The 62588-nt window shown below is 39.3% G+C and overlaps 1 protein-coding gene across 1 annotated transcript; it reads left to right on the forward strand.

Moving 5' to 3' along the window:
- Nucleotides 1-3808: 3808 nt before the first annotated feature.
- Nucleotides 3809-57370, forward strand: fam20cb (FAM20C golgi associated secretory pathway kinase b). The gene is made up of 11 exons (XM_041973663.1): nt 3809-5083; nt 5277-5452; nt 9112-9190; nt 47367-47459; nt 51247-51362; nt 51946-52126; nt 52227-52336; nt 52491-52572; nt 54314-54373; nt 54497-54647; nt 55687-57370. The coding sequence occupies exons 1-11, from the start codon at nt 4578-4580 to the stop codon at nt 55801-55803; spliced, it is 1671 nt and encodes a 556-aa protein (XP_041829597.1). The 5' UTR covers nt 3809-4577; the 3' UTR covers nt 55804-57370.
- Nucleotides 57371-62588: the final 5218 nt, after the last annotated feature.

The raw sequence follows: 62588 nt of genomic DNA on the forward strand, positions 1-62588 counted from the left end.
TACCTAATGCCTCCCTTCTTCTACAGTCATTTAGCAGACGCTTTTATCCAAAGCGACTTACATTTGAGAGTAAGAACAACACAAGTATGAATTCAAACATGATGGGACATCATAATTAAGTGATAGTCAGACTGCTTTGAGTCCAGTTGGACCCAGGTGCTGTCATGTAGTGCTAGAGGCAGTGCATATAATAGTTTTTTTATTTATTTATTTATTTTTTTTAGTTTTTTGTAAGTCATTTTGTTTAAATACAAACATCATGATTTCATCACACAATATCATCTTGGGCATAAGTGCACACAGCTTCTTTAGTACTTGGTTGAGCCGAGACAAATCTTTCTAACTCATTCTGTAAAAGAGTTAAGCTAAATGTAGAAATGCTCCTTAAACAACTGAGTCTTTAGCTTGCTCTTAAAAGTGGATAAGGACTCTGCGGATCGGACGGAGTTTGGTAGATCGTTCCACCACCGGGGGACAACAGAGGAGAAGCGCATAGCTACTGATTTTGAGCCACGTTGTGGTGGGAGCACTAGTTGTTTTTCGCTGGCAGAGCGTAACTGTCAAGAGGGAGTGTAGCTCTGGATTAAGGAGTGAAGGTAGACAGGAGCCGTTCGGGTTATTGTTTTGTAAGCCAGAAGCAGAGCTTTGAATTTGATGCGAGCTGCAACTGGAAGCCAGTGAAGAGCAATTAGCAGTGGAGTGACATGAGCTCTTTTAGGCTGGTTGAAGACCAGACGTGCTGCTGCATTCTGGATCATCTGCAGAGGTTTAACTGAGCATGCAGGCAGGCCAACCAGTAAGGAGTTGCAGTAGTCAACTCGTAAAATGACCAGAGCCTGGACCAGGAGTTGTGCCGTGTGTTCAGTCAGGTAGGATTTGATACTCCTGATGTTGTAGAGAGCAAATCAGCAAGACCGGGCAACCGAGGCAATATGGTCCTTAAAGGTCAGCTGGTTGTCTACCATGACACCAAGTGTGATAGAGTCAAGCTGCACGCTTATCTGTGGTGGTAAGGAAGGATTGGCTGGAAAGACAATAAGCTCAGTCTTGGACAGATTTAACTGAAGGTGGCGATCCTTCTTCCATGAGGAGATATCAGCAAGGCATGCTGATATTTGCATTGAGACGGTTGCGTCGTCAGGTGGGAAAGAAAGGAAAAGCTGAGTGTCATCTGCATAGCAGTGGTAGGAGAAACCATGAGAGCTAATGACTGCACCGAGTGAGGAGGTGTATAGTGAAAAGAGAAGAGGGCCAAGCACCGAGCCCTGAGGCACCCCTGTTGTCAGCCCATGTGATCTGGACATTCCCCCTTGCCAAGATACTTTGAATGATCTCCCTGTGAGGTAGGACATAAACCACGAGAGGACAGATCCTGAGATGCCAAGCTCCGAGAGTGTGGAGAGGAGTATATGATGGTTGACCGTGTCAAAAGCATCAGACAGGTCTAGCAGTATAAGGACTGAGGATTGACCAGTGGATCTAACAAGCCGTAGGGAATCAGTAACTGACAGGATAGCAGTTTCAGTAGAGTGGCCTTGCCTATAGCCAGATTGATATGGATCCAACAGGTTGTTGTCTTGGAGGAACTGTGAGACTTGACTGAAGACGGCACGCTCTAGTAGTTTAGACATGAATGGAAGCAGTGAGACCGGCTGGTAGTTTTCAACCTGGGCTGGGTAGAGTGTGGGTTTCTTCAGCAGCGGGGTAACCCAAGCTTGCTTGAAGGCAGAGTGAAAGACACTGGATTTAAGAGAGGAGTTGATAATATGGATTACTGCAGTTTTGATTGTAGGTAAAATGCTCTGCAGGATGTCAGAGGGAACAGGATCAAGAGGACAGGTTGTGGGTTTTGAGCTGCCTAGAAGTTTACCTTTACAGTGTACACACACATAATTTAATCCTCAGATTTGCAAAGACCACTATGCTGATGTTTTAATTTAACCTCCATGGGACTTTCGTTAATGCATTTGTAGCTAATGTTTTGTTCCACCAGGCAAATCCCTGCACGGAAGCCATCTGAAATCGGCTTCACTTTTCATTCTTATAAATCTGTGTTAGTACAACTGCAACTGCCCTCTCCCCCCCTCCTTTTTCTCTCTTTAACTACAAACTAATCTGGGGAGGTAATCACAACTTTATCAGTTCCTCATAGACATATAGAGCATGTAGAGCCATGTGAAAAAGAGACTGAAGCTTTGTGTATCAGGGCATAATTTAAAACACACACACACATACACAAAAACAACAACAAAAAACAAAACAAAACAACACAAAAATAAACAAACAAAAAACAAGCTTTGGTAAGTACAACCTTGGGTAAACAACAATACATGACAATTTAGAAAATGTATTTATTTATCCAACAAAATCTATAGCAGAAGCAGCAACTAGCATATTCAATGAGGTTTGTAGAACTATCTTCAGCAGGGATAACGTAAAGTAATTATTTTCTCTTTGCCTAATCAGTCTGACATAGTTGTGGAGGGATGCTGCAGCTGCTGAACAAGCCCAAATCATCAGCCCTCCACCACCATGCTTGACAGTTCGTATTACCAAAGGGGAGATGTTTGGCCATGAGACACATCACCAGGTTTTGTGACGATAAGCAACACACTGTAATAGCACAAATACCTCATTCCAACCATCAAGCATGGTGATGGTAAGCTGATGACTTGGGCTTGTTTGCATCTGTGCCGTTTGTCTGCATTTGAGATGTAGCTTCAGATTGTTTGGAAATACCGTCATCATAACCCATCTCAGGTTGAGCAGAAGCCTTGCTTCCCTAAGATTAATGCTGATGTCTTTCCTCCTTGGCATTGTGTTAACACACATCTGATTGCTCCAGATAAACAAACTGCCAAATGATCAATTGATTAAACAGATTTGATCAGCAGCACATGACTGTAACCCTTGTTCCTATTAATGTAGTAAAGATGTACTTAGTCTCTCACACACTATGCTGTAGCACCTCAGCTTAGTTTGGCTAAATAAGGAATGACACGTTATAATATTTAATGTGCTTTTCATCTGTGGTTGCAGGGCCATTTTTGTCTTTAAATGTAAAAACTTAGGCCTGGCAAGAGAGGTTTACGAAATGCATAGTGTTTTTTATTAGATATTCTTATCTACTTATTTACAGCTTCAAGGAAGCCTGGATGAAGCCATAATGCTTATGCGTGAAAAAAATATATTCGTCCACTAAGTGGATAGTTGAGTTTTATATTTGGCTTTTTCTTTCATTTATGCTGTAAACGAGCTGTACAGAAAATCTGAAGTGAGATTATTTCTCCATGCTGCTGAAGTCACGTCTGCTTTCAGAAAGCAGCGCTGAAAGGTGCTTTGTGGTTTTCATTTCATGCAGCCTTTGAACATTATTGAAGATGCAATTGCTGCTGAGTGGCAGCGGCGCAGGATGGAACTGGATCCTCAGACTGATGAGCGGTCTAATAGGCCTGTCTAATGTATCATCGATGGATTGACTGCCAACTCGGAGAAGACATTTCAGAGGGATTCCTGCAGATGGATTTCAGGGGGGTAGAAAACCCGCTTAGCTGCTGCATGTGAGCCAGACTGGATATTGGCCAGTAGAAAGACGCCCTCTTCTTGCGCCGCCGGGATGTGCAGGAATAATTTATTCCAAGAGGAACACAAACAAGCAGTTATGCGCTTCACATGGTCACAGTGTCTCACTATCCCTCTCTCTCGCTTTCCCCAGCCAATCTGCGCACGGTGACGCTGCGCAAAGGCAGGATCTAGTCTTGACTTCATCGTCATATTTAACACACCCACCCAGATTTCCACATGCTACAAGGGGCTCATTCTCTTCTCCAGCTGTACTCCTAGAGGTTGTCTGGCCCTGATACCTGTGCAAATTCCTCCCGGTGGCCCCGTAGGCACGCCTATGGTGATTTGTCCGGACTCTATGTGACAGAATGACTCAACCTGGATCGCTGTTGTGAACGAGAACAATCACTTCTCGTGGATTTTCCCTTTAAAACACACTGAAATGTAACGCGCTGCACCTCTCGTGTATTTTTCTCGAGCCAACGTCCAGGCTGACTCGGGCTGCTCTTCCCGCACAGGACCGAGGTTGGACGGGGAGACCGATGCGCGCTGTCAGATCTCCTGGGAACGCACGTTCGAAGGGTCGCATTTTACCAAATTTGCCTCTGGATCCAGCTCACTGGTCAGCTTATAGTCTGCGTTCTTTCAGAAATATTTGGCGACCGCCAGGAAGGGTAAAAGAGCCAATGTGAAGAAGATGAAGCTTGCGCAAATCACCCGTTGGTCTGAACCTGCTCGACCCTTCTACCTGGACTCTTGCGGATGATTTTGCGCCTCTGAAATCTCACTTGAAAATACTCGCGAGTCACGCAGGACTCTGATGTTGAAAACACAACGGTTGAACGCTGAATCCTTTACTCAAGACGGCAAGCGAAGATGGGTCCTACTTGTTTAATGTATATTTCATTAGATTGGCGTCCAGTCTAATAAACATCATCAGCGATGTAGTCAGCTTGTTCATCTGCGTGCTGATCATTTGCAGTAAATACTCACATCTGCTCAAAAGGGAGACCATGAAGATGATCCTTCTGCGCAAATTCCGGGTTCTGATCCTCATGGTGTTCCTTATTGCATGCTCCATGCACATAATGATAGACTTGCTGCCCAAGCTGGAGAGGCACGGCAACAGCGGCTGCTCCTGCTCCCACACCCCGAGCGAGCAGCCTCAGAGCTGGGGGAAGCAGGGCTGGCCTAACAAGCACACTCTGCGGATCCTTCAGGACTTCAGTAACGAGCCAAGCTCAAATGTTTCCTCCCACTCTTTGGAAAGGATCCCGGTTCCAGGCGACAAAGCGCAGGCTCTAGGCAGGCTTGAGCATCAACGCGCTGACAAGAAAAAACAGTTCATACAGGATGCTACTGTGACTAAGCACATGCCATTGAGGGGTTCAAGGTTGGCGTCTCTCTTTGACCATCCTCTATATAAAAGATCCCTGCCGCCTCTGACAGATGAAGACACCCTGTTCAACGTCAACACTGATATCAGATTTGACCCCAAAGCAGCAGAGGATCAGGCATGGTAAAGTGTTTTGCAACTTTGAAAGCAAACCTGAGGCAAAAGTCATTGTCAATCTCAAAGCAGCAGAAGACTTGTAGTTTTGACTTTTGCCATCACATTTAATGTCAACCTTCATCTGTTGTCATGTTATGTTCCTGCAAAACCTGAAATCCCCCTCTCTTTTTCTTCTCTCCCTCTTCTTCCTCTCATCCAGGAATGGGGAGGGCACCATGGATGAGTTCAGCCCCACAGGGGAGCTGACGGCTGATTTCTACCCCAACTGGCTCCGCTTTCACATTGGGATTAATCGATATGAGCTGTACGCCAGACACAACCCAGTCATCGATGCTCTCCTGAAGGACCTGCTGACCCAAAGGATCACCAGTGTCGGTGAGTCAGAAGTCAACACGACAGGGGGGCTGGGGGGGTTACTTGATGGCAACTTGATAGGAGGGCTATATTTAAAATTATGCTCATGTATGCATAAGTGTTATCAGAAAAAAAGCAAGTTTGGTTACAGTGATAAATAGTGAATAAAAATTTCCAGGGAGACTTTATAACTAACTACAACTAATGAAAATCCTTTAAAAACAAACAAACAAACAAAAACCCTGAAATGAAATTTGTTTTCAGTAACTGCATGCTGGGTCCATACACTTTAAGGTAAACAGCTGGTTTGGTTCTGTTTAAAAATATTTTAGCAGCTGAAACTACAAATGATGTCATAAAAATACAAATTTTACTCAAAACACTCAGATAAATAGCCCAATCTGGCAACAGTGAGAGCAGTAAGCCAAAGGAGAATGTGTCCCAAACATTCATTTTGTTGGTTAACAGTGAGAGGAGAGAAAGAGCTGTAAAATGTGCAAACAAGTTGATGCTGAAACACCCCCATAAACAAACACACAAGTATGCGTGAGGATGTGAGCAAGCTGCAGGCCATCATACAACCCAATCTGATCAGCCTGCACACTTCTGCCTTTACAAGGCCGGGTGAATAATAAAACATCCCAGCTCTCTGTCATGTATTTTCACAAAAGCGCAGCAGAAGGATACATTAAGGCGGAGAGAACACCTGGTCCTGATGCAAATCACACTGCCACATTGCAGTTTGGATCAAATCAAACGCTGGGGCTCTGTATCTGATAGACAAGCACTGTAAATCTGGCTCTCTACAAAGAATGATAAAAGATACAGACACCAGGCTGAGGTGGAAAGGATTAGATTCCCTGTTGCCTGTGTCCAGCTCACACATTCCAAGAGTGCCTGTCGGCTCAAGGTCGCCCATCTTTGGCTTGCTGTATAAAAGTATTTCAGATTTCAGGTTTATCCTCCTACAAAAAAAAAAACAAAAAAAATGTAGTTGGCCTATAGCAGAGATTAAATGCTTATCAAGGAGTAGCATTAGCAGTTTATAAGCTTGCTGCCTTGCTTGAATAAATGGGAGGGATATGTTGCTTTCTTTTCTGTCTGTTTGGTCAAGAAGTTAGATTTTCTCCCTCTTGCTTTCTCCCTGTCCGCCTGGGTGGATAGGAGTAAGCAGTTCTCAGCATCTCTTGCCAGCTAAATACATGGTGGCTCAGTAATTACAGAGTCTTAACATAGGCCCGGGGCAGAATACCAATAGAGCAGCAGTTGTCTATTATCTAAACTTTAGGAAAGGAATGCTTGGACATATTATAGACTATAACCTCTTCTCAGCAAACTTCATGAATGTGGACATAGCATGCATAAGCAGCTGATTGGAAGAGTTCATCACTTTGATGGTCAGAGAGCATGAGCAGAGTGGAGGTCTGAGGTGAAAACTTCTGCAACAACAGATATTGTAAAATAAAGGTAGTTCACTATATGTGGGTTTAAATGAAACATTGTTTTCATGGCCCCTGCATGCATGACTTCCCAGTGATTTCAGTTAGAGTTGCTTTTATTTGAAATGTGTCTAAGCTCCACATGAACATGCAAAATTTTACCCAGCAGCATGTGAGGCCTGATATTGATTTTTTTTTCACTCATTTTTCTTTCTTTTTTTTTTTCTGTACACGGTTTGCTTGTTTTTGTTATTCCCACATGTAAAAATAAATTAAAACATTGACTAAGAGGTCGTTTCATGTCAAAATGCCACCAAAACACAGCAACCAATCGATCAGTGTAGAAATAACGGGCACAGAGACTGCTTTGCTCTTTCTGTGAAATTCAGCGTTTTATCCCCGCGCCGAGCCCTGTCCCAGGAGTGCCTTTAGACTACATTATCATGTTCAAAAAGGGAGAAAACATGGAGGATAGAAGGATGAATAAAAACACAAAGAGACAGAGAGAGAGAAAGAGAGATAGAACCTCCAGAGAACAGAGGGAGAGAGTAAATAGCAGAGGAACAGAGCGTGTTAGACGAGTGATTGCTGTCCTTCACTGAACCCTTACTATCATTTCTCATCAAACAAACACTGTGACATCAGATCTCAGACTTTTTATGGCTCAGGCAAACACACACACACACACAAACAATGGTGTACAAAGACACAAAGTAAATGTACAAATTGACTTATGCAACAGAGCATACCTCTTCAGAGATGAATGATGCGTAGTTGTGCCATGAAAATTTAGTCACACTAAAATCAAATGAGCAGATATAGACTGACTATACTATTTGTATTTTAGAAAAACATATTTATAGAGAAATACCATGCACAATTCTGTTAGCATGTGTTAATTAATTAACTGAAAAAAACTAAACCTGAAAACAGTTTTTAATTTTAATCCATGTACACAAATTCAATTAAATAAGCTCAATATTTTGGATGATTTGGTCATATTCAGAATGCTATAAAAAACATAGATTAATCGTAGAATAATTGCCCTGCCAGTATGCTGGCTATTACAATTATTTTCCCATAAATCAATAGCAATAAACAATGATGTTGTGATGTTAAAACCCAGTTAAGTTATGGAAATGATAGTGAGAGTTTCCAGCATTTATTTATTTTCTTTCTTCTGCTCATTTGGACAAATTTAATGATGGTAAAAATCCTGCCAGACATTGCAGCCTTGCGTTGTTGTATGATAGTTGGTAGTATAATTATCACAGAAGGCTAGATTTGACCCCTAGAGATAAAATGTGCTAACAGTAGAGGTGCAGGCAAATTTGCTGTTTGTAAACTTAAAAAAAAAACTGTACTGTGCTCTCCATGCTGAATGCCAGTCTTCCTGTCTTTCTCCCATTTTGTGTTAATGTGATCCATATTATTCCCCTTTTCGGATCCAGAAACCTTGATAGATTTTGGAGATTTTTTTATTATTATTATTTTTGTCAGAACGTCTTTCACTGGATTATTTGTGTTGTTTAAATTTATTATTGTTATAATCCATAATCTGCAAGTATTTGTAGAAATTATTGTTTTCAAGTTTACTAAAACTTTTAAAGAATCCCTTGTGAGTTAGTATACATATTGCTATAATGCCTTTGTCTCACCATCCTTTGAATCCTAAAACAGGCCTAAAGCAGGCCAGGTTAAAAATGGGGTGTCTCCCTCCATGTTATATTCTTTTACCATCTTAAAGTGCTGGTGACACACATTTATATAAACTTATCAGGATTATAATCCCTTACACTGCTTAAAAATCTGTGTATACTGTTAAAACCACAAATCAAGACAAATCTGGGTGTCATTATGGACTCAGCCTTGACATTTAACAGCACCTCAGCTGGTCTTTGCATTCGTATTTATGAACTAGATTATAGAGTATTTACTCTTCTGCCTAAAAGATTGATCAGATCGCTACTGGTGAAAATATAAGTTCAGTTGTGAAGCTGCTATACCGGCTTCAAGTGTGTTAAAGAATTGTTTTTACAAGCTGCTACTGGCTTTTGTTGTCGGCCAAAATGCATCACAGATCTTTTGTTATGTTATGAATCTTCCAGATAGCTTGTAGAAACCAGAGCAAGTGTGATTTGAGTTAAAACTAAATCCCCTTTCAGTTTTTGTGCATTGTATACTACATTAATAACCTCTGTCAGCTTATATATTATTGTGGTCTCCGTTTAACCCCAACAGCAATGAAGTCCGGAGGCACTCAGCTGAAGCTCATCATGACTTTCCAGAACTATGGTCAGGCGCTGTTCAAACCCATGAAGTAAGTTGTTCTACTTTTCAACACACTTAATGTTTTGTGTATTGTTTGTGGAAAAATAGTTCTTGCTAATCCTACTTTTCTTGTAATTAAATACAAATTTCAGGAAGTTCAGTGTCAACTATTCTCTTTAAGAAAAAGCCATCGTTGAGTGCCGTCTCAGCATTTAACACCAGCTTTCTATCTTGAACGACTTCCTTTTTTGCATCCCACCACCTACTTATTCTCCTCACAGCATCAATCTCATTTCCTCATTCGCTTCTATGGCTATATCAAATTGCTTTCATTTCAGCACAACCTTGATGTTGGATTGAAGGCCAGCATCATTTTGCTGTGTCAGAGCCAAATGTTGAATAGGCATTTCACCTCATGGGCCTTTCAGGTGACATGTCGCATTCTTTAGTGGCTGCGTTGGAAAACCTCCGCCTTCAGGCATCGCCCATCACCTCTGTCATTTTGTTACTGATTTATCCAGGCAGATTTCTGATGTGAAAATGTCACACTATCTTTTTTTATCTTAGAGATTTTTTCCTGAAGCTCACTTGTGTTGTTGTCGATATTTGTTTATCAAATTGATTTAATGCTTGGCGGTGCTATATTTCTTTTACTTTAAGTTGGGTTTACATATGGCTCTAGGGATAGAAATGTTGGTTTGCAATATTTTTAGTGTATGGTAAGAAAAAGGAGACAAGTAAGAGGATGTTAAGGATACAGATATCTATTGTACCCAGAGATTAAATTCTAATGACGGAAGTGATCTGTGGACTTATCATATACACCCAACTACATGTAAAAATGTTAATTTATTCACTGAAAATTCATATAATAAATGAATTGGAACATTCACAAAGCCCAGAGGAGAAATCCTGATCATTTTGATGATTACACGACTTTCCCTCTGGCAACACATTGAGTGTTAAATATTAGATGAACTGCTATGAATTTGCCACAGATATTTGTGTATTTTAAAGATGAGCTGAAATTACTTTAGACACTTAAATTCTTTAGATAAAACATTTATTTGCCTCTTTTATTATATTTGCCCTTAAATTTATTATTTGTGAAGTTTGTTCACAATCAATATCTACAAAACTGATATCCCTCCAATTTTGCTTCTGCTAATTCTCTGAGTTTTCTCTCTGAGTTCCCGACAGCCTGTTAAAACTAGTCTGATGTTGGCTCTTGTTTCAGCTCTAGCTGTCACTTTCTCTTTCTTTTCTTGCCGAATCCGCCATGGTGGACATCCATCATGACCATTATGTTAATATCCAGTCAATTACAGCTCCATGAATGTCCATAAATAATGTCAATATGACATCAAAATAAGTCAGAAGCACAGAAAACTTAAACATATGTGGCGTAATTTTAAGTTATCTCTGATTTAAGTATGTCTGCCTCCTAGATAAACAGTTCTCAACCTAATCTTACTAATTTACCATTGCTGTTCATTGTTCATGCAAACGATTAATTTGGATCTTCTGAAATAGAGTAATATCTTTTCCACTTCCATAAGATGCATCTTCTGGCTTGTTTGTTCTTAGGAGTGGTTAAATAACCATCTGAAATGTATTAATCACTGCAGTGCTTTTCAGGAAGAGGCTCTTACCCGATTGCATAAATAAAGGTTGCAACTTTTCTTTTGTCCAGGTATTCTACTCTGTCATAATTTTTTCTGAGCAATCATCTACAGTGCTGCAAAAAATGCTTGTTGCAAGCTTCATGATTCAACTGCAAAGCTGCAGAGAATCAATTAACTGTAATGCACATATCATTGATGTCATGCACAGAAAGATAAAGAGTTGCAAAGGTCAACAAGTTTTTGTCCTTTTCAACCAAAAATTGTAATGCAACCTTGGCTTGGCTTGAGTCTGTCCAGCAGTAAACATACTTCACTGCTGGATTCTATGAGGTATTTGATTAGTTCACATTTCCTTTGTCCATGCTGTCATATTTAGACGATAATGCATCCCCAGAGAAGTGCTCTTTGCTCCAAATCCCACCTCGATTGGTGGATTTAAATGTCACCCATCTTTTGTTATGGTGATTGTAATTTAATTGTGGGTTAATGGATCTTTACACAAGCTCTTTTCTATCTTCTGTATGTCAGCATAGAGAGAGGGGTTAAGCCTGTGGATGATAGGTAGGAGGCAGGGCAGAGTAGCTATTCAGAGACTTTGTAATTACTGTTTCAATCGTACCACACTAAGTCAGGCCAGATGCAACAAGCCTGAAATCATCCTGACAGGCCGGGAAGAGCTGAGATGAGAATGAGGTGAGAGGAGGAAAGAAATGGCAGAGAGGAGTCAGGAGAGGTGAGGGGGAAGGTTTGGGAAAGGCATGGAGTAAGGAGAGGCGACGGCTGAGAAGACATTGGCAGAGAATGTTGTAAATGCAGATTCAGTGTCCAAATCCACAGATTATCACAGCCTCAGATGTTGAACCAGGGCAGAGATGAGAAATGACATTTTCCGAGAAAAGCACAGAGCAATAGCACTGGATGTAAAGCTGTTGTTTGACAGTTGTAGTTGTCAGAGCTGCAGTGATGCTTGATAATCCTGAAACAAATGTCAAAAGCTAAAACACACTTGACTTTAACAAAATAGGACAACCATTGCACACGTGTAAATGTGAGCTAATTTTGACTACAGTTTTAGTTGTGACAGATTTGCACAGCCAGTTCCGCTAGATATATCTTTTATCCTTGCATAGCCCACACATGCCAGCATTCACACAAACCCTACATCCACTTAACACCCGACAGCATCTCATTCCCCAAATCTGCTGGTGTGTTTCCACATGGTGCATCAAAGAGACAGAGGCTGGGAGATCAAAGAATTCTCTGCTTGTGCTCCTATGTTCAGCTCCACTCAACTCTAATGCAAATGTGCACTGGGCAATCAGGACATGGTATGCATGCCTGCTCGCCGGGTCTCGGTAACGATCAACCATCCACATGTGTAGAAACCTGCACTTGGTTATCAGCCCATTTGTCTCTTTCTCATTCTAAGTATTCACTATTATTTTAACTGTGCAGGCGTTCAGTATTGATCCTTGGAGTATGCTTTGCTTTCTTTTTTGCTCAAAGAGAAAGAAAGTGATCAGATACCATAGTCAGTTCTTTCTTTTTGCCTAGGAACACTTCTTCTTTATATATTGCACAAACAAACTGCAACTGAGATCCCACAAAATGGCCTATGGTGCCTGCCCACTATGTTGCAACAGAGATGAATCATATTGACTTAGTTCATCCTTCCAGACATGGAGGTTTGTCTTGGAATATCTGTTAAGACGACAAGCTTTGCAGGATTGGAAAGACTTTAAGGGATGGAAGTGAAAATCCCAACTGATGCCCACCCCGGTGTTACTTAAGTTCACAACAGCTGCAAAGCAACCGAAATGATGACTAAGCTCCATTATTCTCTTCGCCCTCTTCTGCACCCGGTTGTGTCATGGTCATGACAGAAAAAAAGCATGAATTACAGCATTATCATACTGTCTGCCTTTGTGCATGCAAACATTTACTTGTCTGGGAGAATAAGTATGTATTATATCTATATATGCATCATCGCAAGCATTATGACTTCTTGTCTATTACATAAAATATGCACACACACTACTATAAATAACTCAAGTGTCTTATATACAAAGAGAACAAGAACAAAATAGTTCCAGATATCCCAATCTTTCATGTTGTTTTTCATTACCTGAAGATTGTAAAGTTGTGCTTTCTGACCAAGTTTTTATCAGTAGTATGTTCACATACTACTGATACTGATGTGTGATGATTGATTTATATAAATGACAATAGATCTCTTTTTGTGCACGAGGCAGTCAGGTTGAATACTGAGGTTAGAGAAGTTGGGGTTCGTCCACTTTCTGAGGGCAGTGTAGAGTGATACTGGACTTCCAGGTCAGAATGTCCCCTGGGTGCATCTCTTCTGAATGGATAATTAGTTTAATGGAGAGGCTGTGATGCTAAATCAGGTGGATAGCAGAAATAAATACTAACAAAAATAGATAAATTTTTTTACCATAAAGTGCAGTCATTTGTCTTTTTACAGTTCTGCATTGACAGCCAAACTTATAGTAACATCCAAGAAAAAGTATGACTGTTGTAAGATATCTGAAAGAGAATTAAAGGTGAAACAAAAATCCTGGGACAGACAAAAGCACTTAAACTGTTGTAATGACTTTAATAAGTTACTATAATAAAACTTTTACTGTATAATAAAGCCTTTTTAAAACTGGCAAATCGGATAAAACAAACAGATGTGGCCCTAATTTCAGTAATAAGAGTTATAATAAAGAGCTACTTATTAAAACTAAATATTTAAGGTGTTGAACTTCTTGCAGCCTCTGTTTGTTTTCTTATTAAACTACAGGAAAGGATAGCACTCTTTTTTTTTTTTTTTTTAAAAAAACAGACTGGCATCTGTATGATCCCCATCAGTTGTAAGTTTCCCTGTAAAGTAGTCCATAAAACACCATAAAAACACAAGGATGCATGAAATTATAAATGACAGAAAGAATACATGAAAGCATTGATGATGCACTAAAACATGCATAAAACATAAAAACCTCAAAGAAACATGGAGAAACACTTGACTGTGAAGGAAATGCTTAAAGAGCATTGCACCTTGCTGTTTATTCACTGATCTTTAGCTCTGAGGTTTAGCAGCTTAATGGAGACTGAAACAAACAATAGCTTCAAGTGGTTTATTTTGCACTTTGGCAGACTCAGTGTTTTTCCTGGTGGAGGTTCATATTCACAGTTAAATGTTTTTTGTTGCTTTTTTCATGGCTTCATAATTGCAACCTCTGTATGGGTTCAGACTGTCATGACTAAGCTATCTAACAATTATGTATTTCCATGTGAAATGGTGCTTTCTTTGAGTGTTTGATAAAACTTCAGGATGAAATGATTACTCACTGCATACAAGCCTCAGTCATCTTTGACAGGGAATCTGACAGTAACTGATATCTGGTTATGAAGGTTGTCTATATCGACAGCTAAGTACATGTACAGGGACATCTGACTCATTATCCAGTTATGGTGACCAAGGTCTCATGGTCAATCACTTTCAAAGGGTCAAAGACTATGGCATTCAGAGTAATGTCACAGCACTTGATGAAGGTATCTGTCACAGACAGCTCCATGTCTGTATGAGAAAGGGCTCCGATTCACAGCAGCAAGAGTCAGAAACTGACAATGGCTACAGTCTGAGGCTGTACTGGTAGTCCACAGCAGCAAAAAGTTAAAAAAGAAGAAAAGAAAAATTACTCAATGAAAAGGTGCACTTTCATTGGGGAGAACATAACAAAACACTCCATTTACCTTGAACCAAACGTATGCAGATAATATAATAAGAACTACAAAAACCTGCACATACAGAAGTAAATGTGTATTTTATGATGTGTTTGTGTCGCAGCTGCAGTTTTGTACCTGAAAATAAGTGCTGAAAACAGTCCTTTTCTCACCATCCTGCTTTTTCCTCTTCCTGTCATCCTGACTTTGTGCTGGTGTAGATATTAGTCTGATAGCTCACAAAACCAATTAGATGATGAGCACAAATGATCAACGAAGGGAGGGGTGCGAAGGACTGGTGATTGATATAATGATGGTCGTCAGTTCCTTCTTGCTTCAGCTTAATTGTATTGCATGTCAATCAGTCGACTGTTGGCTCGATGACAAGCAAATCAATTTGAGCATCCCTAGAAGAGATCTGTGCTCTGTTTTCCTCCTCTCTTTCTCACCGCGTGATCTATATCTACGTGGAGTCGGGTCCGTGAGTAATTTTTGACTGACGTGTCGTGCAGACAATAGACAAGAGCCCCATAATGTCACCTTGTTTATGTCAATAACATATTGACAGCGGCACAAACAACAGCCTGGAGGAAATGTCTGTGTTAAATATGAAATATTAGTGGGAAATTGGCTGCATATGAGAACTGATGTTAGCTCATAAGGCTACAACAGCCATGGGAGGTGAAAGAATAAGATTGAAAGAGCTCCATATCAAGATTGTGAGGGCATGTCTGAAGTAAAAAGACATTATTATCCAACCAAGATTTGAACACTGAGGGAAACAAGACGAGAACAAAGAAAAAAAAATAGGGCCAGTTTAACAATTGTTCTTGCATATCTAAGCTGTCAAACAAAACACCCATAAGCTCATTCTTTGCCACCCTCCTTTTTTCCAATATATTAAGTTAGCTTTTCTTGTTTATTTGTAAATGTGCACATTTGATCTTGTTTACTGTCACACTGTATTCAAAAGGAATACTTGTGCCTATGCTTCGACTCTGAGTCAGGAAATATAGGGATGAACCGCCTCTGGACAAGTCATTCAGAGCACAGATGATGGGCGCAGCTCTGTTTGGAAATAGAGGAAATTCAGAGCAGCAATGATGGAGCTGGGGGTGGGGGGGCAGTTAGAAAGTACCACATTAACCCAAAAACTGCTGGCCTACTTATCTGGAAATGGTGCAAAGGCACTTTGCATGCAGTGAACCAAGACGTAAAGCATTTAGACTCCATTAGGAGAATAATGGGATCTATGCAGTGCATAATTGAACCCAAATTTGTACATGCTTGCATCATACAGTAGGTAGCAAATCAGAAAAAGCTACTAAGTAAGTAACTTTGTGTATATGATCACCTGTAAAGGCTTAAACATACAATAATAATAATAATAATAATAATAATAATAAAGATAATAAAAAATAATTGGCATAGATTGCAGAAATTATCTAGATCATTGTCTCTTAGTGACCAAATCCAAATCAGGACAGAAGCCTTCCTGGTATGTAAAAACAACACAGCATGCACATCATAAACAACAGAGAATCATAATTGCTTGTAAATGCACTGATTGATACTAACAAAATATCTGAATTGTCTTAATTTGAGCTGTACCGCCTGTTATGCTTGGTCACAGAATAATTAATCTAAAATTAAAGCCATTGTGCGATGTGTGATTTAGCAGCACTTAAAGCTTCGCACCGCTCGCCGCCTAATGTTTCCCTCGCGTTATAATTGTTTTGCCAGGGTATTGTTGTTCACTCTGCAATTTTGGCCGTAGCAGAAATGAAAGTGTGGAACAGAAAATGTGTGTACAAGCGCTCCGTTGAGAGAAATACTCACAGCAGCAGATTAAGTACAACACACACAAACCAATCTTCATATGTGCTGTAGGTAGAATTTGCAGTAGCTGAGCACATTTTCTCTGAGTGCAGCGGAGCGGTACATATGATCAAATGGAGCCCTCAGGCTTAGTAATCTGACCCCCTTACTGCCTTCCCTACAGAGACTGTGACACACTGATGGCGGTTGGTGCACCAGGATCATGCAGAGCACAGCTTCACTGCATTTTTCTCTGTATGCGTTAGCTTGTCTGTTGCCACATGTAGAGAGATGACGGTGGGAGCAAGAATGACTGCATCCCCCTGATGATTCCTGACCCTGTATATCTAGACCTAAACACACACATATTCTTTACAGTATTCATCCCTAATGAATGAATGAATGAGACTAGGCATAGAAATCTGTCATTTTTCCAGATTTACATTATTGTAAATGTGCTGTAAAATGTTGAATTACAATACAAAGTCGCACAGTAAAGTAATCAGTTTTAGGCAAGGCAGAGCCACGGGGCAGCATAATTCAAGCTGTTACTGTAAGTCATAAAAAAAAACTAAACAAAACAGTAAAACCACTAAAAAATGGCTTTCAGAGAGTTTTCTTTAATGGTGCTTTATTATAGTGCAAACATAAACTTTAAGCCTTCAAGTGCACAGCAGTGGATGAGCAGCTTTCATAGAAGAACTACAAAAATTAACATGGTGTGTTTATTACCACACTCTGTTGTGTGGTACCTGTTAACCCAGCAGATGCAGCAGTGGAAAACCCTGTAATTAAAACTGAAGGGTAAGCTGACCCAGTCAGATATTTATCTCTTAATATGGGGCAGGCGTTTTCATGGGCAGTAATGTAATGGATTGTAAGCAGTGCAGACTTATGGTCTGCTGCTCTATAGAAAATCATGCCATGAGCATTCAGTGAAAGAAGCTTATGCAACTAATCTATGGTCTGGTAGGGATGGGATGGGGGGGCTGCCCATATCCCACTGTAATAATCTGTTAATGTCCCACTGGCATTGTGCCATCTACAGTTATCAGCCATCGTGATTTATGTAGAATGTGGTTATTAGTAAGCCAGTGATGTTTTCCTCTGTAATATATTCTAGCACGGAGTGTCACTTTTAATTAGTGTGGCCGATTAACATATTCGTTGAGTTTGACATGTCTAGCTGATGGAGGCGTTCATTTTTTTGGCACTTTATTTTAGAATCATCACCATTCATTCATTTTTCTAATGACTTCCTCACCATGTTGCTGCATCTGTGCGTGTGCATGAGTGTCATCAGGTGACCACCACCTCTAATGACTTTGGACAAGCGGTGTCCTAGCTGTCACAGTAGTCACACTATAGTTGCTCAGGAGATGAGGACAGACTGGTCATATTTCTTTGTCTTTTGTTTATTGTATGTATGTGCCAACAACACAAGATTCACTCTGCAATCATACAGTTGCAGCAAATTACACACAGCTCTAGTTGATGCCTTGCAGGAGCAGGGATGTCTTGATGATATGATCAGTCACTTGCCCCCTTCAGGTAAATGTTATCGGCTCTAATGTTGTGCTGAAGGAACGATAACACAGTGTTACAGCCAGCAGAAATGACAAGCCAGCATCCAATCTGCATATCAAAGCCTCGGCCAAATTCCTCCGCCATCTGTGTGCCTGCATGTGTGTCTGTGTGTCTTCATACACTCGACAGAGCAGCCCACGCTCAAACACAGACATACTTGCATGCATTTTAATGCGGCACCGTCTCCCTGCAGTCTCAGAGGCAAACTTCTTTATGGTCTATCACTGTGACAGTTCATCCCTGACAAGCTCGTTGTTTCTTAGAAATTATAAAGAGACTCTTAATTACTTACCCAGAAACATTTCAGAAAACCTGATCCAGGTCTATGTTTCGTTGGGAATGCAGGCTTTGATACCATCTGTCATCTTGTCCCCTGGCTTTGAAGGAGCTGTCAATCAAAGTCAGGCTCTTCTCTGTCTCTCTGTGGTCACAGAACACCGCAAGCAGCTGATGTGACAACAGCAGCCGACATTGATTCATCCGGTCTGAGACCGACCCTCTGCAGAGGAGTTCTCACTGAGGACCAGATGCTGAAATCAGAGTTGCAGGGCATGTTTCATGACTGGAAATGAGCCTTTAATGTCTTCCCAGAGTTGCAGAACAAAAGGAAAGTGTGACAGTGTCATATGTCTGGAGTGTTTTAGACCTCAGTCCTTTTATGTCTTCAGATTGCAAAGAGACTAGAAAGGAACTAAATGAAAAAAAAACAAACAAAACAAAACAAAAAAAAACATGTTTAGTTGTGGGACTCGCCATACTCTCATGATTTCAGATTTTCAGGGTTGTAGATGCTGTAAAGAAACGTCACATTGACTCACAGTCCACTTGTTTCCTGGACAGTTTTGGAAGTTGGAGTTTTTTTTCCTTTGCCTGCAGGGTGAATATAAATAAATCTAATGTCAGTTCCTTTATCTTGAGCCAAGCATCATGTACTTGTCTATTCTTTGTGCTGCATGTAGCAGATTTGGACCATGAGTTTGACCATCAGCCCTGACTGCAGTTTGTTTTTCTGTGGCTGCCAGTGATCACATCCATCTGTATCTGCTGGTCAAAACTTGAAATTTTGGGTTGATTGTTCTTAAAACTTTATCACTTGTTTAGGGAGCAGCTCTGTGTTCCTTTTCTCATGAAGATTTTTCAGCTGTCTTGGCTCAGTTGCATCCAGACTGACCAGTATACCCCACCAGTGTTTGACGTTGCTTCAGAAAGTATTGGTGGTAATAATGAGGTGCAACACTCACTGGGCTGTACCCAGCAGTAAATCCGAAAATACAAGGGCAAAAAAGTAGTTTTATATAACAAAACAAATCTGAAAACAAATCCCCCCCCCCACACACACACATACGCACACACACACAAAACATTGACTTAAATTGTTCTAATTCTGTTTTGTTGTCGTGTTTTCAGGATTTTGTGTGACTGTGAGAGATAATATTTGTCTATTCTGTTCCACTTTATCAAACTCAATGTCTCCTCAGAAAACAACTAATTATATTTATGAGAACACATCTATAAATAAAAGCTCAACTAATAAAAAAGAAACTAAATTTTCTTTCTTTGGTTGTGTGAAGTTGTTGTGTAACTGACTTTGATGTGTCTGTTTGTTCCTGGTCTTGTTGTCATTTTGTTAAATATGTTTTCTGTTTGCATTTTCTAAATGGTTTTAGTAAGATGTGTTTTATGTGTCTTAAACTGAACATTTTATTTTAATGATTGTGTTTTCTAAAAGTAGAGAGTATTTTTCCTTTTTGGGTGGTTTTGTTTTTTGTTGTATTTTGGCCAGTCTTGTTGTGCTTCCTATTTTTTTTTTTTTACTATTTTCTTATCCTTTATTTGCTCTCTTTTCAGTTTTTTTATCTTATGGTTATCTTGTTGCCTTTTGTCAACTTTTTTTTTTACTCTTTTAACCCAGAGGGAAGTTTATGCATCACAATGCTCTTTAAAACATTTAAGGTGAAACACAGTAAGAAATGAATAAAAAATAGGAAAATAAAAGTGAAAGTAACAAGTAAAATAAGGTACTTAATTAAATAAAGATATAAATGATACAATAAATAGTTTGAGGCCTACAGGAAGGATTGATATCCTGTATTACAGCATTGTGGGATCAGCCTGTTGCTGAATGTGCTCCTAAGGGTATGAGGGACTGTCCTTTATAGTCCTTATCTTTGATGGCATCTTCCTCTCTAAGTCCAGCTCCACAAACAGGAGTATCCAACACTTCAGAGTGTGTTTCGAGCCCCAGCCTGCATTGCAGCAGAGCTTGAGGTTTCTCCTCTAATCTTCTTTCCTCTTTGATTTCACCTTCACCGGCCATTAAAATGGCCCATTTCTTCTCACTGTAATGGCGGCAGAAACTGATCTCTTCAATAAGCTGTAGTTGGCGTCAAGGAAAACACCTTAGGGCGATCATTAGACTGTAATGAAGCAGGAGGTAAAATACCATGTTCACACGTCACCCTTCAACATTCCTGATTGTCAGGTTTAATTATAGCACTGCAGGGTTTTTGACATATTTTATTTTTGTTTGTTTTTACTGCTACTACTATTTTAGTTCTTTAACTTACCCTCCACCTCTTTTTTTTTACAAAATGGGCACTTGAGGTAAGGCTTTCTCACCTCTCTTCTGAGAGAGACATGAACATGGTGTTATGAGGACATGCTGTGGTACCTAATTAGGACGTGGCATAGTGGCGACTAAGGTCAAAGAGGGACCAAGGTTGTTTGAACCACATCTGTCAGCACCCTGCCTATGGTATATATGCAGATTAAACATCTGTTTCACTCTGCTGCATTCATGAGCCTGATTAAAGTAGAAAGTTATACTCTTACAGTTCAGCTTCTGCACATCCAGCCCTACCCCACCCCCCAATCAAGTCAAGTCACTGATGTCTTCTTTATGGGAAAAGAAGGAGTCAAAACAAGTGAGCCAACCATTCACTGATGGGAAGATTAAAAACCAAGAAGAAAAAAACCCACACATAACACCCAAGTCTCAACATGAATTGCTCGCACATGAAACAGGACAAAAAAAAAGGTTGGATATATTCTACTGAGCATTTCTGTCTGTTGACTCAAACAGCATCGGTTGCTTAAGAAATGAACACAATTTAAAAGTCATGACAGCGTGTAATTTGTTCCACTCAGGATGTGCAGATGAAGAGGCAGAATAACCCACACAGACTCGTGTGCTTTCACCTTTCAGTCACTGGATGTTTTTTTTTTTTTTTTATTAAGCAAGATGTCTTGTTGACCACGCAGCTATTACACATTCTGTCAGTTGGGAAATTTTAGGCTTTTTAGCAGCTATTTTCTACACCTGGATTGGTGTGCAGCTGGTATAATAGAGCTGAAAACAACTGCCTGTCAACAGTATAGATACTAAACAATGAGCTGAAAAATGCTATTAACTTCTTCAAAATGTTCTGAATTGATATTTGATGCATTGTTTTCATAAAAATCTAAGGATTCAAATGTTGAATCCTACTGCCCAGTATTATCCTTTTTATTAGCAGTTACATCAATCCATCTGTGTTGACTGGGGTGTCTGCTTTAGCCAACAGGAGATAAAAAAAAATGACAGATTATTTGAATGTTAGGAATGCTTCTGGCCATTTCCCATCTCCCCCGTCCTGCAGATTATTAATGTCAGTGGGGTGTGGATAAAGAAAGGATAAAGAAAAGACCATATGGTTGAGCTCACCAAAGGATTATGATTTAATGTTTAGAAAAAAATTTAAAAAAGAAGGGAGGAAAAGTGACTTCAGCATTGTTAGGCCTTGTGAGGAGAAAGCAGCTTGGCAAAATGGCACGGATTAGTGTGTTGTGTGAGAGTGCACTTCCCTCCCAACTGTGATGCTGTGTGCTCAGTCAACTCAGCACAGAACTGGGGAGGATGGGAGGGGGTGGCTAGTGGGTAAAGGTGGAAAGGGAGGGTAGGGCGATCAGGGGGGCATTTATCGTGTTTGCACAGAGCTTACTCAAATATGAGCTTTGGAGTCTCAGTTCCTGACAAAGCACGAGTTGGCTGCAGAGGGGGCGTGGCTGACTCATCATTCAGAGTAATGATCCATTAAAATCTCAGCCTGAAGCGTAACACAAGGCAGAGCTTTCACCTTTAATGCCGCATGTACTCCCCCAAATTCACTGTTCACAAACAGCTCAAACATGCTGCAAACTCTGCACAAAACACTCCTCTGCTAAACAGAAGAGTACAACTCATAATTTATCAATCTTAATAAGAGGCTTTCACATCTGTTGTACCATGTAAGAAATTTTTAAAAGCAGTTTGTTGGAGTCCTCAGCTTAAATCGAATTTAATATGCAGAGGAAAATACTTTATTTTATTTATACTGTATTCATTGATTATTAATAGATTGATTGATTATCAATAGATAATTGATTATCTATTTTTTTCTGTAAATTAAATGTGTATGTTGTGCACATCATTAGTTCCTATCAGCAGTTTAAGCCTTTTTTTTTTCATTTTTTTTAGCTGAGAAATTGGAAGGTTATTTGAAAATTTACTGCTAAATTTTCTTGTTGGAAATAGCATGAGGGAAATAAACTGTAGTTTGTGTTTCTGCATTTCCAGTTGGCCACTGCATTTTTTCCCTCCTGTACTTGCACCGTTTTCATTAATGTTTGCATACAACTGACTGCACGCCACTGCTGACAGAGCTGGTAAACATTTTCATTCTTAAGAATGTCGTTTTTTTTTTTTGTTTGTTTTTTTTTTTACATTTTTTTAACTCTGTCTCCAAACACTATTCAGGTTTTTATGTATAATTTCTAGCTGCTGCGTTCATAACTCCTGTCCATACCACACATGAGGTGATCCTTTACTAATAGGATTCCTGCGTGAGAAATGGTGGATGAAATCCTCAACCCTGCCTCTGTGTAAGATGCCTTCTGAGGTTCAGCCGAAGCTAATATGAGGTTTAAGTTTAAGTCTTTTAAGTTACAGCCTGGTAGCAATGCCAGTGGCTCCTCTCGAGGGATGGCATTTCCAAGAACTGTGGGTAGCCCCTGCTACTACCTGTATTGTCCAGTTATCCTCTGAGGTTTCTCTGTTTGAAATTGATTAGTTTATAGCCATACGTTAGTAGACTTGTTGTACAGGGTTACGGTGCATGTGCACACGTGGTTGAATCTATGATTTAATATCTTTTATGTGGATAATCTGCCTGTATGATATATATCTCCAGCAGGCACTGAAATCTAATCAACACCTTTTAGGCTCTTGTCTTTTGTATCTCATCCTCCTTTTTCTTCCAGCTTTTTACCATTTAATTTCCTCATTCACCTCTCTGCTTCTTTTGTAACTCTCTCTAGGCTATTTCCTGTTTTTCTCAGTCCCTTCTCTCTCCCCGTCACTTCTTTTAACCATCACTCCGTTTTCCTCCAGCCCCACCCATCAATCTCTGGTCTAGGGAGAATTGAAAGTGAGAGGAGAGCCCTGCTCTTCCTCCCTGCAACAAGACCTTCGTCCTCTCATTTTCTCCTGATATAACGCAAGCAATTCAGCAGGAAGAGGGAGGTTCACATGTGCACTTTACTTTTGTATTCCTTTTCTCCTGCAAGATTCTTGCTTTAACAATGCTGGAAAATCTGAATCGGTCGTTTATTGTTCCTCATCTCACAAAACTTTTTTTTCTTTTCTCGTAAAGCCTCCCAGACACTCCTTATAAATGCTTAACAAGGTCGGTTTTGTATTGTTCTTTCTAGCAGCTTCCGTTCGATCACTTTACTCTTTATTTTAGGAGGGTTATATTGGCAGTAAAGTGGTTGGTTTTTCGGAGGCAGAAGGCACAAGATGCACCTTCCCCTTGTTTTTTAGTCTTATGTAAAAGACAATAACTTGTGATGTTACTTAGATCCAAATATAGCTTTTTGGTATATTTATTAAAGTGCCAAGAAAACTTTCTAATTGAGTCTTACTTGTGCTTTTTCTAAACCCTTGGAGGTGCCTGTCTTGATCTATTTCTATATCTCCTTTCCTGTTTTTCACAGAATATTTTTGCACTGCAGTGGCTTTTCTCCTATGTGCACTTAATTTGCATTTATCGGCTCTGAGCACTATTTTCTGTGTGCTTATCAAAAGTTACCACATACCCCACCCACCAATTTACCAAACACACGGTCCTCCGACTTCAGGACACCACAAGGCCCTGTGTGCAGTCATTCAGATCTCTGTCCTTCCTATCTCTCATGCAGTTGTGCCCACATCTATATTTTTTTCCTCACCACATATTTCTTTTAATAATCTGTCCTTTTTTGACCATCCTTTTTTGGTCCCTTGCTATGTTGCCAGATCGCTCCAGTCACGTTATTTTTTTAACCAGTGAAACACACAAGTTGGATCCTGTCAAAAGAGGCACGTAAACCACCAACTCTTAGTCAGGCGGCAGCACATATAATTAGGCTAATTGTCTGAGCAATAAATTTCAATCCAGACATGAAAGAATTTGAATGGGGTTACATTACTAATTACTCACACAGTTTGCAGCCCATGCTCGTGGTGGCAGGACAAAGACACAGGTTTAATGCCAGGGAGGGGCACAGTGGTGGATAGTGGGTAATTTTAAGCTAGAATTGATTAAAGTAACTCACAAGTTGAAGCACAGTTAAATTAAATTGCACACAGCAGACACAAGATAAAAAAAAGCTCCTTGGTTGTTTGTAGTGACTTGAAAGTAGAAAGAGATAGAGGCGAGTGAAAGAACTTGGGGGGTAGACGGGGTGAATAGTTTGTCTTCGCATGTTGAATTCAGCTCCACTCTGTTCTGGCTATCAGTCAATTGGAGAGGGGCCACAGGTTAGTAAGGTGGGGGGTGACTCATCACACCCTGATGACTTTTAAGTTAAATATAGCCACAGGCTAATGGAGGAATTTGCATTAAAGCTTCGTGGCTGTATTTTGGTTAAAGCATTTCTTCACAACACAAAAGTTAAAAATATCAGTCCAGGTTTATGTACATGGTGTTGCTACTGTTATCCTAAAAGTGTTATACAGAAATTTTGAAAACATAATTATTCCATTGCAAGGAGTTACATAAGAATATTCAAGCTTTTCATGTGTGAATGCTAAATATGAGGCGAGATCCAGGTGGTGATTAGTATTGCTCAGAGACTAAAAAGTGGGGAAAAAAAACAATCGGGCTCATTAATTAGTAAATCAAAATGTGACCTCAATAACTGTGGCTTTGCAGCCAGTAGTGTGGTGTAACTTTTACTTCATTTTCTCATAAAAAACTGGTCCCCATTAATTATGGTAACATGATAAATTCTACTATATATAATTCATCATGCCATTATACACTTTTTTTTAGAGTTTAGAGTTTATAGGGTGTAAACTGGCATAATGGTGGTATTTGATTAATTTATTTCAGCATTTCCACCCATATAAGACTTTTATTTTACAGCGTAGCATGAAGCGTTGACTTTGTAGCAAATTTAAGGGCAATCTGGGAAACCATCTGCTATGGTTTAATGACCATGTCTTCAGAAGCAACTTATTTATGAACTTCCTTCTCAGTGCTTCACATCTGATATTATAACTTAATCTCCTTAAATAATCCCTGACTCACGTTCATACCAATTTACTGCCATGAGCATGTGTCCACACTTCTTTACTCTGGAGATCTAAAAAGTTGCACACCCACCAAACTTGTTAAAATTATTTTTTTTAAATTAGTTTTCCAGTTTCAGAACTCGTAAACAAACCGAAGTAATATAAATACTTAGTAAACTATGTCAACACAAAACATATGCCGTACATGTTCTAGCCTGAATAGGATCATGAAAAATGAAAGTGAACAACTCAGCAACCCACCAAGTAATCCTGCAGGACATATCTGTTTGGTAAATACTGTTAACAAGCTATAGTTCGATTATGACGTTATTTGCCGTCCTTCGCTCGCCTTGTACAAGCCCCTGTTACACGTGGGAAATGTACCACAATGCTAACAGTAAGCTGTATTTCTAGCCACTCCATCATATCCATGTACATCTATTGTTTCACGTGGCTAGCCAGCTGGATGTTTTTAGCCTGGTTGTTACGTTTGTAGCATTTCCATTTACAGTGTTGATCACTAACTTTCTGGTCATCATTACATGGTAAATGGTCTTGTGCTTATATAGCACTTTTCCAGTCAGCTTGACTACTCAAAACCCTTTAAACTACCTGTCACATTCACACACACACACACACACACACACACACCAATAGGCACATCAGGAGGCAACCTAGGGTTAAGTGTCATGCCCAAGGACGCTTCGACATGTAGTCAGGGAAAGCCGACTGTTCTGTGAACTTCCTCCTGAACTACAGCCACCCATTACATGTGCGATACCTGCTGGTAGCATCAGGTAAAGTAAGCGTGAGTTAATTCCTTTAGTTTGACAGTTGCTCACACAGTAACTATCAAAACAAAATGAATAACTTATTTGGTTTTAAGTACAACTTGTGGGTCAGGATCAGAAGGAACAGATCCTCCTTTCAGCCAAAACATGGTTGCAAATCCCTCGTTGGAAAGGTCCTTATTCATCCAGTAGTCTTTGGTGAAGTGCCGGTCACTAATACAAATGTTGGTGCAACTCTGTGGCTTTCTCCCAAAAACAAACTCCAGCCTTTGCTGTTTAATCATTGTTTCCTCCGGGAATTTGAACAAATGTAGCTTTCCCTCACGGCCGGAGAAGTATTTCTTGTGTCACATGTTGACATTGAAAATGTTGCAGCACAATCTGGAGAAAATGACCAATACCCAAGTCACAACAGTCACAAGTGGGGCTACATTTAAAAATACTTCAAGTTTTGTATTTTTTGGTATAGTGGATTGAGTTTATGTATAATGAAATGTGCTGTGGTGGTTATCACTATCATCGAACAGCAAGAGGATTACTTTGCATGGCTGTTTGTCTCATTTACGTATGTGCTGCCCATGTGCTGTACTGGCAACCTGTCCAGAATGTACCATATCTCTCACCCACTGGCAGCTGGAATCAGATCTAGCCCTCCTATAACTCTGAATTTGATTAACTGATAGCAGAAAGTGAATTAAATAAAATTCCTTTTTCTAAAATTTTCTCTTTAACTTACATTCTCTGCATCTTTATATGTAGCTTTCTGTTTTTAACAGTGAAAACATGAGTGGAGGCTCTGAATAAAAATATGATTAGTTATGATTGTTAAATTGAGGAAATTAGATGTAAAATCAACAAACCGCCTGTAATCATCATAAGGCTTTGGTTGCTATTAAAGGACATTTTATCTTAGAGTCCTTCATATGTTTGGACAGAGCCAGTCTTTTCAAATTATTCATGCTAAGCTATGCTATGCTAAACTAACTCATGTCAGTGGCATCATATTTCTCATTTAATTACAAGTTTTCAAACATAAAGCATAAAAATACACTGAATCCAGCTGTAATGTCTCATTTTATTCATACTTTTATAAGATAAAATTTTCATGCAAACCAAACATGTTTCAGGATTAAAAAAAGGTCCAGCATGAAAACCAGTCTTCTATCTTTTAATTTGCACTATTAACAAATCGCTTCTCTTACCACCATTACAACATCTGAGATTTCATTTTTTTTTTTTTTTTTGTCTTTCTTTCAAGTCCAAAGCCACAGGAAATGAGGAAAATCCATTAGCTGGGTGGTTTCAGCCATTTTTCCCCCTCCTCTGCAGCCCAGTGGAAGCACAGTCTTGCCCTGTGGGTCTGCATGACAAGGGCAGAGGAAATGGCCAAGCGTTAATGGCAGCTTTGATTACTCTCCTGTCACTAATGTAGCAAACATGAAAGACAAGAAGAGGAGAAGGATGACTTCAGCCCCAATCAGATGCAATATGATGGCATCTACATGTAGCCAGGCTGTACTTAAGGTGCCATTTGGAGCACATGTAAAGACTCTGGGCGGGGGGCATATTAGATCACATACAGTATCCTGTGACACACCCTTCTCTTGAGAATCTAGATAATGACTGAATGGCTTTGTGATTTCAGGAGGTTTCATGACCTTTGCTTTCACCTTTCTCTTCCTTCAGCCCTTTAAGATGGCTGTTGGTGTTTGCTAAAATGTTGTTGCTGTTGGGATTACAGTTGCTGTTTGAACTGCAGAGATACATGGCGCAATGCTGACACAATGGGAGGGCCAGCCAGACATCCAAACTGATCTGAGACATGATGCAATCTTGTGTGCTTTGCATCAATTGTCTGAGTAAATAATGCTTGTTTACGTAACTGTGTGTTCACTCTTGGAAATGTTTCTATGGTCCACGCACATTATGCAAACAAAACAAATATATGTAACTGTAGGAATTAAATATCAGGATATCTTTGGGCTTTAAATTGTGGAATTGTTATTTACTTTTTTTTCCTGATGTCATAAATACATAAAAGTGATTAACATTACAATTTTGTATTTCTTCTGTTTTGACTTCTAGGTACTGATGTCATTTATCAGCTCAAAAAATATGGCTGCTTTGATTATCCTCACTGAGGCCTCAGCCAATGAAATTAGCTTTCACAGAGGCGTGGGTTCCTTGAAATATTCAGATAACTAAATTTTCAATTTGCCATATGCATGTCCTGAAGGTGTGTCATAGAAAACCTGATCACGTGTACAAAGCAGAGAAATTTTGTTATCTTTTCTGTTCACAGTTGCAGTTTTGCTCTTAGAGCTTTGAGTATCAGATTGAGTGATAAAAGAGCAGCATGATTGCTTTTACCTGCACGTAAAGGCACATGAGGCATAATAACTGTTGAAAGTCTGAGCTGTTAATGGATTTAAACATTTTCAATCCATTTGGGAAAAACAAACGTTTTATGTATAAATATGCTCATATCATGCATTTGAAAAACATTGGCTTTCCCCATTTATTGAGATTTAGCAATTTGCCTTGTATGCCTAAATTATTGATGCTCACTGGCAGTCTCAGTGCACATGACTGATGAATGAAAAGTCAAATGCAAATTTCAACACTGACTTTGACAACAGTTTCTAAAGACAGAGAGAGAGAGCGAGAGAGAGAGAGAGAGAGAGAGAGAGAGAGAGAGAGAGAGAGAGAGAGAATACATTGCAAAGATCTCAAAACAAACAGTGGATAGAAAGTTTTTTCCTCCTCAGTCTTTATCTTTTTTTTCTTTCTTTTTTTGGTATGGGAATAACCTGCTGAATAACTTTCTTTAATCTGAAATTTTTATGGTTTGTTAAGCTGGAGTGGCTCAAAACAACTACTTTCTGTTCTGCATTTGTGATTGAAATTACTTTATGCACATTATTACAAAGCTATAACATGAGACAGGACCCAAGTGCCTTATGAGCTATTGAAGCTCATTACGTCACGCTGCTGATCCAATTCTCTTCAGTGTGAGGCTCTCTGCTGTGTTCTGGCATTGATCGGGCACATCCAGCTGTTCCCAGATCGTCACACTGCTCTGGTCTCAGCCTCTCCACTGGGGATGCCATTTGCATGGCCGCACACCTATCAGGATGAAGATGTTTGTGTGTGGAAGACAGTACATACCGTGCAACTATAAATTCTGTTTTTCCACCTGCAGACTTGGCCTCAAACCCTACTGGAAATAGCGCTGCCTGCGGTTCTCCCCCTTCTTTCTCTGTGTTGCTTGCATTCCAGTCAGAGATGTGGATATGAGTCCTATGGGTATCTTTTACTCTGTGCCTGAGAGTTCATTCAGTGTCAGCCACGGCCTTGTCGACTGGACCCTTTACAATAGCTACAACATACAGTATGTCCATAAGAGTCTTGCTGCCTTTGAAAATGAATCCGTTCTCAACAGAAACATCTCTGCCATTCTCTTCTCCTTTCATTCTCTCCTCATAATTCTATTAGTGCATCCTATTCAGGAATGGCCTGATAAGTCTGCAGCACAATAAACGGAGTGATGGAGCGGATCTTCGGGGGTTTGGATGGCACTGGTCTGTGCTATTTGCATAGAGCCGTAGTATTGTTCTGAGTTGTGTAGCCTCTAGCAGCAGATGCTGCTGCCAATGTAAGCTCCAGTCTATCAGCTCCGAGAGGCACTTGATGAGCTTACGAAAGGGCCATGTCTTTGCCGGGGCTTTCATGCTCTATTTCTGAGGCCACAACTGGCACAATTTATGACATCTTTTGTGAGTGTGTGTAAGTGGAATATGACTGCACACATATAATTGAACCAACCCAAAGCCTTACAGTATGCAAATGCAAAATCACAACCCTGCATTTTTGCACCCGCATGCTCTGGGACATTCTTAATCACACTGACTCGTCTCCGCTGCTGCAGGGAACACTGTACGTGATTACACATATGCGTGTTTTTATGTGTATTTGTATGATGGGGCTACTCTCTCAAAGGAAGATTGAAACATGCCGTGCCCATCTGCAGTGTGTGTTTGCTCCATTAAGCTGTGTCAAACGAGGAAGCCATAATCTGGAGCGAGCAATCTCTGGTGTGAAAACATACTGACTTGGTCAACATTAATGTGTCTGGGTTTAGAAAAGTCTGGTCAGCAATCACTGAGGTGTCTGTATGCTATTGTGTGTGCAGTCAGGCACAGTCAACAGGAAGCGACAGAAGCACAGAGGCAGGTGTATTGAGGGTTTGACTGAGGACTTTTACGTCAAATGGAGGCAAAAAATGGAAGAGCCATGAAAATACAAGACATATAACATCATTTCAATGCAACTGTGTCTCTTGCAGGTGTAGATTATTTCAAAGTAGACATTCTGTGACAGACAACAGGCTGTCTGATTTCCTGTCTCCTTTCGTGAGTGTTGCTGCTTGTCTAGTGTCCAAATATTCATCCCTTGGTTTTCCTCTTTTGCCCTCACCTCCCCTCTGTGTTGGGTCAATCAGGATGTAAGCATGACAGCACCAGGTTATCCTGGTAATGCCCTTTAATAAATCCATTGCTCGCTGTGTGAGTGGATGAGAGGACTAAGGAAAGGAAGATGTTAAACTGCAATGAGAAGGAGGGCAAGCATTAAAAAATAAAAAATAAAAGCTGGAGCACACACCATCATGGTAACAACCTGACTTCCTTATGTGGTGTTTTGGTTACTGGCATGCAAAAGGGGAGATAGAAAAGGAGAAGAAAGACCTGAGAATTGAACAAGTGGATCTGTGCTGCGTGCCCTGAGTGCTAAAAGCAAAAGCTTGGGAGAGCACGGAGGCTGATAATTAGCAGTAATTGTTGTTCAGGGAGGAAGAAAGGTGAACGCCTTGGGTTTTACCTTCAGTGTTTCTCTGTTTCTATCAAATATTTTCCCCCATTTTCTGCTGCTTTTGTTATAAACAGCTTCAGGTTATACCTTGTGTGATTTCAGCACCACAAAATGAAGAAAAAATACATTTTAAAGGAGTGAAATTACTTTGAAATGAATAATTTTGTAGAGCCAAAAAAATAAAAAAATGAAGTGATAATAATAATAAGTACAGTTACTAAATCACCTTAAGAATATATCAAGGGTAAAAGATCGGATGTCACAGCAGCACCTGGAAAAACTACTCTGTGCTTTTATCTTTAGTCAGCTTGATAACTTTAACAATGTCTCTGCAGGTCTAACTAAAATCAATTAGACACCTGTAGCTTATTCAGAACTCTGCTGCTTGTGTCCCCACTAACACCAAAGAAGTGGACCACATCAGTGCAGTAGACAGTGATGGTCTGCATGGCCATTAAATGCATCGCAGCTTCTTTTTCTTTGTTCCTTTTGCTGATCACTACATTTGCAAGTTCTCCGATAACAGACTGAAATAGGGACATAATAAATGCAGAAGACAGAAAGAATTTTCTGTTTGTATGTGTACTGGATGAGGATAAATGAGACTTTATAAACAACAAAGCAGCCTCTTAACATGATAAAACCTCTTACCAGTTATCCTCCTCAATAATTCTTCACCCATGAACAAACTCATGCAGCGCATCCCCAAAGAGCTCTGCTTTGGTTTCTTATGTACAAGTGACTTTAAATACAGTTAGCTGTGAAGATTTTTTTAAACAGTGGTCAATCTTGTTTGTGTCCAAAATGGTTTTTTTTCTGTAGATCTACATGGTTCGATGAGCAGCGTATGTTACAGGTTAAGCCTTGTCTCCACGACCTATCTTGCAGTCATAATTCACAATCCACATCAACTCACACAGAGCTCTCTTATCGAATTTTTTGCTTCCACCTTGCTTGTGGAAGTCAAAGATGTAAGAAACTGCCTTGCAGCTTTTGAAATATTTATGTTTTGTGATAGTATTACAATGCTTCCAGATATCCCACTTTATACTGTGAAAAAGAATTTAATAGAAACACCTATGCTCTGTTTTATACAGCAAAACATATATTTATAGGTGGATTCCGGTAATGTGAACATTGAAAATTAAGCATGAGTAAGTCCTTTTTGTCTGATTTTGTTTGAGGAAGTCCTTTAACTCATAAGAGCTCGACGTCACATACATTTTCTGAGACATTTTGCTTCAATTTTTGGTATAAAGTTTGCTCAAAATCATGTTGAACACAATCTGATACTCGTCTTCTGTCCCCTAATAGATACCCAGAAGCAGAAAAACCATTTTATAATATTTTTAATACATCACATGGTACTAAATGGTAGATATCCCCCCCAAAAAATGTTAATTTTTTTGTTACATTTTGTTTAAGGCCCAAATAAAGACTTCATATTTAAAAAATTTGACTTTTCTTACCATTTTTCATGGGTTGGGCCTCAACGGGTTAAATTCATCATAAAGAAACCAGTACTTGTGTGTACATATCTAAATATTTGTCGAACAGCAAGGTGCACTTAGATGATCTGGTTAGAAAGTACAAAGTTGATACACAAATATCACGCAGTCAACTTATATTTTTGTCCGATACAAAGCTCACCTAAATGTGTTATCTACTAAAGATTTGAATTTGCATTTGCATGTCAGGTTAGATGGAAATTACCAAAGCAGCTGTGGAAAATAAACAACCCGCAAGGAAATAATGCAGCCTGAGCAAACAAGTGTACAGTGCACAGAGCTGTAGCTCTGACACATTTGCACAGTAAACACAGCTACAAATGCAGGTTTTACCCAGCACACTTGACCGGCTTGGATGAGGGTGAAATGCAGACATAAAACGATAGAAAAAGTACTCGCAGCAGAGCTGTGAAGTAGCAGCTCTGTGTGTAGTTACACAGAACTGCACAGTGAAGAGGAAAACTCAGCGTAGGTAAGCGAGCTCATAGACGATGGAAAAAATTGCAGTTGAGTGTTGAGCAGAGAAGATCACTTACAAAGAGTCCGAGAGGCTTACAGACACACTTGAAACTTAAGAAAATGATTCCCCTCCTTTTGGGATTATACTCTCTTCAGTCCTTCCTTAGTTATTCATAACAGCTTTTGCCAGATGTAAGCAGCAGCTCTCCTCTTTGTGAATATTATTCTATAACTATCCTTTATCCCCAAGGCATCAAGCTGCATCTCATTACTGCAGACAAGAGCAGTGGTTTTCCTGCCCCTACCTACTGAGCTGCACAGTTACATGGATGAGCTGCTCAATTCCAATTACACTGTGGTGATTGCATCGTTGTCACAAATGCCTACAAATGCTGCTCAATGGCACACTCACACCCACTGGAGAGCAAGACTGGCTGGCTATTGTTGACGCAAGGAGAATTTAGAGAGGTTGCATCAATCTTGTCATCAAGAATCAACATGCTTGTTAGTCTATGTCTGTGTGTTTGTGTGTGCATGCATATGCTTGTGTGTGCCTGTGTGTGCGTGCGTGGCTATTGCTGCGTGTCTTTGTGTGTGTGTGATTCACCTTTTGGTCCAAGCGAGGTTTTACTGGACTGGAGGTCGATAGATCAATGCTGAGTGGAAGGCACACACTCAGCAGAGTCAGAATAGCTCTTGAAAGGCCACGGTAATCAGTCTCAGCCAAGCTTGTCCCCTAATCATCCAGAAGAGATTTTTATTGTGAATAGAGGTGATTTTTTTTTCAAACTGGCACTTCCATGGAAATTAAATATGCAGCCATTACAGATATGGATAATTGGAATTGATTTACAGTTTTAAACTGTTATTGTGTATTGTGTTTTGAAGCCACTTGATATTTACCACTTAAAATATTAAATGTATGAATGTTAGAGCAGCTGGTAACACTTTCAGATGATCTATCAATACTCACTGGTGGAGAGCAGCAAATGTAATTTCACCACTTTAAATGGAACAACTTGTACTTCATCACTACCATTGACGTTTAACTCATTTAATCAAATAGTTTCTGCCTCTGATAAAAGGCTGTTTTTAACTAAAGATTTGCATTACAGAACTGTCTTTATGCAGTTCAATTTCAGCTAGAAAAAAAAAAAACTAATTGTTCTTATTGAAGCTGTAGCTGCTGTATGCTTTCATTTCAAAGTACTTAAGAGACATGGATTGTTGGTTGTACATTAAGTAAACATGATTTTGTTTTATTTCAACTTTTGCCATTTTGCTGGTTTTTAGTGTAGCTTGCTGAAGAACTGTGTGGATATCAATGTCAAACAGTCTGTGGAATGTGTTGATCAGTTAGTCACCACTTTAGCTGAACCAGCTAATGTCTAGCTAATGATAATCTGCTAGCCAGTACCAATTGTGAAAAAAACAAAACAAAAAGCAAATATGTATACATAGCTAATTAGCTTAAGCTTGTTATATTTTACCTACTATACATGTTCTGTTTGCCAAAAGTCATCATTATGATTGCTATGACCATCATGATGGACTGTCAGCCCAACTGTTCCCATGTTTCCATTCTCATATGTCCCAGTTCAATACTTTGTCCACATGTATGAAGTCTTTGTTGTATGTGTTTAGGTGAATTCTAACCTGCCTGCTGTCCTGTCTTTTCAGTGGGGTAGTATTTCAAAAGTGGTTCTTGTTTGGAGTTTAACCAATCAGCAAATAGCCAAACCATTTGTCAAACTGCCACTTACAGGAACCTTTGGTTGGTCTTTTATTATTATGATTAGTATTGTTATTTTAAATTGTTTTCTCCTGGAAATGACCTTGAAAGGAGTCCCAGGAGCGTAGACCCTACAACAGTCACAAAGATGCCAGTTTCAGCATCATAACAGCCTGTTATGTGATCATAATCAAGAACCCTGGGAATGAAATAAAACCGCTCCCTGCAGACTTGTTTGAATCTAGGTGAGATAGATAGAAGGACTCACAACTCTTTTGTTCAATGACTTAGATTTAAATACACGTAAAAATCTCTAAAAGCTATTAAAGTTGCAGCCCTGTTGTATAACAGTATTACCTTTAAAGGGTAAAAAAAAATTAACTGGGGATACATTTATCGTGCTTGTGATTGAGCAGCGTGATGTGCAGCTCTGAGTGAGCCGACTGATGGTGGCAGCGCTTCTATGATGTTGTCTGAAAGCTGAATGAATGGCACAGATTAAGGATCATCTTTTATGCCGTAAAGGGAAATTCATCATCTCTCCTTCCCACTAACAGAGACACGCGTGTAATCCAACACTGCTTCAAAAAGGGAGATTAGAAAACAGTTCAGTTGTCCTCTTTTGCAGCTTCTCTCAGAATTCACTGATGCATGTTCGCATTTCTGTGAAGAGAATCAATTTAAATCTTCTGCACAATGAATTCTTGTTTTTTTGTCTTGCTTTGATGCATGGAAAATTAGGTTACATCTATCTATCTATCTATCTATCTATCTATCTATCTATCTATCTATCTATCTATCTATCTATCTATCTATCTGTCTATCTGTCTGTCTGTCTGTCTATCTATCTATCTATCTATCTATCTATCTATCTATCTATCTATCTATCTATCTATCTATCTATCTATCTATCTATCTATCTATCTATCTGTCTATCTGTCTGTCTTTCTATCTATCTATCTATCTATCTATCTATCTATCTATCTATCTATCTATCTATCTATCTATCTATCTATCTATCTATCTATCTATCTATCTATCTATCTATCTATCTATGCCATTAAGCATTTTGCAATCTGTAATTGCATTTTCAAGCTCCATTTTTTAATCAAAGGGAATTTAATTAAACTTTGAGCACTTCCTGAATTTCTGTCGACTTTGATGCATTTGAAACGAAATATGAAATTACTTTACATTTCCCAGAAATATTCCATTGCCAGAGGGAAAACTCCTGTAGAGTGTCCCTGCTTGTTTTCTCTCAAAAGCTTCAGGACTCTGTGATCAGTTGTACTTTAAACAGTAACTATCTTTTCCAGGAAGTAGGTGACAGGCAGAGGTGTAGCAGTAAGGTTGAGGCTCTTTCCCCCCCTTTTTTTCCCAACAAAGACAGACTTACAGAGACAGAAAGAAAGGAAGATAGAGGTGCCAAGATAAGAGGAAGTTCTGTATGAGGATATGTGCTGCTGGAAGGAGGCATCCTGCACAGATAAGGACATGCAGCGTGCTGTTGGAAGCAGAGGTATATCTGTCTCAGATTATGTCAAGATGATGGCTTAATCTTTATGGTTGGTTTATCTGTCCAGGAAATTTACAGGTTGACATAACAGCAGCTCACGGAGCAGGAGAGGAAGAGGAGGCATGGTAGCTGAGGGGATATCGCTTTGGGCTCTTCCTCTTTGTGTCTACATGCTTGGTGACACGCAAGCCTCTGAGTTAAGGATTGATGCCAAGATAATGAGAATACAAATCTTTAAACTAATGATGCACAAATGTTGTCCCTTGTCTATTACCATCACCTAAAAAGCATCTCAAAGTCAGTCTAGTTGAACATCCTTCCTCCTACATTTCCCTCCTCCTTTTCCACCTCTTACAGCTACCACTCTTCATGGTGTCTTACCACATGCCAGACCTCTAATAGCTTTGTTTTCCTCAGTGATTTTCATTTAGGACTATTTTTTGTGAAAGCAAAAACATAGTGACATCTTTATTCATACACGCTGTGATGTGTGCAAGTCATGGTTACAGTTAAGAATTGGTCTCAAAAGGAAGGCTCATTTACTTGAATACACACTGTAGGTGTTTTTCATGGAGAATAGCTCATTTCTAGACCAGAGTAAATGGCTATTATTGTTTTTGTGTGCGAAGCCATAATTGTCAGTGTGCTATCTTTACATTTTCTCTCACCAGTTTGTGTGTGGGTGTGTGACTCCTCCTTGTCAGTCTGTATAGGCCTTTTTGTATTTCTTGCTTGTTTTGCATGTCTATCTCAATTTGCTTCTGAGAAAATGTATGTACGCCTTTACCTATATTTGTGTGTGTGTGCGAATTTTGCTAGAAGAAAACAGCTGTTTCTGGATGTCAAGCCTAGGGTCTGACAGCATGAGGATGATGAGGAGCACTGCAAAGCACAAAGAGCTTTCACAGCCATCGCATTTAGAAACTGCAATACACATAACCAAAGGCACACACACACCTGGATCACACTGTGAGGGTTATTTAGAGAGCCTTTGGGTGTTTGTGGTGTGCTAGTTAAAATCCTTGGGTGAAATTTTTACTACTTGAGCTTGTTATGCTTGCTGACACTACGCTTTGACTTAATGGGGTTTTGAAGGCAGATGTTGATGTTTTCAATCTGAAATAAGTATGTTTGTTTGTATTTGACTTTCCTCAAGTTTTGTCTTTGTCAGTGTGGTGAAAACAATCTGTATTAACGGCTCTTACTCAGCAAGTACAGAATGGTCAGCTAACGTTGGTGTGTGGATCCCCTGAGGTCATAATGACAAAAACCATAAACTAATGAGAATATATTTGCATAAGGTTATGCAGTAACAGCAGGTCCCTGAAATGCTGCACACACAATGCTAAATGTATATATTTTGTGTCTTTGTTTGTATATGCTCTCATCACATACATAAATTATCACCTGTAGTGACTACACAGTACTCACTCATACAAAATAACCTGTCACTGCCTCCCATTTGGGCTCCAAATCCTCATTGTAGACATGAGATTACAGCACAGGGTTATGGCAGCAGAGACCAGTAAACAGAAACACATATTGCCAAATGCAACATTAAGGTGCGTCTGTCTCATGTGCTGGTGAAAGGCTTTTTTTTTCAATTAATCAAATGTCATGGCTTGAAAGGTCAGTGTTTGCATGCGCTGTGCTTGAGATAAAACACAGCACCACCTCCTCTCATCTCCAGTGTCGCTGATTGTTTTTTTTTTTGTTTTTTTATTGACCCATAAATGGGTTTTGCTGTCATACCCTCAAATGCATTTGAAGCTTACCTGTAACACTGTAGCTCTACACCTCCCTCTTGAGGTTTATAAAACTCTTTTACACCGTTAGCTCTTTTTTGTATGAGCGGGTGCAGGCGTATACAATACAGTATGTCTCTGAGTGTGTAGTGTGTAGGTTTGGCGCATGCACAACCACACACTCACTTTGCCATGCCCGTGGGTTTGATGGATGATGTGTGACAAGTGTGTGGAGTCAGCCCTTTGGTGGGAACCCACTGGGGCTGGAGGATGCCCTTGTCCTTTTAGATTTTACAGCATATCTTTTTCTTCCTCCGCTCTGCGGATCGGCTGTGTTTTGGCCTAGGATCATAGCTAAAGGCTCATGGTGATTGATTGGCCGTTTGACTTTGAAACAACATAAAACATCCCTTATATGCTGTATCCAAATGCACTGTGACACTTGAATGAGATATTCTCTTTTATTGTGAAGCGATATAAAACAATATTTTGATTATGTTTTGTTTCCATAATTCAGTTCAGCTCCAGATGAAACAGAATTACAGAGCGTGAGCAGAGGTTGTTCAAAAGTAAGCAGTTGGACCATGAAAAAAATGAAAAGAGAAAAATAGAGCGTGGATAATGAGATGTGTGGATGGAATTCACTGTGAAAGGCTTCATGCATAATTTTGACTGTCACAACTTTTGAATGCTTCTCCATAATAAAAGATTTTACACCTCTGTGGTGTTATGCTGACACAGTAAATGTGGATTTGAGCTGTGCACCCCCAGCTCATCTGAATAAACAAACATTTTAAGAGAGGACACGTTTTGTCTACAACCCCATTATCAAAAAAACTAGTTATGCTATTTAAAATTTATATGAAAACAGAATGTAATGATTAGCAAATCTCATAAAGCCCAGTTTTATTCACACCGTCAGGTGTTGAAAATTTAATTTTATTTGGAATATGATGGCAGCAACACATCTTTAAAAAGTGGGAACAAGATGATGCTAATCAATCTGTAGCATCCCCTCTTCTTGTAACAACTCTCTCTACATGTCTGGGAAGTGAGGAAACCAGTTGCTGTCATTCTGGTTTTGTGTTTTTTTCTTTTTCTTTTTTTTTTCATGCTGCTCCAAAGCTATGTGGTTGTGATTAATGCAGTATGTGATTTAGCATTGTCTTGGGAGCAGATGTTGCTCTAACATATCTATGTGCTTTTTAACACTGATGGGGCTTTCACAGACGTGGAAGCTGTCCATGCTATAGGCCAGGGATCATCAGCTCCAATCTTAGTTATTGGATGCTTCCCTACTTCAACACATCCGATTAAAATAAAAAGGGATGTCCAACAGCTTTTTGTGACGTTCTGCTCAAGTTCTGACCCACTCATTTAAATCAGGTGTGTTATTGGAGGGACACATCCTATACCTGCAAGAATGCAGTTGGTCCTCGAGGACCGGAGATGCAGATCCCTGCCACAGGCAATAATGCAACCCCATACCATTAGAGATAAAGACTTTTGAACTGTCCACTGAAAACAAGCTGGATGGCCCCTCTCCTCTTTAGTATGCAGGACATGGCGTCATGGTTTCAAAATGAATTTTACATTTTGATTCACTCAACCACAGAACAGTTTTCCACTTTGCCTCAGAACACTATAATTTCACCTTGGCCCAGAGAAGAATTTCCCATGCTGTTATTATTTAAGTAGAGAATCATACCTGTTTTTAATGGAGTGCTACCTGAGGGTCCTAAGATCACCAACGTCCAGTTTTGACTTTTTGACCTTGTCCTTGTGCAAACTGAGATTCCATCTGATTCTCTGAATCCTTTTATATCATACACTGCAGATGGTGCGATCTTCAAGTTGATGTACAATTTTACATTGAGGAACATTTTCCTGAAACTGTTCCACAATTTTTTTATGCAGTTTGTCACAAATTGATGAAACCCTGCACATCTTTCCATCTGAGAGGTCCCCCCTCTCTCAAATGCTCCTTTTATACCCAGTGATGTTACTTACCTATTGCTAATTAACCTAACTGTTTGTTAAAGGCTCCTCTGGTAATTTATTTATTTGTGCCAACTCCATCATATTCAAAATCAGCTGAAATATTTATTTTCCCTAAAATAATAAAAAAAGGTCTCACTTCACCAGATAATATGCTTTTTCTGTTCTGTTGAGAATATTATATGGTTTTAAGGGATTGCAAATCATTGCATTTTGTTTTGTTTACATTTCACATGGCATCCCAAGAGTTTTTGAATTTGGGGTTGTATATTTGAATTGTGAATAAATTTTGAAAATCTAACTTGCACAGTGGTTTGATGGTTAGCACCACAGCCTCACAGCAAGAAGGTTGCTGGTTTGAGTCTCGGCCGGGGGGAGATTTTAACCTGGGGAGCGGTGGAGTGGAGTTTCCATGTTCTCCCTGTGTATGCGTGGGTTCTCTCCGGGTACTCCAGTTTCCTCCGATTGTCCAAAAACATGTACGTTAGGTTACTTGGTCACTCTAAATTCTCTAGGAGTGAGTGTGTGTGTGTGAATGTTCGTTTGTCTCTCTCTGTGTTGGCCCTGCGATGGTTTGGTGACCTGTCCATTAAGATGAAATGGCAAAATGTTTGACTTTCATACATTACTGAGATATGGGCTGGTATGAGTTTCAGAGGGTATGATAGACTTAAGCAAAAAAAAAAAAAAAAAACAACAAAATCTCAGTTTCTTGGAATTGCAATATTACAATTACATCTTTAAAACATGTTATTTCAAAATGTTAAGGTGAAAATTGACTGCTTTCTTTCATTTAACTCAATTTTATTTTTTAACAACCAATTTATATTTGGCACATTTGTAAATGTGTGTCAATACTACCAGATTAAGCATAAATCTGTAACATGATTTTATTGATTTTACTTAAAAATGACATACCACTATTAATGTTACTAATATAGGTAATAATCCAAAAATGCTGTCATAATGATTTGGCTTGGTCAGTTTTGATATTCTTATCTTCATAAGGAGAAAAGACATGCAAGTGTGTTCGCTTCACAGATGACATACATATGTTTTCATTAAACACAAGCAGTTTAAAAAAACATCAGAAACTCAGCAGGCAGTTTAGCTAACTAGTTCAGCTAAGTAACAGTTTAGCTAGCTAACAAGTCATAATGTCAGCCTCAGTAGCAAGAATGTAATAGACTATTTCACCAATGCTAAACGCGTTAATTTTCATTGCTGGTTGCAGATGTTCACTTTGGTACAGCGTCATCTCGAAGAGTAATGGGATATACTCATATAAAAGAGAAACCATAGTTTAAGCACTGCATATCATCCTTTGGCAGCTGCTCATTATGTCTTGAAAATCCTCTGTTTTCTCTATCAATCTACAGGCATTTATTAGTAGCTATAAAATTCCCAAATACACATCTTTGTTTTTATTTTAATTTTCTTTTAAATTTTTAATTAATTCCAGTGAGGAGAAAAGTTTATTTAACTTTCTTTTGGTTTTGGCTTTGGTTATTGCTCACACCAACTGCCCATTGAAGTCTATTAAAACTACACTGCACATAAAATGAAATAAAATAAAATAAAATAAAATAAAATAAAAAAAAAACATTCAATTGATTAAAAAAAATAAATAAATAAAAAAAATGATAAAAGAAGGAAAATCTTTCCATTTAAAGTATAAAGGTATACTTTAAAACCAGAAACCAGAAACGACCGATGCCCAATGTTATTAGTTATTAGTGGTGGTATTTTATATTTTTATAAGCAGCAAGAGGCAGACAATTTTCAATAAATGTTAAAACCCCCAGTTTTCCATTTCTGTCGAGTACTACAAGAGGCCTGCTGAAACAGTTCAGTTCGCTCTGTGTCTCTAAGCCTGTATCACAAACTGGGTCATAGAGTTTGAAAGCCATGGGTGTTTACAAGGCTGAGGACATCAGGGAAAACATGCTATTAAATTCTGGGAAATGTAGGTTAAGTTCTTCTGTGACCACTCAGACTTTATTTTCTTTTTACACAGGAGGGGCTCACTAATATTTGCTGTCAGTGCTGAACTCGTCCTTTGTGTCCCTGTGCATATTTCAGCCTCAGCTGATCTTTGTAAGCAGTAAAGTGAACCATACACCTTTTTCCAACTTGCTATCAATCACAGGAAAGAAGGAAATGACTCTTCCTTAAATAGTCTCTTCTTTATTTGAGCTGGTATTGCAGAGGTCATTTGGCTACTGTGTGCACAGGTAGATTTTCTAAATGCCGCTCTCCCATTCACCTCTGTTTTTCCCACTACTGTGTGTTTACTGATAGACCCTTGCCGCCCCAGTGGCTGCCGGGGGCCCCTTAGAGTGGAGAGCTAAGCCAAGAAACTGTCTGGCCACCCAGTGTAAACCATGTGTTTACAGCAGGGCCAGGGTCACACTGGGCATGCTCGGCCCACCTGCCTCAGATGAATGAGCTGATGTCGGTGTAGACAGGCAGCTATAGAGACCGCTACCATATCCCACTTCTTTCCCTGTTGAGGAGGTGGAGGAGGAGATAAAACTCTGGCAGCATTGTGTGAGATATCTACTTTTCATTCAGCATAAATCCGCTGTGGATTTGTAAATATTTGAAAGGTAAAGCTCAACCTGGCAGCCCAAAGCGAGAGGGACGAGTAGCTCCCTCTGCCCTCCTCTGAGGTTTCTCTTAGCGCAGTACATTCTGTGTATTCAAACATTTATAGACTTTATTAGGTGGCCATGCATTTATGTATGTTCTTTCTGCCCTTGTAACAGCACAACCCAAATGATTTGCTTGATTAAAACATACTCAGATTTTCCAGAACACAGGTGCTTCTGTTTGAAGATTTAAACATAATGTTTTAAAATTCATCACAGCGGAATATTTCTTAGATCAAAGAACACTGATTCTTTAGTATTGTAGTTTGTCCTCTACACTGGCTCGGTTAATCCAGCCATTTAACCTCACAAAATTGTTTGTCAGTGTATTCGGTGTTCCTTTATATGCTTCTCCTTCTCTTCACTGTTATTTCCTGTCCCCTCGTAGTTAGTGGGGGCATACTGCCATGCTTTTAATAACTTTAGTGACATTTGAATTAGCTATGAATGGTGGTAATTACCTAGTCTTCCTGCTTTTTGGCTGGCACTCACTGAAAGGGAAGCTCCGGTGCAGGAGCAGGTCAAATCGGTCCAAAAGCAGGGAAATTTCTGTCAAATGTAACCACATGCTTCCTTTCTGAAGATGGCTACTCATATTATCACTCACATTAAGATAGAAAAGCATTGTGCATCTAGCACAAAGAGCAGCTTACTGTGGTGCATTCTCCCTATACAGAAAGATAGCTAGGTAGTAGGACTGTGTGAAGTATTCTTGAGGGCTTCTTTAAGGCTGAATGACCGTGAATCATTGCACTGCAATGTTTGCTTACTCTTATCCTCCAAGAAAATCACGATGACTACGTTCCTGTATGGTCAGAAAGGTCATGAAATACCTACAAGTTAGAAATCCACTATCATTTATTTAGCCTGTGCGACTTTTTTCTCTTACAGATTACCTTTCTCTTACTGTAAAAGGTCATAGCAGACTATGCAGGGTATTAGCTTACTTTCATTTAATACCAGGCATTTTTGCAAATGTCATGACATATTCTCTTTATACTATAAAATATGTTCAAAAGTCTGTATAGTAAATATAAACTATTCTATATGTTCTTTAAATGTGCATTTTAATGTGAAAAAGGTCATTATAAAGCCATTTTTTAATCACAATCTGCACATTTGTGTTGTGATACTTTCTGAACAGGTTGTTAACATGGTAAATAAGACAGTACCAGACATTGTATGTAAGTTATCCAACAAGCACACATACCTGGGTGAGTGCCACAAATTTCGTCAACTTCATGTCAACAACTTGGTAAATCCACCCATTCCTTATTACTCTGGATGGGTCAACATTAACTTTTGAAAGCGTTGTGTTACCATGGTGATCATCCCATTATAAAGTGAGCTAGCTTTTTGAAACTAACAAGAGTAGAACCTGAAGTTTTCTCACTTCACAGATGCACATCTACACGTTACTGTATTTTGCTGCCAATTGAAATTTCAGTCGTTTAACTTTGTTAGATGTTGAAAACACAGATGTTAAAATAGACTGTGTTATTAAGAACTATTTGTTAAAATGGACTAAAATATACTTTGTGGTGAAGTGAAACTAAGTGATAAATAATGAGGATTGTCTAGTGCAGCTGTGCAGTTTGTGCTTTTCACCTGTGCGTCTTCTCTATTTATGGTTTTTGACGCCTTGACCTCCAACAGTGGGGATTCGACTGATATGTAGTGTCATCTCAAGACCCTGTGCAGTGTTAGCTTATAGTAGGACAACACATCTGTCTGTTTCCATTGAGCAAATGGTTTTCATCAGGGACAACTATTAGACTGAAAAATGTGTATGTGCTTATATAGTGAAGGATTTTTTTTTTTTTTTTTTTTTTTTTTGCATCCACATTTTAACATAATTTTAGAGGAAATCACAAATTTTGAAAATTATAAAAAATAAAAAATGAAAGAAAAATTTAAATAGCTATATATAGTAGAAAAAAGCCAGTGCAAGCAAGCATGCTTTTAAATGAGATTTAACAACAGGAGGAAAAGACTGTCTGATGTTTAAAATAAATTTATTCCAAAGTTTAGGAGCAACCGCTGCAAACGCCCGATCCCCTCTCACCTTAAGCCTTATAACCCTGACAACCAAAACCAACTGATCAGCAGACCTACAAGGACCAAGAAGGAGCGTAAGGTGAAGCCAGGCCAATTAGACATTCATAAGCTAAAAGCAGAATTTTGAAATCAATTCTGCATCACAGGTAGGCAGTGAAAGGAGGACAGAATCTGAGAAATGTGCTCACACTGAAATGGCACTTTGGACAAGCTGTAGGCAGAAAGTTGAAGCCTGACTAACCCCAACATGAAGAGCATTGTAGTAGTCCAGGTGGATTGTGATAAAAGCATGAACTATTCTTTAAAAGTCCTTCCTTGCCAGTACAGGCTTCTACTTAGCTATCTATCTTAACTGAAAGAAACTTTTTTGTACGACAGCAGTGATGTGAATGTCAAGTTTAAAATCACAGTCCATTTGAACCCTGAAGTCAGTAACGGTGCTTTTGATGTCTCTGGGGAACAAATGTCAGAACAGGAGGCAACTTTAGTGCTACTAGAACCAAACAAAATTCATTAACCTTTAAGTAACTTAGTGAAATCCAGTTTAATATCAGAAGACATTCTAATTAGGATTCAATGGAGTTAGTATTATTTTGCTGTAGTGGTACATTAGTCTGACAATCATCAAATCAATCAAAAAGGTTCAGATCCCAAAGGAAGCAGATAAAGAGAAAAAAGAAGTGGTCCAAGAATCAAACTTTGTGGAACCCCACAGGAGAGAGGCACTGCAGAGGACATAGAATAGAAACTTTTAGTTTTAGTGCTGAAAGTTTGGACAACCAGGCTGCTGTATCTCACTGTTTTGTTTTTTCTTCTTCTTTTTACTGTTTATTACTTTTAATAATCTTTGTTTCTTCCATCTCTTATTAACTGCCATTACATTAAAAGTTCTAATAAAACAGTTGCAGTTGATTCACGTGTTTATATCAATTATATTCTGTTACCAGGCTTTGCAGCATTGCTGTAAATAGACACTTATTCTACTCTTTCAAAGTGTAACATTTCTATTCTCTTGTAGAGTGCAAACTGTGTCCCTGAAGCAAAGTTATCCAGAGGAAGAGAGTGATACAATCAGCAGACAGCGTTTAGCCTTTAATGGCTGAGCCTCAGTGAAGAAACTGAGTGAGAAATGGAAAAAGAAAGAATAGATTGCTGTGACATACCGCTGAATTTTGATGCTTGTCATAGAAGTCAGTGGTAAAAGCCAGAGCTAAACAAAGAGCATACACCAAGCTATTTAAATCCTAAATTTACAATCAAACTTTTCTGCTTGCTTTGCCCAAACATGGCCACCCATCAGCATCTGGCTATCTGTCAAATGTTTGTAGAGAGAGTGAGGATGGGGGAAATTAGAAAAAGACATTGGAAGAATACTGAGGAATTTTTAGCAGATGAGTGAGTTTCAGAGCTGTATGTTGGCTCTGTTAATGACTGGTGCATATGTCAGCAATGCAGCTGTGGACGCACAATCAGTCAGGCAGCTGAGGAGGGGGAGCGACGGATGGAAGAGGAAGAGAGAGAAAAAGAGGGAGATGCAGACAGATATAGAGAATTAAGCCTTGGATGCACACACATACACACAAAAAAGTGGGAAACTAGTTCTTAGTGAGGGAGAGCGGCGAAGCAGAGGAGGTGAGAAAGAGGATTTTGAGTGAAATAAACGGAGAGAGAGAAGAATCCAGAGGGAACAAAAAAGAAAAAGAATTTGCCAAGATAGTTTCCATTCTTCTCATCCTCCCTCAGCTAGCTGAAGTAGAAATGGTAGAGACTGCAGTCCAAATCATTACACTCGGCTGCCTTCCTGGAAAGTATTTACTGTTGTCAATAAAAGAGCATGGAGACGGCAGTGTGTAGAAGAGGACAAATAGCTGAGATAGGTGGCTCCTCTGTTAGAAGGCTGCCAGTAGATGATGGATATTAGATATTAGCATATTTCTATTCCGTCTCTGGGGTTTTTTCCACCTCTATTTCCTTTGACATTCCTTGGCCATCCTGTCCATCCTGGCTTGCGTTCCATCAGCTCAGGGGATTTAAGCCTTTAAGAGCCTCTTTCCCCTCCAATAAGAGCTTTAGGAGAGAAAGTGTGTGGAAAGCAGTTTTTTGGGGAAGGATCAAAGATGGACAGAAATAGGTACAGGCTGAGAAAAGGAGCAGATACTCTAGGAAAAAGGTTTTGACCTTGGATTGTCCACTTTTTTTTTTGTAGCCCAACAAAACATCCACAGTAACTCTGATACAGGCCCTTATATGTCACAAGGGCATTAGCTTTTTGTGTCTTGGTTATAGCTAACAAATTTTGTTTGTAGTATTATGTACACGGGTGTAAAGTCTGATAGTTTTACCAGTGGCTGGGCTTATCTGAACATCTTAATTATGTTGAACCATTTTGCAGACCTGCTCTGTCTATCGTTTTGTGAATTCTCACTTTTTGTGATGTTTGATAAAATCTATATTTTGATGCCTAATGTTAATTGCTAAGTGCCTAAACCTTGCAGGTTGCTGAGGGGCTGTGTATGATTGGCACATTTTACATGTCAGCTAACCAAACACCTTCTCTGTGCCTCTGCAGGCAAACCCGGGAACAGGAAACCCCACCAGACTTCTTCTATTTCTCGGACTTTGAAAGACACAATGCTGAGATTGCAGCCTTTCATCTGGACAAGTAGGTGAAACCCCCTGTTTCCCAATTTTAATAGGCTTTTGTGTATTTGAAGCATAAGATTCTGTCATCTTTTCCTGTTTGTTTGACTTAAAATCCAGATTTTACATGATGAATATATTTCTGGCCTGTATAAGACCTATTGTATTGATGTGATTTCTGATATTCTGTGGGAAGCACAGGTTTAGGCTCAGCACAAATGAACACAAGAAATTAAATAGCCGTTGACCTGTCTATGCATTTGCCTTTTTCGGCATCAGTGCACAAACACAGTTTTGTGCACTGATGCTACACTCTTAAGAAAGCAGCTTCCAGGGTGAAGATTTTAACAGATTGTAACTTTAATGTTTATGTGTCCCCTGGACACATAAATGGAAAACAGGTTTTCCATTTGCTAGTTCAGATTGTTTTAAAAAAAAAGCAGAAAAATATCAGGAATTTTGTTGTTTGCATTTTCAAGATATAATGAGTTTGTGATTCTTGTAATTTGGCAACTCAGCATCACAAAGATGGTAACAGAAGAAAAGTCAGGACAAACAGGAAGGTATTTCAGGCTGTTCAAGAGCAGTATTTTTTGGAAGATACCTTTTCCCTTTTAGCCATTTAAACACATAAATACTGGACATTTTAAAGAGGAATTGCAGCCAGTTTGGTTTAGTTGCATTTTCTGGCTTTCTGCTGAAAATGTGCTCTCTTGGGTGAAAATGTGAGGGAAGAGTTCTGAAGGAAAGGCTGTCCAGAGCACACAGGAGGTTGCACGTGATGCAGAACTTACACTGTGGAAATTGTCACTTTTACTCACGACACATTCAGAAAAGCAGATTCTCCTTTATTATGTTTTGATTACTGCATATTTTTGTATTCTAAATAGCAGAAAGCAAGTGGAAAGCAGCGTACAGCTCCACAGAAAGGACAAACTTTCACCAACATGCACACATGCTCACATGCAAAAATGACCTCTTTAAAATCAGGAGGTATTGAAGATATTGAATTTAAATTAAGTAAAAGCAAAAATGTTGCTAAAAAATCAGTCATTTAAGCAGAAACATGGCTTTTTGCTCTAGGGGGTCAAAACATTCATATGTCACTGTAGATAAAAAGCTGGTGTTCTTGATTCTACTCTGAAGACCCAAATGCTTTTCCTGCCTCCTTCAGGGCCAACGTCCTGCAGGCTTTTGTTCCTCCCTGATTGCTAATTTGCCTGTCCCTGTGTTGGCTCATTAACCACCTAGGAGGAGCACAGATTGTAAAGAGAACATCAAAGCAGGTTACTACTGTCTTGCTGGAATGCTTTATAATGTGTTTGTCCTGAAAGTGAAGTATTGTTGATTCATGCATGAATACTTTTAGATGACTGACAGTAAAAAAGTAGAGGAAAAACAAAACAATAAAAAGAAAACATGTAGCTGTTCACTATTGTTGTTGTTGTTGTTTTTTTTAAGGTTAAAATTAGTAAAACGTATCCCAGAGTTTAGGATCACAGTTTCAGACTAGTCACAGTCCCTCCAGAGCAGCTGTGTCTGCCATACCTGTTTTCCTTCTATGTGTTCTGTTCCTATTTATAGATGTGCCTCCCCTTTTTGCCATTCCTCAACCACAAGAACTCATCTTTTTTTCATTGAGGGGTGTGAGGGGTGTTAGCGCGGCCTGTGTAGTAAAGGCTGCAAGCTCCATGAGGCCATGAGTCACAGAGAATGAATGCTGCCCTCCTGCAGCTAGCATCTGACTGAGCAATGATTGCAGTCCCCCCCTTGCTTAACTAACCACCACGCTCTCTGGCTTTGCTGCCTTTACAAGGCTAACACTTTATGGCCCGCCTGCCTGCCAGCCCGCTGGAGAGACCTTAATGAAAAGAGAAACCCTCAGAAGGCTCTCTGATCGACAAGAGCGGGCAAGGAGTTTTGGAGTCAGTGTTGCTATTAAAGTCAAGCTGATGTCACTGTGGCTGTGTGTTATTATGAGCAGAGGGGTTGTATTGTGGATGCGGGTGTTTCTCTGTACTGACACAAGATGATACGAGAGGTCACACACACACATACACACACACATACAATGGAGGCTTGTGATGCTGTTGAATTCCCTTTTTCCTTCAGGCACAATGACACACTTCATCAGCAGTTGCATTTGCAGTGGCGTTCTTCACCAGTCTGCTACACATCTGGTCCTCCGCTGTACACATGCACATATACTTCAGCATGTGTGTGGGTTAAGAGGAAGAGGAGGAAACCAAAGGCATGAACGGCCCTGTGCCCATACTAAATATAAGCCAGGCATGGTTTGCCAAAAGCAGTGCTTTATTTCTCCCTTTTTTTTTTTTTTTCTTATTTTGGCTGTTCTAAATTAGAGCCTGTCCAGAGAACTGCTGCTGCCGCCGCCGCTGCTGCTGCTGCTGGTGCAGAGGCTGAGGCTGCACTGCCTCCCAGGGGGCCCACAGACACACACAGCCTCCTCTAAATGTGCACACAGACACACACAGGCACTGTCTCCTCCTATATAGGCTACAATGCTTTAAGCATCATTAATTATATGATCAGATTTAAATAGGAGGTGCATTTGCTGCATTATGCAGTCAGCACATAATATAACACACAGGGGTTGATATGACCTCAGAATATTAAACCATATTTCTCTTGTAAATTTTTAAATTACAATGTGTAAAATATTCTCTATTGGTCAATACACAGCTCTGAATCCCATTCTCTGTGGGACAAAAGGGGCAAAGATGAACAAAAAGCCTCAGTGATAAAGAAAACTAAACCCACCCCCAAGCTGTTCTCTTTAGCACAGTAGCAAGTCCAGCAGGCCAGACGGTGCTGAACGCTGCTCCATCCTCCATCCATCTCTGTGTTTGACAGTAAAGAGGAACTTACCTTCTTCAGTCCGCCTGCCAACAAAATCACAGTCTGTCTTCCTGAGTCTTTCTCTGCCTGCAGGACTTGGCCATTAGGTGTTGTCAGGAGTATCAATTTTTAAAGAGCCGTGCTGATGTTGTAGTTGGGTGGTATTGGGGGCAGAGGCTGCACATGAATAAAACAGGCAAGGGACCACAGCTATCTCTCACAGAGAGACAGCTATATTTAATCTTTCTCTCCTCCTTTCATGCCTACATATCAACACTGGTGCTAGTTTCCAGGCAAATGGTGCAAAAAACAACACTATACCAGCCTCACAGAACTGAATCTATTAGATGCAAGTTTTTACAATGTACCAGAAGCCTTATCTCTAAATATAGTGAATAAAAAAAGAAGCAAAAAGCAGCACAGAAGTATAAAAAAATGTGTTTGATGTAGAATCACAGGCACATCAAAACCACAGGGAGGTTTACCACCATGAGTGGGAGCTGCTGGGTCCTTACTGATGCCACAGTGCCCCCTTTTGGTTGTAATGTTAAATTACATGTTGCTTCACAGTGACTGCAGCTGTCTTCTTTGGGTTTGAGGGTTCTCCAATCTCATGTTAAAGAGTTTTTTCCCCACATTTTAAACAGCAGTTTTTCATCACTTGTTCAGCATTTTAGGTGGACTTTTTATAGCAGCAAGATTTAGCAAACAGTAGATATACAAATGTGTAATTTTGAAACAAATTCTACTGAATGAAGCTTTTGCTGACACAAGCTACAGTAAGTGGATCTTATCACCATTCGGCAGGTTGAGCTACAATAACTAATTCCCATTGTTCTCAGAGCACATTCAGCTCATACAGTTTGAGAGTCTGTGCATCAAAATGTGAATATCTCTTCTGTATCATGAATTCTGAACCTTACACTTCAGTATTTGTCTTTATTCAACAGGATCCTGGACTTCCGCCGTGTCCCTCCAGTCGCCGGCAGGCTGGTCAACATGACTAAGGAGATCCGAGATGTCACGCGGGACAAAAAGCTCTGGAGGACGTTCTTCATTTCACCAGGTACATGCTGAAATCAGACTGAGTTACTGTATAGGGCCAACAAGATGAGACACAAGGAAAGAGATTTGCTTCACAAAACTAGATCAGGTCTTTTGTTTTTGTCATTTCTAGCCCAAAATCACAATCAGGAAAGCTGGATTTTTATGCTGATCTTTAAGAAAAAAAACTCTCTACACTCAACAAAAGTGAAAGCCCAGCAAAAAATGACAGTTTCCGTTCTCATGGTGTATGACTGAGCTTGTGGCCTGAATTACTTGGGTATTCATTTGCATGAGATTAGTACTATCAGGGGACTTTACCTTGTGCCAAAGCGCGACAATTAATTTGCAAAGCGACTTTACATATTATAGGAAATTCTCCCAGGATTAAAATCACTAGCAATCTCAGCAATTAATACAGGTCAGTGAATGTCTCCAGGTAATTTGAATCATGTGCAATGTGAGCTTTGACTTTTATGTTGTGTGAATGACAAAAGGGTAAAAAAAAAAAAAAAAGTACAAACACAAGGTGGCATTGTAACTAAAGGAAATATTACTCTGTTATCAACAAATGTGTAACAAAACAGTGTTTTTCTGATTCGCAGCCAACAACGTGTGTTTCTACGGAGAGTGTTCATACTACTGTTCCACCGAGCACGCTCTGTGTGGCAAACCGGACCAGATAGAGGGATCCCTGGCTGCCTTCCTCCCAGATCTGGCACTTGCCAAACGCAAGACCTGGAGGAACCCTTGGAGACGCTCCTACCACAAACGCAAAAAGGCAGAGTAAGAGAAAGATCTGCATTCACTGCAGCTCACTAGAAACATAGTATATTACTATTATAATATTCTGAATTGGATGCATATATTCTCATAAACTCTGCAGATGGGAGGTGGACCCTGACTACTGTGAGGAGGTTAAGCAGACCCCACCATATGACAGCGGCACACGACTGCTGGATATCATGGACATGACCATCTTTGACTTCCTCATGGGTAGGTTAAGCACCTGTGAAGAGGTGGATTGTTTGATGCCTCCTAAAGCTGACTCAAAGGATTTCTTATTAATTTTGATTACTGGATGACATGTACAGTAGTGCATACATATTATCACACACTGACTTATCGGCTGCCTCACGTTTCCTCACAGGAAACATGGATCGCCACCATTATGAGACTTTTGAAAAGTTTGGAAATGAGACCTTCATCATCCATCTGGACAATGGCAGAGGGTAAGCAGAGAGATCCGCATTCTAGTTATCATTTCTAACTGTAGTATATGTTCAAGGTCTTACATAAAAACAAGGGATTACATAAAATATATGACACACAAAGACTAAATACAGTATCACCCAAAGTTTGGACACATTTTTCTTTTAGATTTAATGGGCAAGTGTTTCCAAACTCTTGACTGGTACTAAAAATTAGCCTCCCACAAAGAAACAAATATGTCTCTATGACCTGATTTTTCTGAAGACACTGACACAGCAAATAAATTTATGCATCATGTTTCTTAAAACAGTCTGAAAAGTGCTGACTCCAACAGCAATAAACATTTGACTTGCACTATTGTCTGTCTTCAATAATACTCTTTCATCGTCATTATAAGCTCCTTAAGGTCTCTGTGGGCTTGCTTTTCTATAATTTAATAACAAATGTGCAGCATAGAGTGGTGTTCAATATGCTCTCTACAAAGAGAAGTTCACTGTTCAACATATTTAACATTGCATACATTATCAGTCGCTCAACATTTTGGAGGAATTTTATCCCACTCTGCAAAACAACGTTGCTTCGGTCGATCAAGTTTATGATGCTGTCTTTAATGTCCCACTGCAGCACTTTGATTGGTCATTACGACACCTTGATTCTTTACTTTGCTTTGGATCATTGTCCTGTTGTATCAGTCAGTTTCAGCCTGCATTTCACTGACAGCAAGATAACTTCATATTTGACAACAGAATACATTAATAAACGGAGGCGTTACGGTTGACTGAATCATTAAAAGGTGTTCAGGTCCTTTAGCTGCAGAACAAGCACATATGACCAGCCCTCCACCACCGTGATGGACAGTTGGTATGAGGTGCTGGTCCTGATTTTTGCTGATTTTCTCTGTTGATGAGGTTTTCCTATAAACATGGTGCTGTGTATTATAGTCAAACATTTCCACTTTAGTCTCATTGGTCCAAATTAAATTTGTTCCAGAAGTGTTGCATTCAGTTGCAGCTTTGCGTACCTAATTTGTACTGCCATGTTTTACAGAGAAGAGTAAACCTTCCAAACAAGCCATACGTCTTTAGTCTTTGTTTAATTATACCATCATAAACTTTAATGTTAAACATGCTAACTGAGTCTTGTAGAGTCTGGACTGTTTTTTTTTTTTTTTTTGAGAATTGCACAGTTTGACCTTGGGATGAACTTCCTGGGACACTCTTGAGAAGATCAGCAACTGTCTTATGTACTGAGTGGAGTGGAAAGGAGTGGTCAAGCATATTGATGGCCAATTAATTTAGTGCATTTGATAAGAAGCACCTGGCGGCTACTAACACTCTCAATTCAAATAAAACTTTGAATTACGTATTGTTTTAATGTCTGATGGTTTTATTTGTTTATATTTTTATATTTTTCTTTTATTTGTATCTTAATTTTGCTTGTGTGCAGCACTTTGTTCCTCTGTGGTTGTTAGAACTTAGTTTTTTTTACACATTGCTTCTTAGCTTGGGTAATTTTTTTGTTAAATAAATAATGACAGATTGCAATGGACTTGTATTTATCTCATTTTAAGACCTAAGAAGGACCAAATGATTATACAAGATGCAAAACACTCTTTTTTACAACTGCATATTTTATTTCACGTTTCACTCTGCATTAAGTATATAGTTATGGCAATAAATATGTAATGTACAGCTGTCATGAGCATAATATCTATAAGAATGAAAACTATAAACTATCGTGCTCCTTTTTTTTTCTCCCTAGCTTTGGAAAGCATTCCCATGATGAGATGTCCATTCTGGTGCCACTGACCCAGTGCTGCAGGTAAGGTCTCCTTTCCAGTGGTTTTATGTAGTCTCAACAAAAGCATGTGATAATTGTGGAGATTCTACCAAAGGAAGCAATTATTTCCCAGGTTTGCACCTGATTAGTTGCTTTTTTTTCCAGGGTAAGGAAATCTACTCACTTGCGTCTGCAGCTGCTGGCAAAGGAAGAATACAAGCTGTCCACGCTCATGGCAGAGTCCCTAGTGAGGGACCGGCTCGCTCCCATCCTCATTCAGCCCCATCTGGATGCCATGGACCGACGACTGCGTCTGGTCAGTGCTCCATACTCATCATACTTAGCTGGTCTTGTTCTTTCTTTGTTTTTTGTGTCTATTTACCTTGAATTATTAAAGTAAAGTTGCTGTCTGTTCAAATCTGGAAAAGGCAAAACAGAAAAAAAACAGGCACTGCTATTAATTTTAACAGAATATGGCTAAGTGTTGGTAGGATGTAACCCTTGACAGCTGAACACAAACACATTCACCCACCTCATCCTGTTCTAAAAAAGGACTTTAATATGCTGTTTATCACTTGATCTGCTCTAAAAAAAAACATGTGAAAGGCCAAAGACTGATAGAAGAGTTAAGAGAACCCAAATCTAGTTTCCTATCAGACCACATCATCAACACACCACGCACTTCAAGAAGGTCAATGAGAATTTTTTTTCTCAGCAACGCCAAAAACATTTGGCACTCGACAGCTTCAGGCAGTCAGGAAATCTAAATATTTTACTGTTAGTAATCTATCAAACTGTTGTATAATTAAAGCTGATGTGGTGCAATGTGTCTGAAATAAAATGAAATAATAAGAAATCATTTTTCTTCGGTGGTTTGACGTCTCAGCCCTGCTTTTGCACTGTTTAGGTTTCACGGTTAACCATGATGCATCTCTGTTAGTGCAGCGAAATGAGAAGTTTAAAGACACAGATTTGAGTTCTAGAAAAATGGGACATTTTTTTTACTTCTGTCTATTTGGAATTTAAAATGTGTGTGTAATCTGAACATTGCCTTTCTCACAATTCAAGGAAAAGGATGCAGATACTGGATTCGTGCTTCACCTTTCCATCAAATCCAGATGTTTTTTTTTATTTTTATTTTTTATATTATCGAGCCAACAAATTAACAAAAAGCAGACATTACCGAAAACACATTAAACCATCCTCCACTTAGACTCTATCCACTATATTCCTGTCTGTTTCTAAACAAAGTAAAGCAGCATACGTGTTGAAACCTCATATTTAAAGTTAATAATTTCTTTGACCTCTGACTGAGTCATCATTGAAATCTTTGTCTTTCTGTTTTTCTGCTACAGGTGCTAAATGCTCTGTCTGAATGCATCGAAAAGGAGGGTTACAACTTTGTTGTGGAAGACGACCTCCAGGAATCCCAAGGGACAGACCACGCCCACATCGGCCCGAGACGGAGGTAGCTGCCAGGGGGAGCTACAGGGTGGATCAGACTGCCTCCCTAGAGATACAACACTGATCCAGTCTTTTCCTTTAACCGAACTGTCGTCCTGTAACACAGATGAGCTCCGTCTGTGTTGAATTTCTCTATACAGCACAGAAGCCCTCCTGCCAGAGGTGAAATAATCTGCTGGACAGGGTTAGACTTCGATGAACCATGCAGTGTCTTTAGCTGTGCAGGTGACTTCCAGACAGATTTGAGGCTGGACACGACTGAACCACCACATATCACCTGACTCCTTAAAACGTACAACCCTGACTGTAGTGTAGGATACAATCATCACAGATGACCCAAACAACTATTGACCCACCACAGCAACTTAACAGTTAAAGTCTTGCAAGAAATGGCTTCACTCTGTCTGCTTAAGGACCCTCGTTTTTTGAATTCAGTGAATTCTGAGGGCTGAGCTGCCCGACTCTTTCCCAGCTCAATGTCTTTCTACCTATTGTCAGCAATGCAAGTGTTTTGACTGAGGCAGAAGAGAAGCAGGAACTGGATAAAGTTATGTTTTATTGTTTTTTCCGAAAAATGTTTTGTTGCACTTTTTTGTATCTTGTTTTTGTTTTTTTTTCTATTTTAAATTTCTGCTGAGCTGTCTCAGCACCTTATCATTGCAAATCAAGATGGAGAGTTATTTGATTGGAGTGCAGGTTTACTCCTGGATATTTTTTTCCCCCAAAACTGTTACGTGTCCTTAAAAGAGTATTTATTTAAATTTCATATTTATTGTTTGAAACACGTGCTAATGCCTAACACAACTCACCTGTTAAATCAAGCAAACTGATTATGTCACAATAGTGCACTTCCTTATTTGTCCACAAGAGGGCAAACTAAGCATGTGCAAAAGTGTCCATTGCAACTGTCCAACCTGTTTGAAAATGGTTTATTGCCACCATGAATCTCCACGTGTGTTTACTACATGCAGTCTATTCCCAGCTGCTGGTTTTATTTCTCTCAGTGCAGCAGATATGAGGTCAGATTTATGCTACCAAAAGCCAAATGTGACACTGATACTTTTCTATTATTGTTTCTTTGTAATGTATTTGATGTCCAGATATTACTGTTGTGCAGAGATTATTTTTCAGGATGTGTATTTCGTTCATCACCAACAGATGATAGTGTAACTGTTGGTGTCAATGATTCAGTCACTGGCTGAAAGTTAATATATTCAATAGGAAAATCTAGTGCCTGTGCAATGATAGAAATACTTGAATGTCTGGTTTCATAGCAGAAAGGGTACAAGCTATAGATAAGATGCAGAGGTCTTCATTTGTGTATGTGCTAACTCCATATGTTTCATAATGGTTTTATTATTCAGATTTAGGTTTCCACAGTCCTGTCTGTGTCAGGGCAGTACAGCGTGCATGGATGTATGTGTGGATCCATGGAGAACCTTAGCTGGTGTCCTTGAGGTAAAAATGCTTCTTTTTTATTTGACTCCTTGTTTCTGTGGTTTTATTTTTTTTAATTTCTTTGCATCATGGTAAAAGTGCAATAAAACAAGATAAGCAAATATGAATGGTGTGTCTGTGCTTCTCATTAAAGTAGATCGGATACTGGAGGTGCAGGAGGTAAAAGCTGCAGTTAGGTATGAGGCAGGGTAGATCTCTGTCATGCAGTATAACCAGCTGAAAATAAAGCTTCAATACTGAATACTGTTCAGTATGATGTAGCATTATGGTTAATGGCATCATTTTAAAAAGTACAACAGATTCTGCGTTCAAAGAACTTCAGGTTTATAATATATGATACAGGTAGAAAATATTAAATAGGAAATGTGTTCTTTTATCTGTGGGACTGTTAAATATTAAGTATTCATGAGAGGTCAGTCTTGGACTTTGGCTGTAAAGCAAAGATACAAAACAAGGGGAATTTTTTAACAGGATTTTAAGAAAAAAAAGAAGAAAATCAGGAGCATCAGCTATTGGCACAGGTTCATTATAACTACACAGCTGACATCATCTTGCAAATACTACCTTACAAGAGAGTTGGAAATGCAAATCACAGTTTTAACTGCACAGACGTAAACCATACATTAAAAGACATAGTCCTAATATCTGTCTCGTCTCTGGTTCCAAAATAATTTGCTTATATTTGCAGTACATTGTTATTCTGCTCAACATTTTACAAAGAAGTTATGTTTGTATCAATGGATTGTTTAAAAATGTTGAAACTGGACTCATAGGTACTCATCCTAAATTAATAGGAATATTGTTAAACCCCAACAGCATAGGAGCACCACAGGGCTTTACTTTACTTTACTTTCACACTTCTTTTCACTGTAAACAGTACATTCGGAGCCCAGTTGTCTGCAGAAATACTCCCACCACTTCAATAAATTTGCTGAACATCTTTTTTTAAAGTCTGTGTTGTAACCCTCTTTATACTTATCTGTTAATGTCTGTCTGATAGCAGCAGAGCCACAGAAGACCATCCCTGCCCACTGCAATAACATTTTACTGTTTCTTTTGGTGTTCAATATAGACTACAACTATTTAATTTCCCTTTAGAGAACTTTAACATCAAATTGCTATTAGCACTCAGACATGTTGAAGAGAAGAACCACAATGGCTTCTGTACTATGTTTCAAATCAGCTAAGTCATACTGGCAGGTTATCTTGTGTGAAAGATTGTATTACTGCACCAGCTGCATAAAAAGAGTTTATTTCTCCTGGATACATGTTCATGTGGGTGTTTAATGTAGATTAGCAAAGTAATCTCTAAAATCCCTTGCAAGAAAAAGTAATTATATTAAGAGTTAGGCAAAGGTGGAGGTATTATGGAGAAATCTATACATAAGAATATTGGGACTTCATAAGAATATTGGGACAGCAGTCGTACAGGAAGCTGCTGCTATAGCAACAAAATAAGTTTTGCTGATTCGAGTGAATTGACAGGACCAACTACAAAGAAATGTTACTCACATGAGATTTGGCCACCATACTATGAACTATACTCATCACAGAATTGGTAAAAATCCTGGATTAAACTGCAATAAACTGAAACTGGCAAACATGTTTTGTAAGAAGACAACAGATAAAAGTGTAGAACAAATTTAAAAAGAACTACTTGGTACACCTGTTAATTGTTTATTAATATTCTGCTGGGATTCTGACGCACAACCATGTCTAGGGTTTACAGAGAAAGGTCTGAAACAGAGAAAACATCCAGTGAGCAGCATTTGTCTGGTCCAAAACACTTTGTGAGAAGAATGGGCAGACTGGTTGGAGAGGAAAGAAAGGCAACAGTAACCTAAAAAACCACTAGATACGACCAAGGAATACAAAATAATTTCTGAACACACAACATATTAAACCTTGAGGCAGATGGGCTACAGCAGTGGGGTGCCCCTCCTGTCAGCCTAGAGCAGGAGACTTAAACCATTTCACACAGTAACAATCATTTTTACCAATGTCATGACAGTGTTTCAGGCAAATTTTCAGCTTAGTGGTGGAAAAAGTTCTCCCACACACACAGTTTGTAAAATTAGCAATTTGCCCTTACTACCAGGCTACTAGCTTTACAAAAACTTCCTGCCTCTGCTACCCTGCAGACTATTTACATGTCAGAATTTTTCATTGTGATCTACAGTGGCATTCATTTCCAGAAACTGATAGTTACCAAAGTAGTCCAAATAAAATGTAAAAAGCAGCATGCAAATAAAAACTAGAATTACTTAATCAGCCTCATGAATGTCACACACAACAACTAGATAACAACACATTCTGGCCATTTGAAGAGAAAAGACCCAAGACAACGGATGAAATTGATAAAATGTATGAGCAAGAAACAGGAAAAGAAGATAGAACGGACTAGATGTACTGCTGCAGAGAGGTAAAGAACAAAACAAAACAGGATGGTAGATGACTGAAGAGTTAGCTTTGCTGCTGCTGTAGTGAGAGCTGATATTTGTCTTCTTCTGTCACATTTGTTTTGCTTGGTTTTGTAAAGTTGTTGATGTTCAGATTCATAATCATGAAAAGAATAATATCATTATCATCTCTCCCTCTGCTCTGTACAGGTTTTAAATCAGAGGGGATTGAAGCTATTATTGATTCCTATATTACAACTATTGAATCTGTTTCTTTCCTCCAGACATTAACTTCAGTTCTTTCCATTATGGTGAATAATTAGCAGCGCCCTCAAAGATTAAAAACTTCACAGATGAAGCCTCAATTAGCCAATTAAGTCCTAATTAAAACAAAGGTGCACATAGGTTCTTTGTGTCAAATCATTTTATTCCGATTTCAATCCCAAATCTTGGAAATTTGCAGTCTTTCTAAAGGTTGTCTGCTTTTTTGCAATATATGATACTTATATATGATGTATTTATTTGCCAAATTCCAATTTTTCCCAAAAGTAAAAAAAAAAAAAAAAAGAAGAAGAAGAAGAAGAAGAAGAAGAAGAAGAAGAAGAAGAAGAAAAGAAACAACATTTAAACAAACTAGGACATTTAAATTCTTTTAGGGACTTTATCTAGAGTTCGACCCTGTCAAACCCTGTATGATGAACATGTTTCCTGAAATCACAAATGTTAAATTCATAATACTTTGTATTTTGTGAAAGAATAAATGCCCAGAAGTTTTTAAGCTGCTTCAAAAGAGCGGCCTACAAATGCAAACACAGGCTTCTTGTGAAAGACTTATCTAGAGAACTAAACATATCCCAGTGCAATTTGGCATTGAATGGTGGGAGTGAGGATGGCTACACAGTACAGTGCAAAGGAAAATGGCCCTCAGCTCCCAGATCTGTGCATAAGCATGTTTACCATTCTCAGTGCTCTGTTGTGTTTTGATAACCTTTCCTCAAAGAACAGCCCCCGGAAAAGCTCCTTGGCTGGTTTACATAAATGCATGCACACACACAAACCTGCACCGAAAGGCAGACAGAGCAATGGATGGAGGAAGTGGTGTCTGAGACAACCATCAGAGGGACATAGAGTGACCAGAGAACTAACGGTTGTAATCACTGCGGCCGGCTGCAGACAGGACTCCAGAGGAAGCTTCGTCATGGGAGCGAACCACAAGGGGCTTATCAGATCTCACTTCATACCGACCTGATACTGTGACCTCTTCTTCTGCTCTGCACTGCTTCCTCTCAGTTAGTCCTGTTTGCAGCTTTGCATGGATCGGTCTGTTTTTCCGGTCTGGAGACTGGCAAGTTCACCTGAATGAGCTCAAACCATTCATGCAGAAACATCACAAGGGAGCCTTCAGTCAAAGTTGGACAAATGTTAGCGCTGCTACTGGAAATTATTCTCATGAGGCTCCACAGAAACTCTGTTCTGAAAACAAGTCGATCTTTTAGCCATGTTCTTAGTCTATAATATTTACACTGAGATACTCCTATAGGTGACTCCAGCACCAGCAGGGCCACACACAGAGGGCCCGACAGACCTCAGGCTGTTTTCCCGGCCACTGTGGCCTCATGGGAGACTTCCAATTGCCCCGTTAAGAGCCCTTGAAAATACACATCCCCCCTATTTTATAGACACGGAAACAATTTGTGGCCATTATAGATCATTTTAGATAGCATCTACAAAACTTCCCGTTGTTGACTAAATGTCTGCCCAAGTGGACACACGCACACACACACACGCCTCCCAAAGAGTTAACGGAGAGAAAAAGAAAACAAAGATGTAAAGGATTTTGTTTGTTGATTTGAAGTTAGCTGTTTGAGAGATTAGGCTATAAAAAGAAGCAAAATAAAACATGAAGGCAGCCTGATAGCACACTGGACCACCCAGAATCCTGCTGGATGGAGGTGGGTGAATTAACCCTCCTGTCCAGTATACTCGCTCTGAGTCCAGATTAGCAACCTGCTACAGTGAGACAGCTGATTAGACCAGAATTCACTGATCTACACATCCTTTTTCGTCATGGTAATGCTTAGTTTTATAACAGCAGTTGCAGATACGTTTCATTAATACCCTGATTTATAAGCCCTGAGCGGTATATAATAAAAACAACCAAACCTCAGCAGGTAATCACAAGTTTCTCTATATTAAATATATTCACTGCAAATGAAAAATATATAAATCTACACTACCGTTCAAAAGTTTGGGGTCACTTTGCCATGGGATTCAAAAGGGAAGTGACCCCAAACTTTTGAACGGTAGTGTATATGATTGTAGAAATGCTGTGTCCTGAATTGCCTCTTTAGAAAGATTTCTGACCTTTTTAAGACAAGCTGTAGCATCCAATGCAGTTACAAGAGCAACATTTACACCAAAAAAAGTTATTCTCTTTTATAAAAGACATTTCTGTCTTTCAGCCTTCTCTTCCTTTACTCTTCTTCATCATCATATAACATTTGTTGAAAGCCTGCCAGGTGTTGAATTGGGTAGTGAGTGTGCTTCTTGCCCCTTCCCTGGCACATAAAGCAGGTACAAGTGACAACATGTGATGGGGGAGGAGTTTATCTCTTAAACAGAAGGAACTATGTTTGCCAATGTGCTTTTAAAGTTGTACTAGATAACTTTCTGAGCTTAAAACTGTATTTTCACGGCACAGAGACATTTATTATGCACATTCCTGAAGTCATGGACTCCCAAAGCTAAGAAACATCACAATTTCTTTTTCCATCCAGGGACATCACTTTATAGCAGCATTTTGCTAAACAGCAACATGCTAGAAACCAGATGTCAACCCAAACAACAACTGGATGGCTGTTTTCAACATGCACCATGGCTGATTAAGCAAAGAAACCCAAGAGCAAATTTTTGTAGAAAGACAGGAAAAGAAAACA

This window comes from Melanotaenia boesemani, chromosome 21 (genome assembly GCF_017639745.1).
Source record: "Melanotaenia boesemani isolate fMelBoe1 chromosome 21, fMelBoe1.pri, whole genome shotgun sequence".
Taxonomy (NCBI): Eukaryota; Metazoa; Chordata; class Actinopteri; order Atheriniformes; family Melanotaeniidae; genus Melanotaenia; species Melanotaenia boesemani.

Bases quoted from the DNA above. Each gene is read 5' to 3' on its own strand.
- fam20cb (XM_041973663.1), top strand. From the start codon at position 4,578: ATGAAGATGATCCTTCTGCGCAAATTCCGGGTTCTGATCCTCATGGTG. The intron at 9,191-47,366 runs GTAAGTTGTTCT...GTGCCTCTGCAG, and splicing joins GCGCTGTTCAAACCCATGAA to GCAAACCCGGGAACAGGAAA. The intron at 52,573-54,313 runs GTAAGCAGAGAG...TTTTCTCCCTAG, and splicing joins CATCTGGACAATGGCAGAGG to CTTTGGAAAGCATTCCCATG.